This window comes from Eutrigla gurnardus (genome assembly GCF_963514095.1).
Source record: "Eutrigla gurnardus genome assembly, chromosome: 10".
Classification (NCBI taxonomy): domain Eukaryota; kingdom Metazoa; phylum Chordata; class Actinopteri; order Perciformes; family Triglidae; genus Eutrigla; species Eutrigla gurnardus.
In genome coordinates this window covers 582,447-637,049 of record NC_139924.1, presented here as the reverse complement: position 1 = coordinate 637,049, position 54,603 = coordinate 582,447, and the positions used below count along the sequence as shown (strand labels likewise).

Here is a 54,603-nt window from a genome sequence, read left to right as displayed (position 1 = left end):
GTGCTGGGGAGTTCCGGGGTCCCGTGAGGAGTGCGGGTGGTGACGGGTGAAAAGTCTGTGCCGATGCCACTCGTAATGGCGGAACTGAGCGTCCCCGTGGTCTACGTTGCGCCGGTCGGAGGCTTCCAAGATGGATGGTGGGTCACCGTGCCCGGCAGCGGCAGAAGAAGGCGATAAGGCGGGGAGGTAAGCATGCAGATGCACCTACAGGCAGGCAGGCAGACAGGCAGGCAGGATCAACTGCGGCAGAGGAAAACAACCCGGTCAGAACAGCTACACTAGCCGAATCACAAAAGAACAATTTACTAGGAGTCAGGATCAAACTGGGCAGCTACCGCGCAGGCAGAGAGTATGAACTGGCGAAGAGTGACTGTGAGTCCGGAGGGAGAAACAGGGGGATCAGACAGACACGGGGAAAACAGACAACAAGCAGCAGAAGAGTGGCTGCCATGATGTAGATCATGACAAGATGATGACGAATGGAATCCGAGATTAATTATTTAGCCAACCAAAAACATAATTGTACAAAATGACATTAACTCACACTTAGAAAAGAAACCTCAATATCACAGATTTAGGGTCTGCTTGATAGTAGTCAAAGTTTATTCACATTATTTGGTCAGACTGAGCGATATGAGGGTAAAATATACTGGCTAATATTGACTGAAACCAACATGCACAGATACTCACATTTGTGTGTACTTGAGGCAGCTACAATGAGCTAATGAGAATACCACTCAATTAAAGAATTCACATAATTCTTATGGTAGACAACAATATTTGTAAATGTACGTGTTCATTTTTTATGTGACATTTATCCCTGCAAATACATGTTCAGCATTATGTTATATATTACGACCGGCCACAGTTGTACAATGTTTCTTTTTCCACACATTCACTTAGCTTAATTGAATTACTGCAAATATGTTGGTTCTGTGCCTTAAAAATGCATTTTGTGGTCGCATTTCTACACACAGGCCCTCTGCAATCATTCCAGAACCATTTAACGGCAGAAGGGAACTTAAACTGGTTGTGCAAATGTTTGTTAAGTTTTGTGATGTGCAAGTTATTTTGGGGGTATTTTCATAAAACCATCACAGACATGGTATACATGAAGCAGGTTGCAGATTTGATAACACTTCACATGTTCTAAGAATGTGTTTATATTTTGCCCAGGTTGAGGCACAAGATGTCCCATTAAAAGGCGATGAAAACTACTGGTTCACTAATCTAACCAAGCAAAAAAGGAATTGATTGGAGTGTTCTGTTGGTGCAGTTTTTATTACAAATGGACCAAGCCATGATTTGATATTAAAGAAGTGCATCAGTTTCATTTGTGTATGGTCTTTTTAACTATTCATAAAGTGTTAAGCATCTGCAAGCCGATGCCATAACATGCAATTAATTAAGATTTTTATGCATTTAAACATTTCTTCTAAACAATTTTATGGCAAGGGGTTAACACTCTGGTGAATCTAGTGCCTTAGTAATTTGGTGAGAAATGAAGTGCACATTGTATCTTTAATGCGAACCAGCACGTTTAGATCATCGTTTTAGACACTTTCCTTGGATTGATACCATTACATAACTTGAATGTTTATTACTTCAACAAAAGTTAGCCCATGACATCTTATACAACATCAAGTTGGGAATAAGTAGGCATAACTCACCTCTGACACCAACCAAAAAATTTACGTGGTCAAAAATATTCCAATAAATGATTGAAATCCACTATATTGTCTGTAACAGAGGCAGGTTGAGGGCTTTGAAGTATAAACATTAGTAAGAAGAGGTGAAAAAACCTATAGCCTAATCATAAAAAGCTCTGTTTACAACCGACTCCAACCACTGTATGCATTTTCTGTAGTGCAAAAACGGGTTAAGGTAGCCTCAGAAAATACATAACATATTTTCAAATTCAGAATTTTCAATATATTTAACATATAACACATGATGAAGATACTAAAATGCCATTCAAACAAAATGCACGGGTGTATCTCATATGCTGCGAGTAGGCTGTATACTGTACACTGGTTATAGATAATTACAAGGATTCTTACACATCCAACTGAGAGGAAACCATACTTCATTGTGTGGCCTATTTGAGTCTCAGAAATAATGAAGCCTACACCAATGATCCTCCCTTGTGCAGAGAGAATTGTCCACCCTCAGATATTTTGCAGTATTTCAGTTCTCAATAAGATGTACAGTTCAGCAGCAGGAAATGCATCTTTACGAGCATCCCATCCTTTTTCCTGCATCAGAAGACAGCAGAGATTAAATACAGTGTCATCACATGGGTATTGGCTTTTAGGGGTGCACTCCTCCTTATAAAGGGCCAACTCATCCATGTCAACTGCCTTGAGATTGTCCTCAGCACTGTACATCTCTGGAAGCATGTACATCAAGGTAGGGCGACCTCCGATCACACCATGGCCTGCCTTCGCTCTGATCCTGTGTGAGTTCCAGGTTGTCACGACCTCATCAAGTTCATCCTGCATAAAAACAAAATATCAAGACATAAAAAATAAAAATCAGACATAACCCCATAAGGCTTTATTCATTATACCATTGGCTGTATGTAAACACACAAGCATATGTGGGATATGTGTTTTATTTGTTGAAAAATTAGATTTCATGTAAATTTAGGTTGAATCACATACTCATAGGCTATTTTCATTATTTATTTGATCTTGCATGGTTTATAGAACTTTACTGTGTAGCCCATAGACATATATGTCTATGGTGTATACAGTCTATTGGTGTAGTACTGAAAATGGCACCGCCTTCCTTGGTTACTGTTGCTATGTCAGACAAACAATCGGTTTGACAGGCGACATATTGAAATACAGTGCAACCTGATTGATGTTATTAGGCTAACAACATTCGTATCATGTCTGAAGTATTATTTGATATAGTAGAGGCACATTGAGTACACGTTATATAGGAGCTGAATACGTTTACTGACGTCCTAGTGGGGAACATACAGCACGATACACTCCTGTGTGTTACACATAATAGGTCCGGGTTGCGCTGCGCTCTACATAGTTCCTACAACAATGTCAGCCAACGCAATCGGTCTCCCGGACACCAACCTGCCTCTAGACAGTATTTTCCATACTTTCTGGAGTCAAGGGTCGAAAGAAATATCATCTAAAAGTAGGCAATAAGTTCTCCGGTAAATGTACGTCCATAGCATCACTTGCCTACTTTTAGATGATACGGTATTTCTGTCGCCTGTCAAACAGATTGTTTGTCTGACATAGCAACAGTAACCAGGGAGGCGGGACTAAATAATTGTGTTATGGAATCTCCTATTCATTATCCTTTCTCTTCCATGTGCTTTCATATGTTGACTTTTAGCTTATGTGTTTAAATTTGTGCAGGTGAAGGAAGAAAGGAAGGACGGACGGGATATTTGTATACTATGGCTAGAAGGCTGTAGAAAAATGTAGTTACCTTACAATTCTTATTTGTATCTCATACTAATATTCCTGGGGATAGGTTAATTGATGACTCTAAATTGCCCGTAGGTGTGAATGTGCGCGTGAATGGTTGTTTGTCTCCTCATGTCGGCCCTGCGATAGACTGGCAGCCTGTCCAGGGCAGGGGTCGCGTTAACCGAATATTTTCCGTCATTGACCGTTTTTTTAAAACGGTGACGGAAAAATCCGAGGGCCATCCGTCATTTTGACAGATTGCAATTCACACCCCTGACCACTTGGTGGCAAAGAGCATATTACAGTAATTGGCTCTTGTAGAAGAAGAAAAGTAGAAAAGAAGAAAAGAAGAAAAATGTCACAGCAGTTGAGTGTCAAGGGGCGTTCACACAGGACGCGATAGACGCAAATTGAGCGGCAACTCTACATTGAAAATCAATGTAAATGGCGCGATGACACACGATTCAGGCGGCGGCGGCGCGAATGGAGAGTCTGGCGCGTCTATCGCGTCCGGTGTGAACGCCGCATGAGACTGTGCGTTTAGGCCACAGGTGAACTGTTCATATTTCACTATTCATTGTTCATATGTAGCTACTGGGGCCAAACAGTCAGATGTTTTTATTACTGCGGAGAAAAGTTACATATTCTTCTGCTTGATGTGTGTATCCACGGTGTGGATTATTTGTTCAGCTTGTTTGGACTGAATATTCATTAAAAATGAATTAAAATTAAATGCAATTGAATATGTCATTATTATCATTTAAAAAATTAAAGTGACCGGTAAAAATAGATTATGACAGGATTTTTATGACCCTGTCAGTCAAAATGACAGACAACGAAAATGTCTAGCGCAACCTCTGGTCCAGGGTGTACCCTGCCTTCGCCTAATGATAGCTGAGATCGGCTCCAGCCCCCCCCCCCCCCCCCCCGCGACCCTGAATACAGGATAAGCGGTAGAAAATGGATGGATGGATGGACTAATATTTCTTTCTCTCGGAACATCAAATGTCCTGCTGAGCTGTTTTTTATTGTGTTTAACCCTTGCCGTCTTGATGAAAAGACTCTTTGATCTTTCCCTCTTCCTGAACTGTCTCCGTAACATTTGTCTCACATACATTGATCAATGTATGACCCCTGTAGTAACATCGTCTAGCTGTCCCGAGAACAGTCAAACCTTGTAGACATCCACAGATGTCTCTTCCTCTGCAGAGAGACGTGTTGATTCAATGCAAATCCACTCATGACGCCTTCCCTTTTGTTCTCCTGAATGTTCTGTATAAATCCACCTCGGCCAGGCCATTCGGGAGACTGGATCTTCATGGATACACTGTGAATTTCTTTTCTCCACTGTCAGTGATTAAACCTAATTTGAACCAGCCACAGAGCTGGACCTGGAGAGTTTTTCTTCAACAAGGCCAACGGTAATGAGTTTGCAGGCCTACTGTACCTGAACAAGGTTGAGGAAGCAAAATTGGATCAGACTTTTATCCAAGAAATCCCCAGAGAAATGTCCATCATCTTGAATGGTTTGGAAAAGGTTGATCCAAAACTGTGCACTTTGTTTTCTCAAGATTCCCCACCACGATTAAATCCGCTGATTTGCGGTGCTGCGTCCATAGATGAAACTCCGGTCTCTTGCAAAAGCATCTGTGTGGTTCCTGCGCAAAAAGTCTAGCATGTTCTCGACATGCCAATTTTCCATGCCTCTGTCAGCGTGCACTCGCTCCGGGCATCCTCCCAAGCGCGCAATGGATGCGATGAAATAGTCCGCTATTACTTTTGGGCCGTTGTTCGTTATATGGGCCATTCTACTGAACTCGTGCAAATTGCTGTCCCACAATAAAAAAACTATTTAACAAAACAATTAAGAATTCAGACCTTCAATATTAAATAAGATTATGTTATGATCTAGTTAAACACAAGTCTGTAACTAGATAGTAATTAAGCTATACATAAGCTTAAGCTATAAATATATACAAAATCATCATTTATGCTACCTTCCTAGGTACATTCTATTCGGAAGAAGTTGTCCCAATCTCTAAGCCCTAAATTTCAATCCATGAAAATAATACTTGTGTTCCAAAGTCTGAAAATCAGTATGTTACATTAATAATTGTCACAACCATACATATATTATCTGCAAGTAAATACACTTTTGGGGGCTCAAAGCAAAATATTATGTTTTGTTGTGTGTACAACTGTTCAAACATCTGTTGCTAGCCATTTACTTGTTAGCTTGTTTGAGTTATGCTAGGAATTAGCTAAAAATGTCACAACCGTTACAGTCACAACCGTAACAAATTGTAACGTTACGGCTGTGACATAATCATTACGGTAGTGACAACATGTAATGTTCCACATATTTAAGGCAATGTTTGATCATTATTATTACATTATACTCTTAAAACATAATAATAATAATATTATTATATTATATTTGATTTGTAAAGCACATTTCATTCTTAAGAATCTCAGAGTGCTAAATAATGTATGATATGATAAAACATGAAGATAATGCTGACTTATATTTGACATTATACAGCTAAGCTGGGAGAAAGCAAGCAGCAATGCCAAAAGAACATAAAAAGAGTGGAGCAGAGAGGGTGAGAGAATACAGAAAAAGATTGATGGAAGACCCAGAGAAGTACGAAGAATATTTAAAGAAGGAAAGAGAACAAAACGAAAGGAAGAAGGAAAGGTCAAATCTATCAGTGATTTATCTGACAGGGAGCAAAGGAAGGTCAGAAGATCATGGCGAAAATGACAGCAACATCACAGGGTATTGGCGAAAAGTCAAAGAGAGATGGAGAGATTGTGCACGGCTTCCACGCCACCTCCCACACCCTCTGCCACGCCTTCTCCCATGTCTTTTCCCACGCCTCCTCACCTTCCACGCACGTCTAGTGATACTGTTACTCCATGCACTTCTAGTGAGACTAATAAGAGATGTTCTGGAATGCGTGACCACAGAAAAATAAAGACCCTTGAAAGACCCTTTCTGGAGCTCTACTTTATGTTTTTGTTCTTTAATGCACTTTCAAGCACAAAACATGTTCTGCTGTGTGTATATTTGTTTTAGATTTTTTAATGTCATGTTGCAGTAGATGCGCTGCTATGTTGAAGTAATGTAAAATAAATGGCTCTTCAATAGTAAATTACCTAATTTTATTGATTATAAACATTTGTGTTTGTAAAATTCACATTGTAAGGCAGGTTATGAGTTAATATTAAGCAATAAGGTTGAGGGGATATAATACAACCTTGCAAACAAAATACTGTGGTCACGACCAAAACAGTGCAGTCACTACCGTAACAGTGCGGTCACTACCGTAACACTGAGTGTTTTGTCAAATTAAATAAGAATTGAGTCATTAAATAACATTTTATGATAACTATTGGTTAAATGTACATTTAATGTAATAACTAATTAACTCTGAGATCTCTATGATCAGTGTAATTCATTTTACAAAAAGATTGCATTTAAATTTTGATGAGTCTTAGAAAATAAACTTTGAAATTTGTTTAAAAAATTTTTTTCATTGATTTAGTTGTAAAACCCTTCATAATAAATTACTAAAAATATTCTTTAGAGGGTGAATGGACACACAATATTAACAGATTAATATAATGGTTTTTATTGCAGTGTGTTGCTGTGTTACGGTAATGACACATTTCAGCAGCGAAAAAACATATAAAAAACAGGCTGACATTAATATATGAAATTTGACTGCGCCTTTACTAGATATGTACCATAGAAATATGGTACAATATACAGTGCTGCATGAAAGTATGTGAACCTCTTGCGCAGTTTAGATGTTTGTTGTTTTACCATGATTTTTTTATTTTATCATCACCAGTTTTTATGTATGAAATGTCAGATATATGTTTATCAATTGCATGTACTTGTTTAGTGGGACTTGTTTAAGTAGCCCAAAAACTACATGAAACATGGAATTAGTGTATGTGCAAAAGTAAGTGAACCCCCAGCTGCATTGGTTAAGTCAAGCAGGTAACAGACTCAGGTGAAACACATTTGGGTGCTTAGTTAATCATTTAAGCAGACCAATGAAATGAGACATCCTTGGGAAAGGCTTGGCCTGCACTAATTATAAGAGAGAGGAAACCAACCAAACCACTGTGGTCCAATACAAATCAACAATGCCGAGAGCAAAGGAGATATCCGAGGACATGAAGAAGAGGGTAGTGACAGCCCATCAGGCTGGGGAGGGCTATAAGACCATCTCCAAAAGATTCCAGCTCCATCCATCCACTGTAAGACAAATAATTGACAAATGGAGGGCCTTCAACATGACAGCAACTCTGCCTAGAAGTGGACACCCATCAAAACTATCACCCAGAAGCACCAGAAAAATAATAAATCAGGTAAAGGCCAATCCACACATCACCTCTAGAGAGTTGCAGACCTCTCTAGCAGCTCTAGGGACAAATGTGCATGCGTCTACAATCAGACGAAAATTGAACAGCCATGGCATTCATGGGAAGGTTGCTAGAAGGAAGCCTCTACTCTCAAAAAAGAACAAAGCTGCCCGTTTCAACTTTGCCAGAGAGCACTTGGACAAACCAGAGGCTTTCTGGAAGTCCATTCTCTGGACAGATGAGTCCAAAATAGAATTATTTGGTCACAATCAAAACCACCATGTTTGGAGAAAAGCCAACACTGCATATGAAGAAAAGAAGAACCTCCTCCCAACAGTGAAGCATGGTGGTGGAAATGTGAAGGTCTGGGGCTGCTTTTCTGCTTCTGGACCTGGACAACTCCATATTATCCAAGGAACCATGAATTCTCTGGCATATCAACAAATTATTGACCAGAATCTCCTGCCATCAGTCAGGGAGTTGAAGCTGGGACGAAAATGGATCATGCAACAAGACAATGACCCAAAGCATTCCAGCAAAACTACAAAGGAATGGCTTCAGAGAACGAGGATTCGTACTCTGGATTGGCCCAGTCAAAGTCCGGACCTTAATCCAATAGAAATGTTGTGGCAAGACCTGAAGAAGTTGGTACATGCCAGATGTCCCTCCAACCTCTCTCAGCTGGCTGAGTTCTGCAAGGAGGAGTGGGCAAAAATCCCCATAAGTAGATGCGAGAGACTGGTTAGTGGTTACAGAAGACGTTTGGTTGAAGTAATGGCTGCAAAAGGAGGAGCCACAAGCTACTAATCCAAGGGTTCACATACTTTTGCACATGTTAAATTTTCAGTTTTTGTGAAATAAACCACTTATGTTGAATTAAACAATGAAAATATCTCTCTTTTTGTGTGTGTGTCCATTATTTGGAAGGTGTGCTTTACAAATTGGGATTTGGATGTATGTGTAATAAGGTTATTTTAATGTTTTTTACAAAAACAGTGACCATGTCTGGAGGGTTCACAAACTTTCAAGCGGCACTGTATGTATGGACAAGGTTTTTGGAAAAAAACAACTTTCGAAAATGTGTTTCCAACTCTGGACTTTGCACAAATTCGGTAGAATGGCCCATATACGCTTCCATCCACACTACATAGAGACTGAAACCATCAATACAACTATTTATGGCAATGCCATATGGCTTCAGCTTGTCATAGGAATCCATATGCCATAGCGCGTTAGGGCCTCTGGTGCAGTAGTGTCTGCGTCTCAGACGCCGCATCTGTCTGAGCTCCACACCGACAGGATCAAACAGCTTGATCAGTTGCCTTATTAGGGCCACGGGGCAATCGCACCGAGCACTGGCCCCTACAGCTATGAAATAGGTGAGGGGACCAGTGCTCGGGGCGTAGACACAACTCTTGTGTACTGGTGTGTCAATCCACGTTTCAGTAGGTCATATAGTTTTTGATCAATCACTGTTCAATGACCATGATCGTTTTGGGAGAAATCATGAGATTATAATGGGTGTGTATTAGGGGGGGGAAAAAAATCGATATTGCAATATATTGTTGTGCTCTCTGTCGCAATAAATAAATCGATACACTGACGGCAAATATCAATATTTTGGGTCTACGGGTTTTTTTAGACTCCCGTCGGTGCGTCTAAGAGTTTACGGTTCTCCGGAGCGGATCCGCGGGGGCCGCCCGCTGCCCGGTCTGATTGCCTATTTACGGGCAGGATTCCGAGCGGCGCGCTAGAGTTTAGAGGCTCACGGACTCACGGACTCTGGCATCGGGTACCCCGAGGCGGAGGAGGAGGGTCCGCTGACGTGACCCACCGGCCCCCCCCGCCGGCGCTGCCCTCGTTTCCCCCGCTAGAGCAGCACCGGTTCAAAAATAAGCGTCATGCGCGAATGACGCAAATGAAGCGAATAGTCCAAAATGATCAAGTGGCGCGATACACGCGTCTCACGCGATTGTATTCGCGTCTATCGCGTCCGGTGTGAACGCCGCATAAGCATGGCCGTGTGCTGGCCGGTGCTGTTGTGAGCTTCAAGCGCTTTTCACACAGCATTGAGGGCATGAGGACCCACTTTTCGGCCGGCTCGATTGCCTACTTACGGGCAGGATTCCGGGCGGCGCGTGTTTACCGTCCGCCGGAGGGTCCGCATGTGTGGATCCGCGGAGCCGTGTGCTGCCCGGTGTTGCTGTGAGCTCCAAGCGGTTTTCACCCAGCTCTGAGGGCATGAGGCCCGACTTCCCAGGTACTGGATGGGTGAACATAACTCTGCACATAATTGGTTGCATACTGAAATGTGCCCAATATTTCATTTAATTCTGATGTTATTCTTATCTTGTTTAGCTATAGTTAAACTAAAACGGGCCCAAGTTTACATAAAACAAGTTGCTACTGACTTTTCAGTATCAGAAAGCACTGTCCTGGTTTACATAAGACATGTTATTAATGTTCATGCACTTTAATGTGTCCAGCTGGACAGTGTTTATTCATTTGTACATTGTACGAAGTTTTGGAATTTATTTTTTATCCATATTTTTTCTTTTTCAGTCACATATCGTGATATATCGTTGATGGAATTTCTTGCAATATATCGAATATCGCAGATATCGTGTATCGTGATATTATCGTTATCGTGGGCCAAATATCGTCACAGTATCGAATCGTGAGCTACCCGTATCGTCCCACCCCTAGTGTGTATTGCGCGGAACCTTCTGGGTTAGAGTGGATGACATCATCGCTTAGAGTGTGACGCCTGGTTCACACCGGACGCGGAAGCACCGCGAATAGGCGCGGCCCTCCCGCGCCGTGAAGCAATCGTTTCGGCGTCTGCTCTATTTTTTGCGCGTGCCGCGAGCGAACGCGTCAATTCTGGCAGGAAATTACACAGAGAAACACGAGACAATCCGGTCACTTTTCAAAATATAAGCAATTTTCAAAATAAAATACCGCGATTGACAAACGCGATCATATTTATGTATCTAAACTCGCACTGGGAAACAGGAAGAGACAATACATTTAATAAATGTGAAGAGTAGATAAAAAAAATGTGTATTTCAACGGTATATCTGCACTACTACTGTCTACTACCATACACACTCTCTCTGTCTGTGTGTGTGTGTGTGTGTGTGTGTGTCCCTCTCTCTCTCTCTCGCTCTCTTTCTACGGATAAATACAAGAAGTGTACAAACTTCTTGGTTACAGAAACATGGCATATTCATTTTATGGGGTTTAATGGAAAAAAATAGCTCTGAATGAACAACAGCTGAGCAGAAGCGCTTGTCGACCGCCGCGGAGAAATACGCGTCTGGTGTGAACAGGGGGGCAGCGGATCGCGCAAGATTTTCGGCGGCGCACCGCACTGCGGCGCTTCCGCGTCCAGTGTGAACCAGGCGTGAGGGCTCCTCGAAATACGTCAGATTTTTTTCCTTTCCAAACTCCTCCCGGCCACAATTTTCACTCTACAGACGTGATACTTTCCAATTTTGTAGACAAACTTGTCCTGTCTCTCACAATGTGCTCAAAAACTCGGTGAGATTTACAGAATTTTAACTAGCAACCTCTAAGCGCGGCCACGTCGGTTTTTCTCCCCATCGACTTACAATACAAATTGAGAAACAGATTTTCAAAGAAACCTGAAACCAGGGCCATTTCTAACTCGCCCTAGCGTCCACATTTCTGACACTAGGAAAAAATAAAAGTTATCGGTGTCTTCAGCAGAGTGTTGTGGCGCTAACGCTGCGAAAAATTTGGCGATAGGAGTTTCGTTGTAAGCGTGGGAAGCTTTTGTTCAGACCCTCCGCGAAGCCGAAATGGAGAGATAGAGACAGGCTTGAAGGCAGTTACACACGCGCGTAGAGGGCTGTTGCTATGGTGACGGCACTCTGTGGCTTTGATCTTGAGAAGTGACAGCAGGTGTGCTCTGATTGGCGGACAGGAGCAGTGGACAGGAGCAGTCAGTGGGATTTGTAGTTTTTTTTGTCAAACATCTTCTGCTCAGGCATACTTTCACCTAGAAACTCCATTTAAACTTTAAAATGTCTGTCTATCTCTCTCTGTCTCACTCAGAAGTGACAGCAGGTGCGCTCTGATTGGCCGACAGGAGCAGTCAGTGGGAGTTGTAGTTTTTCAAACAATACATAGTACTTAGTAATTCTCAGTACTCGAGTCTCAGTAGTACTCGGTAGTACAGAGTACTTGAGTGACAGCTGAGCTCGGTGACATGTACTGGCAAACAGTTGAGTGCGAACAGTACATAGTACCTAGTAGTACATAGTACATAGTACCTAGTAGTTCTCAGTACTTGAGCCTCAGTAGTACTCGGTAGTACAGAGTACTTGAGTGACAGCTGAACTCGGTGACATGCTTCGCACTCAACTGTTTGACAGTACATAGTACCTAGTAGTTCTCAGTACTTGAGTCTCAGTAGTACTTGGTAGTACTCAGTACTTGAGTCTCAGTAGTACTGAGTACTTGAGTGACAGCTGAGCTCGGTGACATGTATAAAACTTATCAAACTCATCAAATACACAATCCAACAACTCCAAAACACTTTTGTGGACAAGTTGTGACCTGCACATTCACCACGCTATGTGATAATAATGTAACGTTACGAGACGGAGCCATTTTGGAGGTAAATTCATGCAAAACTGCTGATGCGCATTTCTGTCAGGGACAGTTTTTCAGCAAGCAGTCTCTGTATTTGCCTCTAAAACAACTCTGTCTCGTTTGAAATCTCAAAGAATCTCATCGTAATGTATATACACTCCGGCAGTAGCCCCCGTGGCCCTTTCAAAATTTCCAGCGGGGGAATTTTCTAGTTGTATCTTGTGATACAACATACCCTTTCTGGATCGCATGCAGGTGCAACCATCGGTACCCCTGCATCTGCCCCGTTCCAGCTATTTCATTTTGTATGAATGCGGCCACCTCCTCGAAGTTTGTATGGTTTATCATCCTGTGACAGGGAGCACACCATCACCTGGCTTTGAATAAAACAACACTTTGGACTGAGTGGGACTATGCATTTTAATAATTGCACACACACACTTTAGGAGGATGTAATCTTTATTGGAGATTTGCACAGTACATTTTAAGGCATTGTTTTGCACATTTTGTATGGATATGTGTGCCATATTTATTGAATGTTTGTCACCATGTTACTGTGCTTGGTCGGCTCTTGGTTTGCTGGGGGGGGGGTGCTGTGTGGGCCATGCAGCTCCATCTAGAGCAGAGGGACATAATGGTTGAATGGGCATATTAAATGTGTTAATTTACTTAAACAAGGATATTAGCTAAGGTAGTCATGTTACGAGATGCGCCGAGGCTTCGAAGCGTGTGTCGAGGAATGGAGGGGGCGTTTCCACGAAGCGCATATCGAGGCTTGCTTCATTTAGGGGAGGGGCCAAAAATTATGACTTCCAAAGCCTCGCTGCCCGGCTGTACCACGTGACTGCTTCGGGAAGTGGTTCAGAGTTTGCCGCGAGGTTTTACAGCTATATAGAACCCTCAGGCTCCATTCAAAATGTGGGTTTTGAAGCAGAGTTGCGGTCAGTTGAGAGTTTGGATAGTTTGGATACTAGAGGTTGAATGGCGTTTATATAATTTGGAGATAGTTTGGAACTGTTATTGAACTGTTATTGAAACGCAGCCAAAAGCTGCATTTCAATAACAGTTTGAGTCGCCCTCGCTCACTTGCCCTCAGCCCTTGCTATGACGTCACACGGAGGCCACTTGGAGGGCGGAGGGAAAGAGGGCGGAGGGGGAGTGAAAGAGGTAAATGGAACACACCTGCCCTCGTTCACTAACAGCCCAGACAATCATGGATCAACCACACGTTGTTGGAGTAGCGCTATACTGCCTATTCCAAATTACACAAAATATGCAGAGACTCATTTCATTGAGACGAAGACGTATTCTGCGCTTGATGGCAATACGTCGGCTTATATACTTACACTTGTAAACGGTGGGCTCTGCCATAACTCTGCAACAGACAGTCTAATTGCACAATTTAAGAAAATGAATTAAATTTAATTCATTTTCTACTTTCTTCTTTCTTCTTCTTCCTTGGTGGTGAATAGACAGCAGACACTGGTGTTTGAGGTTCATTATCGCCACCGCATGGACATATTTTTCGTGCACCACTGCAATGCATTGTGGGTGATATACAGCTCTGAAGTGGCCATCGTTGTTCACTCGATCACTCAGCCCTCAAGGGTCGATCTCACGGAGTTCACTTCAGCTGTTCACGGAAATGGAACAGCCCTTAAGATGGCGGCGGGGATTCCCCCGAGGGCAAGTGAGCGAGGGCGACTCAAACCGTTATTGAAACGCAGCTAAAGTCTTTGTCCTTAGGGTGTGCAGGCAAAAGGCTTCCCCAGGAAACGGACACTGCTTTTATAGTTCCGGGGACAACCAAGTGTAAATTGCTGTGGGGGTGGTTGATGTGTGTATTGTATCTATGTAAATGGAATAGGAAGTGGATATGTGTATTTTCTTTGTTAGTAGAGGTAAATGAGGGTGTGTATATAGGTTAGTGATTATGTGGTGGAAATATAGAAATAAAAAGGGTGGGTTAAACATGTGGGTAGGCAGTGAACCCCAGCGGATGGTCTCTTCTAGGGTCATTAGCTGCGACACCCTATAAATAGGTGCCATTTTGACAACCTGGGTTGGCCTGATGTATCGATACAGAATGCTTAATTGGTAAATAAAGAAACCCCTCTGTTGCTCACCCTAAACCTGACTGCGGTTCCTTCTTTGCTGTACACTCCAGCCGTAATTGTGGTCATTCCTGAACAAACCAAGTTGCCGACACAGTCTCTTTAGCGCCCTAATACGTTTCACCACACTGTGTTTATGAGCCAAAAGAGAGAATTTCCTTATTATTATAGCAGATTCTGAAGTACTGCTTAATCAACGCGTCTGTAGAGGCAGCCATGGCCATCGACTACAGTACTTTGATATTTTCTAAATGAATTTATTTTTATGCCTGACTTTTTTTTTTTCTTCTTGTGCCGGATTTTTTTATTTTTTTATTTTTTTTTGCCTGGCTTTTTTTTTCTTCTTCTTCTGGCGGCTTTTTTTTTTTGCCTGCTTTTTTCCCCTTGTGCTGGATTTTTTTTGGGGGGGGGGGGGGGGGGGGCTGGCCCTAATACTCCTTCGTATGTTTGACTGTTTAGGTCTCGAATTAAGCAGCCTGAAGGAGTCTGGACCAGGTTCTGGTCTATGGCGGTCTTTTCTTATGTCGGTCTTTTCTTATGTCGGCCCCTGCAGACACTGTCAGACTGTTTCACCAGGAGCTTATTGTCTCCATTATGTCTTTAAAAAAAAATACAAATACAGTAATCTATTTTAACAGAGTTAGAAATAAGCTGTTATGAATTTCTACAAAATAGACATGCTTGTCTTATAAACATGTATACCGAAGTTTTGGAGCCACCTGGTGGGTTAATAGCGCAATTGCACAGTCAGATTCATCTTTATGTGCTGTGCAGTACGTGCCTCAGTAGAGGAAAATACTCTTGAGCTGGAGGTGGGTACATGTGCTTGATGCTGCAATCAATGTTTCTGTGTTTAATGTTCTAAGGGTTTTTGAAACCATGAGTAGCATGTATTTTTACATTACTAGCATGTAAACTGAAATTTACAGATGTTTTTGTGCCAAAATGGTAGCTTTATCAATGAGTAGTTTACATGTGACGATAATGCTACTTAGCTAGCCATGCACTTGCTAGCTTGCTCCCGGTGCAATATTTCGTTATTACTTTTTAGTAATTCATTTTTTTCTTTTCATTACACAGATCTGAATGTTTGCAGTTGCATAACATTGTGAATAACGACTGTGTGTTGCTGAATTTTGTACCTGGTAGGCTTTGTTAAATGTGATTTTTATATTATCTTGATGTACGGTTTCTGTACCAGGTAGGCTTTGTTAACAAACCCTGTTGCATTATATAGTACAACAAAATGTTCTGTTCATTAGGGCCACGGTGCAATCGCACCGAGCACTGGCCCCTACAGCTATGTAATAGCTGAGGGGACCAGTGCGAAGCACTCAACTGTTTGACAATACATTGTACCTAGTAGTTCTCAGTACTTGAGACTCAGTAGTACTCGGTAGTACTTGGTAGTACTCGGTAGTACTCGCTAGTACTCGAGTGACAGCTGAGTTCAGGGCATATTTTCACCTAGAAACTCCATTTAAACTTTAAAATGGAGACACGAGTGGTGTGCTCTGATTGGTGGACAGGAATGTACTAAAAACTACATTTAGTATTGGGAAATGTAGTTTTTTTAGTCAAACGTCTTCTGCTCGGTCATACTTTCACCTAGAAACTCCATTTAAACTTTAAAATGGAGACACAAGTGGTGTGCTCTGATTGGTGGACAAGAATGTACTAAGAACTACATTTAGTAGTGGGAAATGTAGTTTTTTTAGTCAAACGTCTTCTTCTTGTCCATACTTTCACCCAGAAACTCCATTTAAACTTTAAAATGGAGACACGAGTGGTGTGCTCTGATTGGTGGACAGGAATGTACTAAGAACTACATTTAGTAGTGGGAAAGGTAGTTTTTTTAGTCAAACGTCTTCTGCTCGTCCATACTTTCACCTAGAAACTCCATTTAGTTTTTGATCAATCACTGTTCAATGACCATGATCGTTTTGGGAGAAATCATGAGATTATAATGGGTGTGTATTGCGCGGAACCTTCTGGGCTAGAGTGGATGACATCATCGCTTAGAGTGTGAGGGCTTCTCAGATTTTTTTCCTTTCCAAACTCCTCCCGGCCACAATCTTCACTCTACAGACGTGATATTTTCCAATTTTGTAGACAAACTTGTCCTGTCTCTCACAATGTGCTCAAAAACTCTGTGAGATTTACAGAATTTGAACTAGCAACCTCTAAGCGCGGCCACGTCGGTTTTTCTCCCCATTGACTCACAATACAAAATGAGAAACAGATTTTCAAAGAAACCTGAAATGAGCAGCATTTCTAACTCGCCCTAGCGTCCACATTTCTGACACTAGGAAAAAATAAAAGTGATCAGTGTCTTCAGCAGAGTCTTGATGCGCTAATGGTGCGAAGATTTTGGCGATAGGAGTTTCGGTGTGAGCGTGGCAGGCTTTTGTTCGGAGCCTCCGCAAAGGGGGAATGGAGCGATAGAAAGAAGCAGAGAGAGGCTCCAAAGCAGTCTTACACACGCACCAAGGGCCGTTGCTATGGTGACAGCACTGTGGGGCTCTGATCTTCATAACTGACAGCAGGTGTGCTCTGATTGGTGGACAGGAAGGAGCAGTCCGTGGGAAATGTAGTCCATCGTCAACTCAGCCATACTTTCACCTAGAAACTACATTTAAACTTTAAAATGGAGTCTATCTGTCTCCGTCTCACTCAGAAGTGATAGCAGGTGCGCTCTGATTGGCAGAGTTGTAGTTTTTCAAACAATACATAGTACCTAGTACTTGTCAGTACTTGAGTCTTGGTAGTATTCGGTAGTACTCGGTAGTATTTGGTAGTACTTGAGTGACAGCTGAGCTCGGTGACATAGTACCTAGTAGTATTCCAAAATGGAGCGATAGAGAGAGGCTTGAAGGCATTCATACACACGCGCTCAGGGCCGTTGCTACGGTGACGGCACTCTGTGGGTTTGATCTTCAGAAGTGACAGCAGGTGTTCTCTGATTGGTGGACAGGAATGTACTAAAAACTACATTTAGTAGTGGGAAATGTAGTTTTTTTAGTCAAACGCCTTCAGCTCGGGCATACTTTCACCTAGAAACTCCATTTAAACTTTAAAATGGAGACACAAGTGGTGTGCTCTGATTGGTGGACAGGAATGTACTAAAAACTACATTTAGTAGTGGGAAATGTCGTTTTTTTAGTCAAACGTCTTCAGCTCAGCCATACTTTCACCTAGAAACTCCATTTAAACTTTAAAATGGAGACACGAGTGGTGTGCTCTGATTGGTGGACAGGAATGTACTAAAAACTACATTTAGTAATGGGAAATGTAGTTTTTTTAGTCAAACGTCTTCTGCTCGGGCATACTTTCACCTAGAAACTCCATTTAAACTTTAAAATGGAGACACGAGTGGTGTGCTCTGATTGGTGGACAGGAATGTACTAAAAACTACATTTAGTAGTGGGAAATGTAGTTTTTTTAGTCAAACGTCTTCTGCTGGGGCATACTTTCACCTAGAAACTCCGTTTAAACTTTAAACTTTTACAGACACACCCCCGGGCGGCGGCCCACTGCCTCCCTCTCAAAACTTCCCGGCGGGGGAATTTTCTAGTTACTAGTTATTGTTTAATTAATCAGCTTGGTTTGTGTTGTCAGACATCCGTATTCATGTTTCAGGTATGTTGTTGAGAGCTGTGTGGCTGAGAAGAAGAATGGTGACATCTAAAGTTTTTGAATTACAGTACGTCAAAATACTCAAAACGGACTGCTCTGACAGTTAAGTCAGCAAGCAGTCTCTGTATTTGCCTCTAAAACAACTCCGTCTCGTTTGAAATCTCGAAGAATCTCATCGTAATGTATATACACTCCAGCAGTAGCCCCCGTGGCCCTTTCAAAATTTCCCGGCGGGGGAATTTTCTAGTTGTCTATGCAGTACCCCTGCTAGCCATGTTGGTGCCCTAAGCATAATTCCTTTATGACGTCTTGTTCTACATGAAGGTTAGCTGTCAGTGACGCGTTATCTCCTGTGCCTTTAAAAGACTCAAGTCACAACAGTGATTTGAGCACTTCCTCTGTAGCATCCTCACACGTTGCATTGTAACTGCTCCTCTTGTACAAGATTAAAGTCAGACGTCGACTTTACTTATGTCTCCAATCTCCTCCTTGGGTGAATTTATTCGTTTACAGGAAAATTCTTTTAACAGTGATGATGAATGGCCTGGCGGCTCGTGCAGGCACCGGGGTCTCGCCACCATTATGTCTCTGACGCTCTGACCCTGTTTTGTTATATACATGCTGTCAGTGGCGCCGCCAGCCGGAATCCTGTACGCACTGTGCATACTTTTTTTGAAGGTGGGCTAGATATTTAAATTTCAGCGGGTGACACCAAACAACGTCTGCACAAGCAAGTCAGAGCTTTTCTTTCGCTCACACAGTGACCTGGAGAGACGCAGCCGCATTTGAGAGGACGATCGCGCGTGTGTGCGCAATTAGGCGTAGCGTGTGTTGGCCCCTCTCCACTACACAATACAGCTCGGCTCTAGTCTCGTCACCTCTCTGCTGCTGAGCACTGTGGGCCGAGCCGATGCATGTCTCTCTCCCCGGGCCAGGAGAGTTATCATGCGATATCACTGTGCGTGTGTCCAAGCGTGTGTGTGCGTGTGTGGAGTGATCACAAGCGTGCGCTTGTGTTTAGGGCGGGGATGGAGGGCACAAAAAAAATATTTGCACCGGGGCCTATCACCATGATATACGTTGTATTTTGCCGTTTCTGTGCATACATTGAAATTGAATCCTGGCGGCGCCACTGCATGCTGTCATGACCCGGCTCAGTAGGACACAACAAAAGATGGGAGAACACACCATGCTCAAAGGTTAAACAATGTTTTATTTACCCAAATTAAGAGAACCGAATTCATACTTATAAAATGGGACGTGTAAATCAGTAAGGTCAGTGGTGTCTGATGTGCATGAGTGTGAAATGTGTGGGGAGGTGTTGTCAGATGTGAACAAAGGAATAACTCAAAACAATATCACCAAGGGCTGGAGTGTGGCATGCCTGCTGGGGACCAGAGCAGAGAGAGAGTTAGGGCCTGTCCACACGAAAACGTTTTCAGTGCGTAAACATTTACATTTAGGTCATTTAGCAGACGCTTTTGTCCAAAGCGACTTACAATAAGTACATTTGTCAAAAGAAGGAAACAAGGAAACCACAACGAATCATTGCCGATAAAGTAAGAGCTAAAAGTAGAACAAGTGTTAGGTCCTCATCTGAGTAAACTAGTAGTTTACTAGTAGTAAACGCAGAAGTCTTGTGCGTTTCGCCCTGCCGTCAATACGGATCCGGCGTTTCCGCAGCGTGAAAACGCACTTTTTTGAAACCAGCTCTCAGGGTGGAAAAGAAAAAAACGGCCCCCCCTCCGTTTCGTGTGGACGGCGAAAACGAAAACGCTGACGTCATCGCCCCGCTCCTCGACCCTCGAGCCTGACTTCTTCCCCGCAACATCTCGTAACAACAACAACAACGGCGGCCTCCGAGCTCGTAGCAGATATTCTGCTCGTCTGTACGACAGTGTTTTAAGGCCACTGTATGAAAAAAAAACGGAGCCGAGAGAGGGGGGCGATAATCCAGGAAAAAAGCTACTTTATTACGATGCTAACAAACAACCGCTAGCTAACTGTTATGGGTGGTAGTATAGAACCACCTACTGGTTGTTCAGTGGTACTGCACTTTACGGAAAGCCACACAGTCTCCCAGCCTGCTTTGCGCTGTGTTATGATGTTCGTATTGCCTCTTACCGTTCGCACTAAAGTAGCAGTGAAGCTACGGACTCTGTCTCTTCTTTATTACACCATTACACCAAAACATGGTGTCAGAAGTGGGATCTTGTCTCGCTAATCCGGTGTACGAAGATATAAAGTCAACGACGGAGGTGTACAAGTCGCTAACAGTTACCGAGAATGTCTGAAGCAGCGCCGGTGCAACGCCAGGAAATAGCCATGGCCGCGAACATTCCTCCGCCGACCCCGATGAAGCTCAGCGGCAACATGAGCGCAAATTGGGAAATCTTCAGAGCTGAATATGAGGATTATGCTTTAGCGACGGGCTTGGTCACGAGGTCCAAGGAGGTTCAGGCGGCGACTTTGAGGAGTGTTATGGGAGCAGAGTGTCGACATGTCTACAAGCACAACTTAACTCTGAGCGCGGATGAGCGGGCGGACGTGACCGTCATCTTGGACTCATTGGAACAGTACTTTAAACCGCCAAAGAATGTGATATATGAGCGCTACATTTTCGGATGCTGCAAACAGGAGGAAGGTGAGACAATTGACTGTTTTGTGACGAGACTCAGGGAGAAAGCCGCTACTTGTGATTATGGAGCCTTACGTGACGAATTGATAAGAGATAAAATAGTTATTGGCATCGCTAATGAGGGCACGCGCAGAAGGTTGCTGAGGGAGAAGGATTTGACGCTAGCCACCGCTATTGAGGCATGTCGTGCAGCCGAGTTGAGTGAATGGCAGTTGAGATCCATGGAGCAGGAGAGATCTCACTTGGACAATGTCAACGCTATGGTGAAACACACATTCAGCAGACCATCAAACACAACAGAAAAAATGAGGCGGCATCCCCGATCACAAGCAGAGGGTCATGTCGTATGCAAGTACTGTGGTACATGGGTGGGGTAAAGAACACTGCCCGGCATATGGCAAAACCTGTAATGCTTGTGGTGCTGCCAACCACTTTGCAAGGGTTTGCAACAAAACAAAGAACAGAAGTGGAAAACTTCACGCAGTAGAGGGACTGGACGCTGACATAGAAGACACTGCTATGGAAACAAATGATGTGTATGCTTTAGAGAACATTGGGGCTGTGGAGACAAAAGGCAAGAAATGGTTTGTTAATCTTCGCCTGAATGGTAAATTACAGAAGTGTCAGCTCGACTCAGGGGCTACTTGCAACGTCATGAGTCTCGGGGACAAGAAGAGACTAGCCCCGAGGAGAAAACTGAAACCAAGCAGCACCATGCTGAAAATGTACTCAGACCAGGGACTGCCATCACTAGGGGTTTTCACTACAGACTGTGTTGTACGGGACCGCTCATACAAACTGGAGTTTGAAGTTGTGAACACACGACAGCTGCCACTGCTGTCAGGCTCAATGTCAGAGGAAATGGGACTCATGCGCTTCACCATCCCCACAGAGCTCATGGTGGATCGTCTCAATGCAGTGGACAACAGTCTTACCTTGCCTCTCTCCAGAAATGCGGTTATCACATCATACCAGGATGTCTTCACTGCTCCGGTAGAGGCACTTCCAGGAGAGGTCCATTTTGAGCTGGACCCAGAAGTTCAGCCGGTGCAGTGTGCGCCACGCAACGTCCCTGTGGCCATGAAGGAAGCTGTGAAGGCTCAGCTGGACAGATATGAAGCAGAGGGCCATATCACATCAATCAGTGAGCCCACGGACTGGATCAGCAATATGGTTATTGTCAAAAGACCAGAAAAGCTGCGCATATGCTTGCAGCCGCACCATCTCAACCGAGCACTTAAGCGATCGCATTACATCATGCCCACTCTGGAGGATGTGCTTTACAAGCTGCCCAAAGCCAAAGTTTTCACACTGGTCGACGCAAGGGACGCTTTCCTGCAGTGTAAGTTGGATGAAGCCAGCAGTCTCATGACCACTTTTTGGACACCCTGGGGCCGGAAAAGATGGTTGAAACTGCCATTTGGTGTGTCAGTGGCCCCAGAGGTGTACCAAAGGAAGCAGCATGAGTTGTTGGCAGGGCTTCAGGGAGTGGAGCCTATAGCAGACGACATCCTCGTTGTTGGCTGTGGCGACAGTACAGATGAAGCAGTCAAAGACCATGATGCAAAGCTGATAGCCCTTCTGGACCGCTGTCGTCATGTCAAGTTGCGCCTCGGTGTCAAGAAACTGCAGTTTAAAGTATCTGAGGTGCGTTTCCATGGACACATATTGTCAGCTGCAGGTCTGAAAGCTGACCCAGAGAAAATCAGAGCTGTTTTGGACATGCCAGCTCCATCTGATGTAAAGGGGGTGCAGAGGCTTATTGGATTTGTGACTTATCTGGCAAAGTTTCTTCCACAGCTGTCTGAAGTTTGCGAGCCACTGAGGAGGCTCACGGACAAGGAGGCAGTGTGGCACTGGCTGCCGAAGCACGAGGCGGCTGTGCGGGAGATAAAGCGCCTTGTGACAATGACGCCGGTGCTGCGATACTATGATGTGTCAAAACCTGTCACTGTGCAGAGTGACTCCAGCCAGCATGGCTTGGGCTGCTGTCTGATGCAGGAGGGGCAGCCGATTGCATTCGCTTCGAGGGCTCTCACCCCTACAGAGCAGAACTATGCACAGATTGAGAAAGAATGCCTCAGCATAGTGTTTGCCTGCCAGCGCTTCCATCATTACCTGTATGGACGAAATACAATCACAGCGGAAACCGATCACAAGCCTCTCATAGCGATCTTCAGTAAGCCTCTTCTGAATGCTCCCAAGCGTTTGCAGAGCATGCTGCTGGCCCTGCAGAACTATAACCTGCAAGTGATCTACAAACCAGGACCAGAAATGTACATGAGTGATACATTGAGCAGGGCTGTTGCTTTAAACACACACCTCGGAGCAAGACAGGCAGAGCACACAGTCTGCAGTATGGCGGACGAGCAACTGGTTGTTGAGCACATAAACATGGCTGACTATCTTAATGTCACAGACAAAAGACTGATACAGATAAGGCAACACACAGACAAGGACTGTCAGCTGCAAGCGGTGAAGGCCACTATCCTGGCAGGCTGGCCGGCCATCAAAGAGGAAACTGAGCAGGCAGTTAGAGAATACTGGCCTGTCAAAGAGGAGTTAAGTGTGCAAAATGGACTGTTATTTAGAGGACAGAGAGTGGTGATCCCCAAGTCGCTGCGTGCTGAAATGCTAGCCAGAGTACACTGCAGTCACATTGGTGGTGAGGCCTGCTATAGACAAGCGAGGGAGACCTTGTACTGGCCTGGAATGCAGAGTGAAATAAAGGACTTTGTCAGTAAATGCACAACATGCAATGAGTATGCCACCAAGCAGCAAAAAGAGACAATGTTGAGCCATGAACTGCCCATGGCAGATCGTGAGCCTAGATCTGTTTCAACACAATGGGAAAGATTTCCTGTTGTTAGTTGATCACTTCTCAGATTTCTGGGAGATTGATGTTCTGCCGGACCTCAGCGCAGAGACAACGATAAAACGCTGCAAGGCTCAATTTGCCCGCTATGGGCAGCCCGACAGGGTCATATCAGATAATGGGCCCCAGTTTGCTTGTGCTCAGTTTCGCCAGTTTTCAGTGGAGTGGGAGTTTGAGCATATCACTTCTTCACCAAGGCATCCCAAGGCCAATGGAAAGGCAGAGGCAGCTGTCAAAATTGCAAAGAATTTATGCAAGAAAGCACTCAGAGATGGTAAAGAGGCATGGAAGGCAATATTGCAATGGAGAAACACCCCTACAGAGGGAATGGACAGCAGTCCTGCCCAGCGTCTGATGGCTCGGAGGTTGAAATCAGCTTTGCCGGTGGCGTCTACACTCCTTGAGCCTCGAGTCATTACAGATGTGGTTAACAAATTACGTCACAGGACGCAGGTCTCCAAACTCATCTATGACAGAACGGCTAAGGATTTGCCCGAGCTCGCCAGGGGAGATGCAGTTCGGATGAAACCACTACCAGGGGACAGGACAGGCATCTGGCGGCGAGGGCTGTGTCTGCAGAAGGTGGCTCCACGGTCATATCTGGTGGAGGTCGAGGGTTCACTCTATCGTCGAAAGAGGGAGCAGGCAGGTCCTCTCCTCAGCCTGCTACTAGTGGGCTTCATGGTGGTCTGCGTGCCTCTGGCCCACCTGAGACTTCAGGCACTGCTGCTGTTTCCTCCCCTTCCCCTGCTTGTTCCCGCTATGGCCGGCTGTTACGGCCGCCAGACAGACTGAACCTTTAAGTGAATGTGGACTGAGTTCTACAGTGTTGGTGTGCACGCTCCCTTTGGTGTGAAGAAAAAAAAAAAAAAAGATAGGGAGGACTGTTTGTGTTACATTGGTCATGTTTACTGTGTGACTATGTTATGTTACAGATGTAGATAATGTAAGGCTGAATGAAGAATCTTTTCAGAAATGTGATTTACTGAAAGAGCAGATTGAGATTAAGTTCACATTGTTGACAGAACTATGTAGTTGGTTAAGGTCATAGTTTATAAGAGTTGGGTTACTTAAAGAAAGGGGAGATGTTATGGGTGGTAGTATAGAACCACCTACTGGTTGTTCAGTGGTACTGCACTTTACGGAAAGCCACACAGTCTCCCAGCCTGCTTTGCGCTGTGTTATGATGTTCGTATTGCCTCTTACCGTTCGCACTAAAGTAGCAGTGAAGCTAAGGACTCTGTCTCTTCTTTATTACACCATTACACCAAAACATGTAGCACAACCACGAATGTAGGCATTTATTTGTCTAATTAATCCATCCCAACGTGTGACAACGCCTCGTCAAGGTCCTACGGGTGACGGGTGTTGGTGCTTATTGTTGGTTTTATTTATACGGGCCAAATTGTCATCTTATGGGTGTTTATTGATCGGGTGGTCGGGCGGAGATTAGCCGTAACTCTCACGTGTTGCCATAGCAACAGCAAACATCCGGTCACGCTCCGTCTCTTCTACATTTTTGTAGCAGAAACAGCGCCGCATAAGGGCCTGGAATATGTACTACAGCGCGCTGAGTCGTTTTCAGTGGATTCGTCTGGACGCAGATTTTCTCGAAACGACGCCAAGGCAAAACGGAGAAAAAAAGTTTGTTTTGCTTCGTGTGTACGGGGCCTTAGAGTGAGGAGTGAGCCTGCATGCATGCTCTCCTGCAGAGAGCAGCACAGCTTCCTGGTGACCCCATGGGGCATCACAATGCCTAAAATGTGCCTACAATTTCTAGAGTGAAATAATATCGGCATTATAAATATTATGACTATGATGATTTTTCATAATGATATTTTTGGTGCCCCCTTAGCACTTGGTTCCCTACGCACAGTGCGTGATGCGCGTTGTGGGGGCGGCGGCGCTGTGTGTATGGACAACATGTGTATATGATGTTTTTGAGGTTGTTATTGTAAATGTGAAAAAGAAAAGCTCTCATTGTTTATGTGCTCACTCAGTAAGAGTCCGATGACAGTCATACATATCATTACCACTATACGATCACGTTTGTTTATACTGAAGGGTTTGGAAAAAGACTGTTATAATACTGAATTGTATTTTATATGAGTCTTTTGTAAGAGTAGAGAAAAATAGTCCCGAGCTGGAGATGTTTGCAGCTGCATTACATTATGGATAACGACGGTGTGTTGCAGATTTTTGTACCAGTAAAAGGGAACCAGACTGAGAGCAAATCCTGTGTGGCCATGCTGTCCTACTTTTCCACCAACGCGAACCTAGTTCAAGAGCCGGGCCGGTGCCCGTGCTGGTTCGCAGTTGGTTCAACTTGCGAACCGTCCGAGAACCTGTTTGCGTTTCCACCGGCTAGAGAGCCCAGAGAGCCACGGCATTACGTCACTGTATACGTCTGAGGTTTCCCCGCAGCGCTAATTTCAAGCATAGCAGACATGTCTCTTCAGAAAAAGTGTTTATTTTGGCAAATAATACAATAACAATAAAATACACAAAATACTAAAATCCCAACATTTTTTAAAGTGTAGAACGGTGTGTGATCAATAGATCGGAGTGTTTGATGTTTAGTCTGCAGGTTGGATCTCCGTTCAATATCGCCAATGTCGACAGCTCTACAAACACAAACCAGAGAACAGCGGTTTAATCACAAACGTCTCCACGACGCTGTGAACACAGATGTTAAGTCACGTTGGTAGTTGGTAACGTTTAGTGAGCCAACGGCAGTCAGAAAGTGGCATGCTAACGTTGTTGTTAGCAATATCACGCTAGCTGGCTAGCTAGCCGGTCGGCTTACATTACCCGAGGAAGCATAGCCACTAGTTGCTGCTGTTACGAACGTAATCACTAGCTTGGTAAACTAAACAGAAATGTGTCGTTGGTTTGCAACGAGGTGAAACATTTTAAATGTGAAACTTACCGGGAACAGTAACGTTAGTAAAACTCCGCAGTGGCGTATTTTCCCCCGTTGCCTCGAGCGTTAACCCCGCCCCCAGCCCCTAACTTAAGCCGGGGCCGGTTCCAGCCCAGCAAAGAGTTGGGGCCGCTCGGGAACCAGTTTTCCAGGCTGAGAGCCGGCTCTTTGTCTGTGGAAACAGGAAGAACTGGTTCGCGATTTCGCGATTTCGGCTCCGAACCGGCCCTCAAAATGCCTCGGTGGAAAAGGGGTAGTGACTGCGAGACGCCAGAGCCTCATCCCACTCCTCCGTTATCATTCTCCTCGACCTATCTGCTGCATTCGACACGGTCAATCTTGGAATAAAGATATCACAACTTAGATACTCACTCTTGAATTCCTCTGTCTAGTCCTCTCCATCCAGAGAGGGTGATCGGTTTTATTTTTCCATTTCTGCTCCCTGTACATAAATAGATTATGATAATAGATTGTCAGGTTCGTGTCGCGAAGATTTTGGCTGAGGCTATATTAGAGGATTTACGGTATGCCCTGAAATGCATTCGACTGACGGCAAGTGTGGGGAGACAGTGCGCCGCAGCCTCCCGCAAGCTCTCGAAAATCTTTTAAACTGAATCTTGTCGATCTAAAATGAAGACAGATTCATCAACTGCATAGCTTATTATAGGTATCCACAAAGAACTACAATATGCGTACCTAGATGCGTCATGAGGTGGCGGTACGCTGTAAAGGTGCGTGTCCACAGGCTGCGGTGTTTCCCCGCGTCCCATTCATTGTCTATGTGAAAAGCTGTGCAATGCATTCTGGTAGCGTCGCGGCGAATGTCGAGAGACGGCGCGCGAGTTGGCCGCTCCTCATTTGCCTAAAGTTGAAGTCGAATCTACTTTATGCTAATCAGAGGCGCTGGGCTCGACTCGCCGCCTCGGGAACGCTCGCGAACGCTCGCAAAAATGTGTTGTTTAAAGGAGAGCGCCTGTCAATCATCCTCTAGTGGCAGCCCGCCAAGCGTGCAATACTGGGAAGCGGCGCGTGCGCGTCCACTCGCGTTTAAAATCGCCCCTGTGGACACGTACCTTGAGAAGTAACGGTACGCAGATGGGTAAAAATCAGAAGTCCCGGTACTGCGTACTGGGGAGTACCGGCCCAATTCAAGCACTGACTGGAGATGACCATCAGCACAAAGTGGGATGGAGCAGCTATTGACTATAGTGGAAACACTCCCTTCTACTGATCACCCGACAGGAAGATGAACCTGATCTAGTCTGGGTAACACAGCACCAGCAGGAGGACCTGTGAATCCCCGATTCAGTGTTTATTAAGGCTTTGTGTTTATCATGAGATGTAACTTTTAGACTTCTAGGACAAACATATTCAAGACTCAGATTTAATTAGGTCCAACTTTATTTCTGGAGGTTAAGAAGTCTGTCACAAGGTGGTAAAGGATCCCCTTTTAAGCATACATCTTCGTCTTTATATTCTGATTTATCTTCCCTTTGATACTTGGTCATGTTTGTTAAATGCATCCATAAAAGCTTGTTGTTTAGACTCATATTCTGTGTTCAAACCTGGCAAAGCTCTTCACATTACTTCACCGGAGGATAATTTGTTGTAATTGTAGGTTAGCCCCTCCTCCTCCTCTCCAACACGTCTAGGAGGCGGGGCTTACCTCCATGAAAGCACCATGGTTTCATCCATCATGGCTGTAATCACCACTATAGATGCAATTTACATGTAGTGAAGGCCCAGATACGCCGGGAACCTTAACGCCGTCTTGTCTGAGTTCATCACATCATCCAGAGGTGGATCTGGCAAGACAAACATCGACACACCACAGCTGGATGAACCCAAAATAATATTTAGCTGTGATTTAATTGCAATAAACATGTTAAGAGGTTATTTGTTTCACATTTGGTGTGGACACAGCATTAGAGGCTAATCCAGGTCTAGTTTGAGCTCCCAGAGAACAAATTGGATCCTGGTTTTCATCAGACTGGATTTGCTCCCTCTGTGAGAATCTGTATTTAAACCATTGGATCTACTCTGCCTGGTGAAGGACACAAGTTCCACGAGACACCATCCATGTTTGTCTTCTGGGTCTCAGTCTGTGCTTCCAAACCCGGGTCCCAGCAGGGGTTCTCCTACCCTCTTTAAAAGGGTCTAGGTTCAGATATCGGTCATAGTATTGATTAGATATCTAAACCATTCCGCTCCACTGTAACGAGGTGTACAGAACTTGTCCATCCATTTGTGGAGAGCAGAGCAGGACGGTCTTCTTCACATTGGACCCCAGACGAGCCACAGCGAGGAAGTCCAGCAGACAGACCGACTGGTCCAGAGACAGACAGATGGCAATGAAGTGAGCGTGGAAACGAAGAGGATCACCTGGAGAAGACGAGACATGGAAACGGTTTCATTAGAACTAAACTAAACTAACTAGACTAAAGTGGACTGTAGATGAAGTCGGGCCATAAATCCTCATGTGAAAAGACAAACAGCAACAAGAGATATTATTGGCTGGACTGTCGGACTGATGAGGAGCAGCAGCTAGCTGAATACAACATTAAAACAATAATTTATTCATTTCTTTCACATTATTGTTCTGTTTTTTATGCATTGATGAAAAATGTAAAACATCTTGTCATAGTTCTCGTTTCCAAATGTTATTTTAAATTTAGCTACAGTTGTTTTCATCAGTTTTCATTGACAAGATAAAGACTCAGATCACCGAAATGCTCAGAAAATAGTGTTGTCATAATACAATTCCAGTAAATATCTCGATACTGAAACTGTACCACTGCAAAAATAATAAAACATAAATAAAAAATAAAACAAAGAAAAGGAATGATAGATGACATGGAACAATTAATTTCGAAATGGACATGTTATGCAGCAAATTTGCTGCATAACAACGTAATTTTTTTCATAGTTAACTTCACATGTGCAACCATATGTCACATTAAACAGCGTTTAATAAAACTTTATTTAAAACAGCGCCCCTCCCCCCCAGTGACATTTCAGGTGGAGAGTGGTACTGCAGAATGGGAGAGAGCGGTTGTCGATGTTGATGAGGGAAAGCTGTAAAACCAGGAAGACACCACAGTAACCGTAGAAAAATCTGTGTTGTGTTGAAGTCTCACCGTCTGACTGCTTTTCCTTTCTGTCCACTCCACATTAGTGAGAAAGACGGTAAAATAAGACTTTAACATGCTCTTTGGTGGAATATGTGTTTGACAAATTACAAGAGATGCCTGGACAGATTCAGAAAAGATGCTGAGCCTAATTTTATCAGTACATTTGGTAAGTAAGTACAGCCACGGTGTTATTTTTCTTGTTTTTTTTTAATGGAGTACTGCTGCTGTGTTTACTGGACGATCTTGTGAACCTTCAACTCTAGTAAAGTGCAACTCCACACTGACCTGGATAAATCAGGAAGTCGCCTCCAAATTTCCCCGCTGAGGTCAAGTAGAAGCCCCGCCCTCTAAGGTTTCTGAACACCTGGTACCTGGTGGCCTCACAGTGCAGCATGTCTGCACCGCTGTTCGGCCGGTCAGCCCGTAGGAAGGCCCGGGCTTCGGGACAGTAAGACAGGCCCGCCCGCGCTGTGCTCAGCTGGACCACCATTGCCGACAAAGGGAAGGTAAAGCTCCGCTCCAGGGTGTCCAGGCGGCCCCGCAGGGCCTCGCCTGTGGCCCCACACTCTCTGGAGTCTGAGAGGACCAGGAGCAGAACCAGAAGTTTAAGATCAGACCGCAGGTACAGACAGGGCAATGACGACATGCTAAGTCTTTCCGACCTGTGTGTGACGAAGTAATGGCTCGGCGCAGTGCTGACTTCCTGTCCTCCAGAGCGAGGACACTCTGCTCCTCGTAGCTCCTCTGCTGGTCCTCCTGGTGCTGCTGCCTCTGCAGATGAAGCTCCGACCCTCCTCCATCCTACCAACAACTCCAGCAAATCAAACACACCTGTCGACAATATGGGGCTTCTTCAACCATTCAACAAGTTGGAAACATCTGAACAAACAGTCACAGTCTGTTTATCAGCTGATCAAAGAACCTGGTTACAAGCTGATCAACTAACCTGGTTACAAGCTGATAAACTAACCTGGTTACAAGCTGATCAAATAATCTGGTTATCAGCTGATCATCTAACCTGGTTATCAGCAGGAAAACTAACCTGGTTATCAGCTGATCATCTAACCTGGTTACAAGCTGATCACCTAACCTGATTATCAGCAGCTGCTGCGTGTCGTTCAGTCAGGAGCCTCTCCTCCTCCGGCAGCAGCAGCAGGGGTCGTCCCAGTCTGCCGTTTTGTCGGGGGGTCCGGGGCAGTGAACCCAGCAGCGCCCCCACCAGACCCTGAGACCTCACTGACCGCAGGTCCTCCACCCTCCACAGCAGGGGGGCGGAGTCACACAGACTGACCCCCACAATGTGAGCGGAGGACAGAGATGAGTCCTCTTCCTGCCTGCAGGGAGACGCATCCATCAGCACAATCTGTGGAGAACAGATGATCAATTAAACAAAGCAATAACACCAATAATTCATGTAGGGATGGTACAGATATCTGATTTGATTTTTCAGTAATGAGCCAATTACCATGAGTCCATTTGAATGATGTACCGTATAACTGGTTCATTGTTTCAGTTAAATAACAATTGACATGGTGGCAGGATAGGTCAACAACCGGTGATCCATCCAACACCCATCCACACGAGGGCTAGGTGATTTCTTTTATTATTATTATCAAAATTTAACACCCAATAGTCACATATACAGTATACAACAGTGAGTATACCCCTGTGCAATATCACTTAAATGATTCAATATTGGTCACCTTACAGTAATTGCATTGCTTCTGAGATGAACTGTAGGGTATTTGCTCTAATGTAAAATTAAAAACTCAATGTTTAGATTTACAGTACTTTCTTAAAAATATAGTCCCAACAGTAGGAACTCTTTCATTACTGAGATTCAAATCTTTTATTTTTGCTGGAGGGGTTGTGTTGCTCGACCTGTCTCTTTAAAATGCAGGTGTTCAATTGGATTCAAGTCACACAATATAGTTTTCACTTTTTCCTTCTTTAGAAACTGTGTGATTTTGGCAGTGTGCTCTGGATCGGTATCATACTGGAATATTACACAAGCTGGAGACTGGGAGTATGTGGCATATATGCATTCATGGTGGCATCTGTCATCTCCCCAACACCTTTTGCACTCATGCAGCCCCACATCATCACACTATCACCTCAATGCTTCACTGTCAGGACTAGGGGTGTCAACGTCTACACGTGTAAACGGGTACAAGGATAATAAATCATAACCATTTACATGTAATTTTTCCTCCTCCTCATTTATTTCTCACCAATATATACGCCTATAGAATTTTTAGGGGTGATAATGTTGCCCTGAAATCTTCAGATAGTAACATTAAAGCTGTATTCTACGATTTGAAAAAAGCTAGGATGGAGCTTTAATGCACGCGGCCACAACAATCCTCACCATGCGCCCCCGCTACGTTCTTCGTGTACGCGCTTGATGTTGTTCTGATGACCATCCGCCTCGTTGAACCACCATGATGTCGCATTCTACTTTGAAAACTCGGAAAGTTGACACTGTATTTTGATAAGCTGCTGCACTCTTCAGACTTGTGAAGTGAGAGGGACCGGAACCGGACTGGTACTTTTCTAATAAAAATGCCACTGTGTGTCTCCGTCCAAAATCCGCTGCCTGCTCGCACAGATCCGCTCATGCTCACATGCGTTGATGCAGGTTGAGTGTTGACTAGAAATATATGCAGACGGCCCTCCTTCAAAACAACATCAAGCCATGCGTGTGTAGTATTATGTACAACAGGCAATCGGGCAATCAACCGGCCCTCATTAAAAACTAATCGAATAGCCCTGGCATACATGATGGGGCACAATGTTACATTGAAAAAAACCTGCAGCCACAGCCAATGTCACGTGACTTCAAGTTGACTCGGGGATGGGATGGCGGCGAAAAGCAGAAAAACGGAGTCAAGAGAGGTGCCAATATTCAGAGAAAAAAGTCGCAAATGTATAAAGTAGCAATCTTGCTACTTTATAAAGTCTCAGATTTGCTAGTTTTAAAGTAGCAAATTTGCTACTTTATTATAGCTGTCATAGAGGAAGTAAACACATTGCTTGACCGGATGTTTGCCGTCAAGTTGCTATGACAACTAGTAAAAGCTACAGTACATCTTAGCCCAACCGCCCCATCAATAAACACCCATAAGATGACAATCTGTCCGCATATGAATAAAACACAACACAACGTCGTCACACGTTGTGATGGATTAATTAGAAAAATAAATGTTGACATTCATGGGAAGTTAGCTTGCATAGATGCCGGCTATGGTTGATAGCCCCCCTCTCTCAGCTCCATTTTTTTTCATATCATCGTATTACGACGTGAAGACGTATGCAGGGGGGGCATATGCAATTGTGCTGAGGCACGGTACGGATCAAATGGCCCTGGTGGTGAGTGCCCCCCTGAGCATGAGTATGGGCTTTTAGGGAGGGGGAGGGCAAAATTTCACCGCTCTAAAGGAATGGGGTGCGCTGGATTTATAACACATGACAAAACGAGAGCATCATTGCGAAACGGAATGCTGCAAAATAATAATTGGATTTAAATTATCTTGTTTTCATAATCGTTGGAAGCCAGAATCATAATTGACTTGAGATTAAAATTTGATTAATCGAGCAGTACTACTTTGGCACAATAGGGTAATTCCGTGTAATTTCAACCATAGCCTCCCACCTGACCATCTCAGAATGTCCTGAAAAAATTCAAGTATAAAGATACACTTGTTAATAGGAAAAATCCAAAATATTGGGTCTCTACTGTCAACAGTTTTCTCATGAAACATCATTGAATGAAGGGTAGTTTAGACGTTTTTTGGCATCATACTCTGAAAAGCCATTTTTAAACAGCAATATCTGGAAAACTATCTCACCTGTGGCCTTCAAAATTTCTACAGTGTATATCTGTTACTAATAGCCTCCAGACATGGAATATCAGGGGTGTAGCTCAATGATAACCTAGTATGGTAGGTACCTAAAGGTAGGTACTTAAAATGTGGCTTGTTGAAATAAAGTAGTACATTTGAAGAATGGCTGAGCTCCCATTTTTGCAGATAAAAGACTTCTATCACTTCTACCTCTATCTTTGGTGTTAGCTTAAACATTCTACAAAATATGGTTTCTCTCAGATGATTAGTTTCACAGATATTAAGGCTCAAAAATTGAAGTTAACACATCTTTGCCCAACTTCAGAGCCATATTCCAAAAAACTGACAACAAGTATCAGGTCCAAACTTACTTGTTTTGAAAGATCATATTCTTGTTAAAATCATATAAAAAAATCGGGAGGGTGTTTTGCCTCAATTTGTCGCAGTGATTTTTTAAAATCCTGATATTGGTGGGGTTTTGTGGCCGGTTTTGGTACTGCATGTCCTAACAGCCTACTAGTAAACGTCACAGGCAGCGGCGGCACCAGAAAATTATTATTGGGGGGGTCTGATTGTTTATAGGAGGTGCTAGTGAATTCTGACACCAACAAATAATACTATAATAGATATAGATGTACTGTTCCCGTGGCCGTGCTGATACACTACATATTGTCGAATGCATGTTACTAAACGTTTATCATAAAACAAACACAAGCATATAACTACTTTTAATGAAATGAAGTGCCAAACAACAAGCACAAAAAACAATACAAATCCACCACAGAGAACATCTGTGGATTTACAAGAGTGTAACTGAGAATTGTAGCACAGTGTATAGTTGTATACAGTATACTCTTACAACTGTCTCTTAACTCACTAAATATGTTTTCTCTCTCCTTCTGTTCTCCTCTCCTTCACTCTCCACTCCTGTCTTCCTCCTCTTCCTCTCCTCTAAACTCCTCCTCACTCACTCTCCACTCAAGTCTTCTTCTCCTCTAAACTCCTCCTCACTCACTCTCCACTCCTGTCTTCCTCTCCTCTTCCTCCCTTCTTCTCCTCCTCACTCACTCCAACCTCCTGTCTTCCTCTCCTCTTCCTCCCTTCTTCTCCTCCTCAATCACTCCCCACTCCTGTCTTCCTCTCCTCTTCCTCCCTTCTCCTCCTCACTAACTCCCTACCTCCTGTCTTCCTCTCCTCTTCCTCACTTCTTGTCCTCTAAACTCTGCTTCACTCGCTCTCCAATGCTGTCTTTCTCTCTTCTCCTCTCCCCTCCTCCTCCTTTCTCTGTTCTCCTCACCTACTACCGACCCTTCGTCATCCTCTCTTTCATCCTCATCCTCCAAGTCCGTCATCACTCTGTCCTGCGTCCGTAAATCACCACCACCATCGTCCACTCTTATTCGCTTTTTGGCTATCACAAATCGGTCCATTTCCCTCTGTTGACACAATCGCTAACTAGCCGCTATGCATCAACCAGCGCTAACGCTAACGTCAAATTCAGCCTGCCGTCTGCGTGACAACCAGCCAATCAAATCGCACGACGCAAGAAAAAAAAAACCCAATCACCATAGGAACGTTATAAACAATATTTCTTCAGATGATTGATTGTTAATGTCTCAGTGTCTTAATTTTTTCTATATTTGTTATAGTTTTTAATCCATAAATATTTTGAGGGGAGGGGGAGCAAAAGGGGGGGCGCAGCCTTTGACAGGAGGGCCCCTGCTTGCCCACCCCCCCCACCCCGTCATTGATCACAGGAGGGCAATTCAATTGTGTTTTTTACCATTTACCAAAGACTTACATGTGACTAAATGCTACTGCTAAATATAGCCTTATGAAAACATTCAAATGTAGCACAGTTGTAGTTACAGAGGCAATAAGTCCTTGAATGTGAGTTAAACATGCTGAGAGCAGCTTTTAATGTCTTAAACCATGAACAAACAGCATAATATTGAAGACTGTACATTTTGTCATACTTTAAGTATACAAATTACACAACCAAATCAAATAATAATCTTAATTAGATAAGATTTTACATTACAGTAGAAAAGTCTCCAAAGTTTGATATTGAATAACAGTTTGTCTCTATGCTCACTATGAGGGATGACACATTTTTCATCTTTTAGATCTAATTCCTTAGTCACATTAATTAATTTGGCAGTCACTTTACAAATTGTCTAATGTACATCTCTGCTCTGTTGTGCTCATCTTTTTTGATGGCATACATGAGCCCAGTTTCTGTAGAGGGAACGTCAATCCTTGCAATTCTATGCTGCAGTGGGACATTGCACATACCTTCTCTTCTTGGCTAGTAGAAACTCTTGGCAGGGCCATGTGGGTGCATGAACTGAACCAGTACATCTTCATCTTCATCTTCATCTTGAACATCTCTGATACTTCCTATCCACCATTTCTGATCATACACACAACTCACATTTTGTCTCATAGTGAGCATAGAGAGAAACTGTTATTCAATATCAAACATTGGAGACTTTTGTACTGTAATGTAACATCTTTATGCTCAAATTAAGATTATTATTTGATTTGGTTGTGTAAATGATATACTTAAAAGTATTACAAAATGTACAGTCTTCAATATTATGCTATGTTTGTTCATGGTTTAAGACATTAAAAACTGCTTTCACCATGTTTAACTCACATTCAAGGACTTATTGCCTCTAAGCCACGTTGGGGGTCGGACCCGGACCCAGACCCGGAGCCAGAGGAAGACGCAGCGGAGGACGGTCAGCGCGTCAAAGACGGGGCACACATTTATTTCTAAGCCATGAACTCGGAGGAGGTGCTTTTTCATTTCCGTCGTGCACCCTCCTATGCACAAAATAATCTTGTCGCAAGTGCATTTTACCGAGATTTCGTTGTTTTTAGAGAAGTGAAGCCACACTTTGGACCGCCAACGCATGCTATCCATGCTCGATTCGCTCAGTTATGCAAACACTTCTGGTGGATGCTTCTTCGTTGGTGTTCAGTGGCTTCTTCTTCTCCGTTCGGCGGACTGGCAATAAACAAACTAGTGCGGGCATTTAGGAACCGAAAAAAATAATCAAAATTCAAACATCTTCGTAACGGTTCCGGAACCGGACGTTAGGAACCGGTTCCTATTTGGAACCGGATCTCGGTGCCCAACCCTAGTTATCATTGAGCTACACCCCTGGTATTCCATGTCTGGAGGCTTTTAGTAACAGACATACACTGTCAAAATTTTGAAGGCCACAGGTGAGATAGTTTTCAAGATATTGCTGTTTAAAAATGGCTTTTCAGAGTATGATGCCAAAAACCGTCTAAACTACCCTTCATTCAATGATGTTTCATGAGAAAACTATTGACAGCAGAGACCTAATATTTTGGACTGTCCTATTAACAACTGTGTCTTTGTACTTGAATTTTTTCAGGACATTCTGAGATGGTCAGGTGGCAAGATTTTCAGAAATTTGATGAAATGACACGGAATGACCCAATACTAACGACACGCATAAACACAACTGAAGATTAAGTCCCAGATTGAAGCTGAGAAAAGTAAACCAGCAATGAGACAGTACCAGTAGCAGCCTGCTCTACCAACTCTATTAGACCAGTTACCAGACAGAACCAGTAGCAGCCTGCTCTACCAACTCTATTAGACCAGCAACGATAATATGATGTCATGTCACAAGAAACAGAAAATATACATTAAATAAGGCTGTAGATGAATCCATTAGCATGGACCAGATCCCTGTAGAAACCTGGCAACTTATTCACCATCTGAATCCAAGGTTTAACCTTCATGGATTTATTTTATGTACACAGAAATTTCTGAGCTATACAACACAATAAACAAACAACCAGAGAATCTAAACATATTTGTCATATATATATTAGTGGTAAATGGTCCTCATTTATAGTGGTGGCGGGCCATTATCGGCGTTAACGTGCTACGCAAGACTCTCAGGCGATAAAAAAATATCACCGTTAATCTATTCTCAAAGTTAGGTTGGGAGCTGGGTCTATACTAAACATGACGTGTGTACGTGTGGGTGCACGATATGACCGGAAATGCCTTCGCCTGTGTGATATTTGTCCCAGATGTAGCCCCGTAGTTTTTTTTTGGCACAAAGGAAAGTATATTGCATCTTGTTGCACATTTGCGCTTTGTTCCTGGGAACCCGTTAATGTGAGGAGAAATCATTATCGGATAATAATCTTGCATCCCTTGGAGAGCGCAGCGAGGTATGATTGTGTTTGTATTGAGATTTTATGTGATTCGTGTGATTTGTATAAATGATATGTATGTAGTGCGTAAATGAGTACTACTAAATGAGTGTGAATCAAGTGAAAACGTATTTGTTGTATTTGTTTCAACGCAGTTTTCACGGTGCATAGTGACGACGAAAGGATTTAATAAAAAGACACCAAATGCATCAGTCGAGACTTTCTTTCTATCCTTTGGATCCAAGGGCTGCTACAATCATCATCAACCATACAAGATTTTTGGTGACAGGGTAAAGCTTCATTGAACAACATGAGATCAACATCCTACAATCAAGCATTTACTATTACAATCACATCAACAACCAACCTTTTCTATGAAACGTGTGCCAATCAGCTCTTTGATCAGGTGACAGCCAGGCATTTTCCATCATGCCCTGGGCCTTGGAGTCACCTGGCTCTAAAAATTGCGGTCGCCTTGATCTCGTACGGTGAGACTATAATATTTCATCATAAGATGGCACCTTGAACTTTGACCCTCTGGCTCATAACTGCTGTGTAGAGAACCGCCAGAAAGCTATAGTAGGACATCTGCAGTCAAATAGTAAATGATCCTAAACGCATTTTCCTTGACCTCGGGGGAAAACGTCATGAGGTCAAGGGAAGGTGGGAGGAGAACTCAAAAGGATTTAGGAAAAGTCGGCCGCGGTGCTCAGAGAATCCAACCGGACTTTCACTAAGTTACGTCATTATAATGCTGCTGATGATTGACAGCTAATGATCGGCACCAGTGATTGACGGGTGTCTGCGCTGGAGAACCTACTATAATGGGCTACAAAAAGTGCATCGTGCGCTTCTCCCCATGTTGTTGCTTTTATAAACAGGTTCAGGAGCTCCCCCTTCCTGTTGCCGTTAAAATTAACTCTGCTTTGTAAACCAACAGACCAACACTGTGTAATAATTTGAATTTAACCATTCAGTTAATATTAAATGTGGACAGTCAGCTCACTAATATTCATCTTTCAAGGTTGGAACTGACAAAAAAAAAAAAGGAATCTAGGCTTCCAGCCACAAGATTTTATGATAAGTTATTTATTACTTGTTATGGAGAAGGGGTTGGATCTATTTAAATATGCAAATAGGCATATCGTTTGTTTTCATGAACGACCGAGGTGTGCGGCACAGAATTGTGGGTCAGCTTGATCTCCTTTCCTTTTGTAAAGGAAGGTCTGTTGTTTGTTGCTAAAGGAGATCTGAAAGGAAGCATTGGAGCTCCTTTCCTTTGCAGTTAGAGAATCCGAGGCCTGTATGAGCAGGATTTGGGCTTAGCAAGGTAACTTAACCCTCATGCCCTCCTCAGGCATTTTTGGCCATTTTTCCCTCATTTGTTTTTTGATTTGGTGATCATTTTGGCTGTGTTACAGCTGTGGCATGATTTTTTGCAAGAACTTTTCTTTTTTAGTTATATTTTGAAATCCAATGATTTTTTATTTCACGTCTTTTAAACTCTATTGACTGGGAGAAATTTAATTTGTCGATGTGACGAAGAGCTATATGGGTCCCATAGTGAAAGACTACTACTACTAAGATGTCTTTCTGTGCAAACACAGCTCGCGTTTCGGGATTTCATCGTGTAGAATATACTGTAAACATCTGGATTCGGACGTTTCTGTGGAGAAGAAGAAGAGAAACAGCTTTTTTAAAGAGGGACCAAATACGAGAAGCAGGGGAGCAGCTGCCACCACCGGGCCCAGGAGCAGCTACCACCACCAGGCCCCAGCAGCAGCCACCACCAGGCCCAGGAGCAGCTACCACCATCAGGCCCAGGAGGTTGAATGTAGGGATGTCCCGATCCGATATTTGGATCGGATCGGCCGCCGATATTAGCAAAAAATGCATATCGATATGCACGGGAAAATCCCGATCCGGAGTCCCGATCCAGTTTTTTTTCTTCAAAACTCCGGTCCGTGTTTTTCAGCGCACCGATGTAGGTAATCCATTACAGTTTTTTTCCGGTTTTCCCCAGAGTCCGGTCCGCGTTTTCCAGCACACCTAGCACACACCTCGCGACCTGTCCAGCATCCACTAAACAACAACAAGACGGACTTGTGTGCATGTCCAGTGTTTCCCCTACCATTGTACAGGCCATAAAATCAATACGCCCAAAATAAGCCACCTATCAATTCATTCATAAATCATTAATCATTTACATTAGGAGCGCCTCCGCGCAGCACAGTAGACTTGCTCCGCAAGACGCGCAGCCACAACAACCCTCGCCGCGTGCTCCCGCTACGTTCTTCTTCGTGTACTTTACACGCTTGATGTTGTTCTGATGCCGTTCCGCCTCGTTAAACCACCACGATGTCGCTTTCTACTTTGAAAACACGGAAAGTTGACACTGTATTTTGATAAGCTGTTGCACTCTTCAGCGCATGTGCGCTCGTGCGCACATGCGCTGATGCAGGTCGAGTGTTGTTGATAAATATATGCACTCCTTCAAAACAGCATCAAGCCATATTGTGTGTGTAGTATTAGGACGTGATGACGTGTGTACGGGCTAAAGCCCGTTTGGGCTGGAGCAGTGTGAATGCAAAGCAAGGGCTTGCTTTGCAAGGAGGATTGTTTTTGATAAGCTGTGGAACTCTGAGTTATATTTCTACCTGAATTTCTATTAACTATTAAGCTGTTAAGAAAACCTATAACTTATATTTTACTTGATAAAATAAGACAATACATGCACTCATGTCGTTCCCTATTAAGAATAAACAGGTCAGCTTCTCATTACCAATCATTGTGGATTATTCAAACTAACCTATTTAAGTTCGCTAGTTGTTCTTAAGAGTAAAACCCTTTTTAACATGAGTCTGACAACAAAATAAGTAAATATCTTTAATCTTTAATACATGCTTGGATCGGCCGGTATCGGTATCGGCCGGTATCGGTATCGGCCGATACTAAAAGCTAAAATATCTGTATCGGATCGGAAGTGCAAAAAGCTGGATCGGGACATCCCTAGTTGAATGCAAATATAATGATTGCAGAATTGCAGACTGCTTGCTGTGCTCTGTTGAGGGTTTTTTCGGTGGGTACCACCAGGCCTGAAAAAAATTCTAGGGGAAACACTGACCGGTCCAGCAGCAACAAAGCCAAGTCACCATCCATCTTGCATTTTCTAGCCTCCTTCAGCTCTCGCCAACGAGTGTGAGCCGGTCCGATATTCACTCTCGTTCGAGCTCTCTCTTTGTCATGCTCCCGTTTTCTTCTCTTCACCTCATCAGACATTATACTCCTCCTTTTCTTTGCAGGCTCTGCCATGACGCCAATTTAAAAACTACCTAGCTGCAAGGTATCTTCCACGCACCTGCCGGGTGTTCTCCCACTGATCTCCACGCAGAGCCTCCACCTACCAGCTTTTGTAACGCTCGTCGTAAAGCAGGTCAAATTTGTAGTCTCATTAGAACTACAAAACCACTACCCGACGAGGCAAAGTAGTGCCTCGTTACATAGTGCGGTTACAGACGATAGAGGGCCGCAGAGCGAATGTGGAAGTGCCGTTCACACGGTTTTGAGGTGATGAACCACTGAAACTATTTTGGAAACATTATTTTAAGGCGCCAAAAACTCTTAAGTGTTGCTTTAACTGCGCTGATAGCTCAGTGGTAGAGTTACCGTCCAATGTACCGTGGTTCTCCGCAGCGTTCCTGGGTTCGAATCCGCCCTGCGGCTCTCTTTTAAATCATGTCGTCGCTTTCTCTCGTCCTTTTAAATCTCACGATGTGCTTCCGCAATAAAAGGCCAAAAATATAACTTTAAAATAATGAATGTTTTGCTTAAATGTATTCTTATAACGTGGTGTATGACAATATCAGCCTAATTCTTTCAGCTGCGATTCCGGCAGTGTAAAACGGACTTGGGAGCAAATAAAATAAATATTAAAACATAATACAAAGTGGTCAGTAGGCTGTACGCTGACACAGATAAGTCATTCCCTCTGATGAGAATGGAGCAGGTTAGCTCCACAGCGTATGTTACCATGGTGATCTACCCCCGTAAGAAGTGAACCAGCGTTGTGGGACAGAAAACCCTCGCTAAGCCCAAATCCTGCTTCGTAGTACAGGCCCCTGGTATGTTGAACTCGCTGAGTAGTATAGGCCGCCAAACGGCTCTTATCATAGCGGCCACTTGTTTACTTCCGGGTCACTTCTTCAGTTAGGAACCTTCCTACGCAAAATAGAATGTTCGACTGCAGCCAGGATCTTTCTGGTCAAGTCAAACAGTGTTTTTTTTTCCAAAATTATACGATTGCCTGTAATACCTTGGCGGATATCACATTTTAATGCACAGTCAAGTCGAATTACGTCAGATTTGTTGTATAGCATATTTAATAACAACAGGGACTAAAATCCCGGCTTAATCCTCTATCTAATAGCCCTAGGGAGTTAATAAATTAAATAAAATCAAAAGATTAGTCATTGAGGTGAATAGGAGCCACAGTTAAAGAGTAAAAACCCCAAACAAAAGAGGGAAAATTAAAATGACTCAGCAAAGATTAAACATGACACAAGAAACTGTATCTACAGGGGAGTAGATGGTTGACTTACTGTGTCATAGTTTCATAGTTTAATTGTCACCTGCCGCCTGAATTGAGCGTGTTTATGACACGGATCAAGACAGTTACACCATTAACTGGTGTCTCAAAATCACCAGAATGAAGGAAAAGAAAAGTGTGACGCTCAACATGTAAAACACTGTAAGAACCCGTAGGAAACCCGTATAAACCTTAGCGTAGAGCCGGCTAAATCTGTACTACTGTGAAAAAGACTGCGAGGAGCAGTTGAAAGCTCAGGAAACACTCTGGGTAGTTAATATTACTTACCGCTTAGTTGCTCAGTTAACTTGTCGCTCGTCAACCCGGTCAGTTAACATTAACTACTAGGTTAACGTTGCGGTGCTCCGGGTGCACGTGTTTCATGTCACGCGAAGCTCCATGTCATTCTGTAAATAGTCCCGGCTATAGTTTTTATGAATAGTATTTAAACTACAACAAGCACTTGACATAAACAACAACAAACACGACGTAAAATAAACGGCGACAAAGTTCAGAGAAACATGCTACCCTCCCATCGCTCAGTTCTTCTTCTTCTTCTTCTTCTTTGTGGTTTTTTTTGGCGGTTGGCAACCAGCGTTAAGGTGCATTACCGCCACCTACTATGTTGGAGTGTGAACCAGAGTTATCTACCCATTAATCTGCTAAATTCTTCCCATCAATCCTGTTTGTCTCAAAAATGTAAATAGTTTTCCTACCCCACCTTCAAATACATTTTAAAATCTTCTATTCCAATTTCCCTTATTTCCCTTTTTAATGTTTCCCATTCTTGTGAATATTTTTGACAATGCATAATGACATGTTTAACTGACTCTTCTAATCCTATACAACTATCACACAAACCTGTAGGATGTTTCTTTATTTAATGCAATGTTTTATTAAGTCTTGTATGTCCTACCCTCAATCTTGTTAAAATCTTTTCTTCTTCGGTGCTCCTTTTGGCTGTTTTCTTCTCGCTGCATTGAATAAAGATGTCGTCCTGCAACATCTGTTTCCCATTTGTGTTTCCATTCTTTTATAATGTTTTTCTTAAATATATCTCTTGCTTCTGCTTTGCTAAATGAAATGTTCATTATGTTATCCTGCTTTAGTGACTGTTTTGCCAATTTGTCTGCTTTTTCATTGCCTTTAATCCCTCTGTGAGCTGGTATCCACATAAATACCAACTCACAATGACATCAATGCAGAGCTTCAAGCTCTGCATTGATGTCATTGCAGACATTCAACTCTCACAGTAGACAGGATATTGTGCATGAAATATATGAAACGTTGTATAGATTTGAAAGAAGGTATTTAACAGTAGCATGTATGTGGATACCAGCTCACAGAGGGATTAAAGGCAATGAAAAAGCAGACGAATTGGCAATACAGTCACTAGAACAGAAAAACATAGGAAAGGTGTTTTCTGTTCTATCCATTGTAAGGCTGTCAAAATTCCCATCATCTCCACTACACTGATAAATGATGTGACGTTCTTCTTTTAACAGAAACTTGTAATGATGGAATAATAACGCAAAGCCTGTGCACCCTGTGTTTGGATCTTTTGATCCATCTGTGTATACTGGTACATATGTTTGATATTGTGTTTGTATTCTATTTTCAGCCAAATGAACGATATTTCCAGGTAATTTACGGATATTTTCCAACAAAAATAAATCAATTGTTACTGGGGGGAATAACCAAGGTGGCATTGTCACTCAGTTCTGTGTCCTAACAGAGAGGACGTTAGATATCTCTACCGGACCGGTGCGTCAAAGCAGGCTGCTCTGATTCAGGCCGTGGCCACGCGCCCCGCTCATGTTAGCCGCCCAAGAGAAAGAACGAGCGGACAGACAGATGAGCACGTTGTTGTAGGGTAGCCAACAGCTCCCTCTAGTGGGCTTGTGTGTGTATGGACTCGGGCAGTCGTCACGCGTCAGTCCTGTTATGCGCTAACTCGTGCAATACATATTACTATGGGACACAGCCCGACTCCGTGAATTCTTCTATGCACCTTCACTTGCAACATGGTGTCAGAAGTGGTTTTGGAACCCAGAGTGCGTGCTACGTTGCCTGTCAATGGAACAGCGTGCGTTTATTTGTTTTGCTAGACATAGTTAGAAGTTTCAGTTAGCCTGTTAGCGTTAGCACCGCGCGGGGAAGATGGCTTCAAACATTCCGCCACCTGAGCCCATGAAGATGACTGGGGATCTTCATTGCCACTGGGCTAGCTTTCGTTCAGAGTTTGAGGATTATCTGCTTGCGACCGGGATCGACAAGGCAGAGAAGCCGGTGCAGGCAGCAATGCTCAGGAGGCTAATGGGGAAGGATTGCCACCATGTTTATAAGCACATACTGGGACTCACAGAGGAAGAGCAGAAAGACGCGGGTGCGATACTCGACAAACTGGGGCAATACTTCACACCCAGCAAGAATGTGATCTTTGAGAGGTATGTTTTTGGAAACCTTAAACAAGAGGATGGAGAGTCAGTGGATGCTTTTGTCACAAGACTGAGAGAGAAAGCTGCCACATGTGAATATGGAGCTTAAAGAGATGAGCTCATAAGGGACAGGCTTGTTCTGGGAATAACTGATGAGGGCGCCAGACGACGCATGCTAAGAGAAAAGGACCTTAAGTTGGAGGGGGCTATTGACATTGGCCGTGCAGTGGAGGTGTTGGACAATAAGTTAAAATCCATGTCACATAGCAGCTCTGTGCCTGGGGAGAGCATCAATGTAGCATATGGACAGCGACCAGGGCGGAGGCCTACCGGCAGGCCATCCGAGTCCGCCAGCACATCTGCACAGCCACAGAGAGGCACAGGTGGATGCAAGTACTGTGGCACACCACACAGACGGGGGCGAGACCTGTGCCCCGCATTTGGAAAGACATGTCGCTTGTGCGGCACTGCTAATCACTTTGCCAAAGTATGCATGAAAGGAGGCCAGCAAGGACGTCAGTTGAACGCTGTGGATGACCCGCCGCTGGGGGACCCGGAAGACCGCGATGAGAGAGATGTGTACACGGCGGAGAGCTTGGGGGCTGTGAACACTCAAAGGAAAAAGTGGTTTGTAAACCTGCCACTCCACAGAGGGGTCCAGAGGTGCCAGCTTGACTCTGGAGCCACCTGCAATGTGATGAGCATGAAAGACAAGATGTGGTCGGCTGTGGGGACACAGAGGAGGAGGCTGTACAAGACCACGACGCAAACCTCATTGCTCTCATGGACAGATGCAGGGAAGTGAAGCTGAGGCTGAGCATAAAGAAGCTGCAGTTTCGTGTGAGGGAGGTCCGTTTCCACGGCCACGTACTGTCGGCGGAGGGCCTCAAAGCTGACCCCGAGAAGGTCAGGACGGTCCTCGACATGCCAAACCCCACGGATGCAAAAGGCGTTCAGCGGTGTGTCGGCTTCGTTAACTACTTATCAAGGTTCATGCCCTGCTTGTCAGAGGTGTGTGAACCGCTGAGAAGGCTGCTGGACAAAGAGGTGCCGTGGCACTGGTTGCCCAAACATGATGCTGCTATGAAGGAGATCAAGTACTACGTACTACGTTATTATGATGTCAGCAAGCCAGTCACCGTACAGAGTGACTCCAGTCAGACCAGGTTGGGCTGCTGCCTGCTTCAGGGGGGGCAGCCGGTTGCGTTCGCCTCCCGAGCGCTAAACCAGACGGAGCAAAACTATGCACAGATCGAGAAGGAGTGCCTGAGCATCGTATTCGCTTGTCAACGCTTCCACTACTACCTATATGGGAGGGGCAATGTGACTGCAGAGACCGACCACCGCCCGCTAGTGTCAATCTTCTCTAAGCCCCTTCTCAGTGCACCAAAGCGCCTGCAGAGCATGCTCCTTACACTGCAGAACTACTGCCTCACAGTGGTGTACAAGCCAGGCCCTGAAATGTACATAAGTGACACGCTCAGCAGGGCCCCCACCCCGCCACAGAGAATGGACATTCAGTACAGACGTGAAATGGTCTGCAGCATGCAGCAGGAGCAGTGTGACGCAGCAGCCATTCAGCAAGCAGACTACCTCAACGTCACTTGCCAACGCCTCGCACAGATACGGAAACACACAGAGGAGGATGTGTGTCTTCAAACACTCAAGTCGGTCGTGCTGGGCGGATGGCCCGAACACAAAGAGGAGAGCCTCATGGCCATCAGAGATTACTGGGCCATCAGAGATGAAATAAGCGCACAGGACGGTGTGCTTTTTAGGAGCCAGCGAGTCATCATTCCGAAATCTATGCGCCCCGAGATGCTGAGACGGATCCACTACAACCACGTGGGGGGTGAGGCTTGTTTCAGACAGTCCCGGGATACTCTCTACTGGCCAAACATGCAGGGAGAAATCAACGACTATGTACAACAGTGTTCAGTGTGTAATGAGTATGCACACGAGCAACAGAAGGAGACTATGATGTCACACCCGCTCCCCACACGTCCCTGGCAGCTGGTGAGCATGGACCTTTCAGCTACGCAAGGCAGGATTTCCTGCTCATGGTGGATCATTATTCTGACTTCTGGGAGATTGATCTACTTCCAGACCTGTCAGCTGGTACGGCCATCAGAAGGTGCAAGGCGCAGTTTGCAAGGTACGGCATCCCTGACCGGGTCATTTCAGACTGTGGAGGTCAGTTTGACTGTGGAGAGTTTCGGGCGTTTGCGAGGGAGTGGGGCTTCGAACATGTCATGTCCTCCCCGAGACACCCAAAGGCTAATGGCAAGGCAGAGTCTGCAGTGAAGATTGCGAAGAGCCTATGCAGAAAAGCAGACCGTGCCGACGAGGACCCCTGGAAGGCTTTTCTGCACTGGAGGAACACGCCCACTGAGGGCATGCACTGCAGCCCAGCACAGCAACTGATGTCACGGAGGCTGAGAACTCTTCTCCCTGTGGCCGACCAGCTGCTAGAGCCTCAGGTCACCACTGGGGTTACAGACAAGCGAAGCGGAGTGAAGCGTCAGGCAGCGAAGCTGACTTACGACAGATCTGCGAGGGATCTGCCGGAGCTGAACGTCGGCAAGCCCATCAGGATGAAACCACTCCCGGGCGACAGGACGAGCCGATGGAGGAGAGGGGTATGCTTGCAGCAGGTGGGACCGCGGTCCTATCTCGTCAACGTGGAGGGAACCGTGTATCGTCGCAACAGGATCAATCTCCGACCAGCAGAGGTTTCCCCTCCACAGCCAGCAGCTCACGAAGAACGGCCACCTGAGCAGCCTGTGGACGCGGGTGCAGCTGACGGGGGTCATGCAGGCGGGGGCAATGCAGAGGAAGTTGTCAGCAGCCCTGCGACGTCTCCAAGGTTATCAGCCCCGAGGTGACCGCCATCTCCCTCACGGGCTGTGTCCACACCATGCCGTGCGTTACAGGGCCGGGCTTTCTCCCGGAGCGGGAGGCATATTAAGCCTCCGGACAGACTTGACCTTTAGGTCATACACTGAGCTGAGACTGACACGCGCTCGCACACACACACACACACACACGCAGGCACACGCGCACACACACACACACACACACACATGCGGGACAGTGGATTATTGTTTCAACAAAAATGTTTTGTGCATGCTTTGATACTGCTATTTTGTGGTTATAGTTCTGCAAAGGTCCTGGTTCCTATTGACTTACTGTCTCGTCTTGATACACTATTTCTATTGCATTATTTTGATATGTGGATATGAGCACTAATGTTCTAAAGACTGATACTATCCATGTTATTGTTTGGTATTGTGTTATACTAAAGGAAGGGAGATGTTGTAGGGTAGCCGACAGCTCCCTCTAGTGGGCTTGTGTGTGTATGGACTCGGGCAGTCGTCACGCGTCAGTCCTGTTATGCGCTAACTCGTGCAATACATATTACTATGAGACACAGCCCGACTCCGTGTATTCTTCTATGCACCTTCACTTGCAACACACGTGTCGTGAAACCAACCAATAGGAGTAGAGAGAAGTTTAATTGGCAGCAGAGTCGACCAATGAAAGGGTTGAACTAATATATTTTCCTTGAGCCCTGACTGCAGCCCGCTGGTGAGCCTTCTCGTCACTATTTTGTTTCTAGAACTACGGAACTGACATGATTTAAGTCCGACTTCAACAACAGCAAGGAAACTCGCTACATACTCCGGTTCAGTAGGTGGCGGTATGCACCTTACAGTTGGTATTGCAATCCGCCAAAACGCAAAGAAGAAGAACAAGCAAGGCAACTCAGTTTATTATCATTATTGGATAACACATAACTGGCGTCGTTATAACGCACAAACAGGTGAGCCTATTTGATATAATTAAGTGTTTTCTGAGCGTCATGGCAGAGCAGACTGCAAAAGCTAAGATGTATTTTGGCAGGCTTAAGTGTAACATACAGGAAACAAATGTTGGAAACCGCGGTGAAGTTAGTTTTAAGTTGGATATTCGACGGACATTCACTCCGGTTCCAGCCGCGACTTTACTGAGGTTTGCCCAGTGTTGGCAGCAGAAGAATGGCCCCAGGGCCTCGCGCTAAGTCGTTGGAAACTGATTTAGGGACCATCCTTAAATTACTTCCCATAAATATATGAATACAAAATGATTGCATTTTTTTCAATAGCTTCCACATCATGTGACCCAGTGACTCCAAACCAGTATCCAATTGTATTCCTAAACTGATAAAATAAGACACACCACATTTTATGCTATTTTAGTGCTTTGTCTATTTTATATGAATATTAAAAAATAAAATATTAATATTATCTTATTTTTTTTTTCAATTCAAAATCTTACTTAAAAAACATCTCCTAGCTGAGCAGCTCTCTGCATTTGCTAATATCTAACGGATGCTGCCACTCCCATCAAGATATATAATTAATAAGGGTTTTATTTATGTTTATTTATGTTTGGTCTGACCATCATAGATACATGTCATGTTTATCTATATGTTTATCTCTACATTCTGTGAATAATTTAGGTCATGTGTGTGTTGTGTTGAGTACTTGACTGTTTTTGTTATCATTTTTTGTTATTATTTTTGTTATCACTGTTTTGTTATTGTGTTCATTGTTTAATGTAATTATGCACTGCAATGTATATAGATGCACAGGTGTTGTGCGGACTCCAGGAAGAATAGCTGTGGCTATGGCCCCAGCTAATGGAGATCCCAATAAATCAAATCAAATCAAATGTAATACAATAAGCCTACACAAAATACAAAAAAATTTAATTTTACATACATAGCATGCAGACATACCTGATGAGCTTGTGATTGGTGTCAATGTGCACCAAGTACTTCAGGAAAGGAACAGAGTATGTTCTCCTCATCACACATCCCAATCTGGTCATCCTGGCGAGCACACCAACGCTGTCCACACGATGCATAGATGCATACACTCGGCCCCATTGCACTCTGTGTCCCTGTGCGAGTAGAGCACCTCGGACTATAGTGTACCCAGCATCTGGCATTGTGCTTTTAATTGCTGTGATCAAAACATCTAATTCATCGTCACTGCAGCCGCTATACGAAGCAGAAAGAAATATATAATTTTCTGCCATCCGCCTAAATAGTGTTGCTCTAGAGACACCAAGGAGTCTGGCAATGCATTTTGATGGCAGCCCAAGTTCAACAAGATTTGTGAGAGTCTCTAATGACACAGTCAATCGGGGATGCCCACGTCCAGAACATCCTTGCAACTCCAGAGTTACAAATGTCTGTTCATTGTCTCTCTCCTGCTGGATAACAGTATTCAGACTTGCAAGTGCAGACAATATATCCTCTCCTACATCCACTATGTCACCTAGAGCCCTTAATAAAACAAACTCCTGACGGCACGCAAACTGTAACCCTTCGATGTCAAGAGGCTGCCTCTCCAAGATGTGTAGCAGTCGATGGTGCAATCTCTCAGGGATCTCTCACGCTTTAGTGATTCCTAGGGGATAAATGAATAAAATATAACAATGGATCAGACAAAGATGTGTGCAAGCTGTTGCAAACATAACAACTTCAAAGTATTTAAAAAAGTTATTTTATTCTCTCTCTAGCCAACATTATTGACAAGCTTGTACCTAGCTTAATCCATTAGATAGCTCTGATCGTCAGTACTTTAAAACCAATGTAGTAAGCAATTTACCTATTAGTTATTATGGTTTGCTTGTAACCTACCTCCACTAACAACAGGTAAGCTTTAGCAAGCAAATTACCGATAAGGTTATGTTTTCTGATGTTAGTAGGATAATATTATGCTAGCTAAGTTAGCTTAGTTGTCTAGAAGCATGATATGGCTAACTAGTTGGCAAACGGTAGTATTAAAACGATGTATGTATTATGCCTTATTCATGTACGCCTAGACATTTTTCACTTACACTTGAATCGGGATTGCCATGACCAGACGCCATGTTGAGGCTGACCACCAGTAAAGTCCGGATATCAATTTCTTTTAGTTGTTTTTTCTTTTACCGAAAAGTAACGCAAAATGCGCAGAGAAAAAGCTGTGCTCTGGTCATGGTCAGGTACCCCTCGTGGGAATGCAGTCATATGATTGGCTGAAAACTAGGGAGGCATCTGATTGGCTACAGAGAGTTCCTTGTTGAAAAAAATGCATTTGTGAATCCAGCCACGTCAGGAGAGTCTCAAAAATCCACAAATAAATGCAGACCAGTTCACGAATAAATGCAAACAAGTTCACAAATGAAAAGCGTCTTGTAAATTAAACTTTAACAGTTTGTATATTCAATTCAATTCAATTCAATTCAATTTTATTTATAGTGTCAAATCACAACAGAAGTCATCTCAGGACACTTAACACATTGAGCAGGACTAGAATACGCTCAAAATTTCAAGAGTCAACACAATTTCAAATTCCCAACATCACCCAGGGGCAAGCGTTACAGCGACAGTGGCGAGAAAAAACTGCCTTAATAGGCTTTTAGGCAGAAATCTCGTGCAGCCCAGGCCCTTGGGTTCCAACTGCATTTGGTGTTGGTAGTATGGTAGTAGTAGCATTAACAGTAGTGGTGGTATTAACAGAAGCAATAGTATCAACAGTAGTAGTCCATGGCAGCAGGCACAGCCACGCCGAGATGGATCCATCCAACCACGTCGCCGTAGACCAGAAAGCAGGAGTAGTTGAGCAGTCACACAGTGGGCAGGTGGAACTACAATGTGGTGTTTCCAGCATCAGGCCAGTTAGCAGTCTGCATCGGTCAGGAGTCAGGACCTCAGTGGACTCTGCTGGACCAGAAAGCATAGCCAGACTCCCGGAAGTGATCCCGGGAGTAGTCAAGTTAGTGACAGTAGAGATGCCGATTTTAGTCAATTACTTTAATTAAAAATACAGGCGGTAAGAGGCAAACAAGACCACAGCATCAGTGCAGTCCGGATCAGGTTCCACCACGGTCCAGGGAGACCTGCTAGGCAAGAGAGCACAGGGACTCCGGGGGAACATACACAGAGAGGGCGCGAGAGAGAGAGAGAGAGAGGCTCAGTGTGCCACTATAATCCCCCAGCAGTCTAGGCCTATAGCAGCTTAACCAAGAGCTGGCTCAGGGCAAACCTGAGCCAGCCCTAGCTATAAGCGGTGTCAAAGAGAAAGGTTTTAAGCCTACTCTTAAATGTGGGAACAGTGTCTGCCTCACGAACCAGAACCGGAAGACGGTTCCACAGAAGAGGAGCTTGATGGCTGAAAGCTCTGGCCCCTGTTCTAATTTTGGAGACTTTATGAACTACAAGTAACCCTTTATTCTGAGAGCGTAGTGCTCAAGGAGGACAGTAGGGTTTAATGAGCTCTTTAAGATATGATGGTGCCAGTCCATTAAGAGCCTTGTAAGTGAGGAGAAGGATTTTAAATTCTATTCTGGATTTTACTGGCAGCCAGTGCAGAGAAGCTAATACAGGAGAAATGTGACCCCTTCTTCTTCTATATAAATGTAACAACATGCAAATACATTTTTGATGAAAATTGCAAATATTTTTTTAATTCATATATTTATAAATTCATATTACATTTATTTAAAACGAAATGTATTTGTGAGCAGAGAGTCATTTATATATAAATCACAAAATATATTTGTGAATCCTTCTCTGTGCATTCATTATTAATGAGACTGAACTGACCCCACAGTTTATGCCTCATGTTATTTTAGACTAAAATATATTTTTATTATTATTCAATTCCCATTTTTAAACAACATGAAAAAGACTATTCAAACATGACATTAAAATATAAATATAAAAAAAATGACAGACATTTCTTGGGGGTGCTGGGCGGGTGCTATGGCTATTATAGGGGGAGCTACAGCACCACCTAGCTTCTCCCTGGCGCCGCCACTGGCAATAGGTGGCTGGAGTCCAGAAGACTTTCCACTCCTCGTCCTGTTCCACCCATCCCCAGTTGGATGGGCTTGCCATTTGTGGATGTCGCTTCAATGCCTGTACCCACACGTATCCAGCTTCATAAAAAGCAAGTTTGGCATGCTCTTTGAGTGCTGCTTGAGTTGGTGGGACCGAGTCATATTGTCTTTGCTTTCTGGCAAAGAGATCAAGCCTGGCCTCGTTCACAGTTGCTGAACCTGTCATACATTAGCACAACAAATCTCTCCAAAGCTTGCAGGTCACTTATCTTCCACTGCAGAGGGACATTCGCTGAGTCTGCCTCTTCATGACTACACAGGGCTACTGCATCCAGGGGGCGGCCATCTTGAATATAGAAATTTCAAGTGGCTGGGAGTGTTATCTTGTCAAGAAACCCTTAGAGACAGCTCATACCAATTTGTATGCTTGTGTCACTAACTAAACAATTATATTGCTTAACTGCTCCATTTAGGTGGTGGCCATCTTGAAAAATGGCCGCCATCTCAAAATTTCAAGTAGCTGTGGGTGGCTTATTGTCAAGTGACCCACAGAAACTGCTCATGCCAATTTTCATGCTTGTATCACCAAGTAAACCATTATATCACTTAACTGCTCCACTAAGGTGTCGGCTGTATTGAAAAATGGCCGCCATCTTGAAATTTCAAATGTCTCGGACAATAGGTTGGTTTCTCGTGACGTCACAGTGCTGCATCGCGAACACGCTAAATTCAGATGGATGGCAGGAAGTGAAGTCTGCCCATAGAACTGCTGTGTGAAAAAGTCAACATGCCCATGTTTTGTGTAGTTTACGGCTGCTTCAATCATTCTACCCGTGAAAAGGAATTTTTTTTTAGAGTACTCAAGGTTGTCGTCCATAAAGGTAAGAATTGTAAAAAGCTCACAGAACAACGCCGTAAAAAGTGGATTTTAAACCTACGTCTGCAGGTTTGAGGGTCGCTTTGCCATCAATCGGGAATGCTCGCATTCTCCGGTGCTGGGGCAGTCGCAGGCACCAGTTGCCTTTGTCCCCCTGAGTTCAGACTTCGGGATGCCCGGTGCGGTGTGTGGGCCCGTCTCGGGCTCACCTGCCTCTCTGTTCGGCGCGCTTCCCCCTCCTTCCCCGACCCTCGGGCCGGGATGGACGCCCGTCGGGCCCGCATGAGTCGGGGCTGCCGGTGGACTACTCGTCTCCGTGCTGACCAAGTTACGCATACGCAAGTCCGACGGTGCCGCTCTAGCGGGGGAAACAAGGGCAACATCGACGGTAGGGGTTCGGCGGGTCGCGTCGGCGGACCCTCTTCCTCCGCCTCGGGGTACCCTATGCCTCAGTCCGGGAGCCTCCCCCCACCGGGAGCCACGTCCCTCGCTCCAGAAAACTCACTCATCTTCATGAGGTACGGGTCACGCCCAACATATGTACTTACTAATTGTTTGTATCGTATTCTAGAAACTGGTTCTAAATCCCTACAATACGGACTCTCTGGAACGGTTTCCTCCATAGACGTAGTCGGCATTTTTACTTCTGGACAGCCATTTGGCGTCATCACAATCACGTGACTGAAACCAAGCTATTTTCTTGTCAAGTGACCCATGGAGACTGTTCATGCCAATTTTCACGCTTGTATCATCAACTGAAAAATTCTGACAAAAATAAGCACTTAGCTGCTCCACTAATGCATATCGTTTGTTTTCATGAACGGCCGAGGTGTGCGGCAATTTAAATGTTGCTCTTGCAAAGAATTGTGGGTCGGCGTAATCTCCTTTCCTTTCGTATAGGAAGGTCCGTTGTATCCGATGCTAAAGGACCTCTGAAAGGAAACATTAGGCTTGTTTCGAATCATGCATGCGCATGCATTTTCCTCGCAAAACCAGGCATTCTGGGGAAAAAACGTCACAAATGCT

At 44.2% G+C, this 54,603-nt stretch overlaps 1 protein-coding gene across 1 annotated transcript; it reads right to left on the bottom strand.

Moving 5' to 3' along the window:
* Positions 1-27,783: 27,783 nt before the first annotated feature.
* Positions 27,784-42,953, bottom strand: tsen34 (TSEN34 tRNA splicing endonuclease subunit). Its single transcript, XM_084018857.1, has 6 exons — positions 42,916-42,953; positions 42,676-42,794; positions 30,845-31,117; positions 30,417-30,555; positions 30,040-30,330; positions 27,784-29,005 (listed from the first exon to the last, which is right to left on the bottom strand). Exons 3-6 carry the CDS (start codon positions 31,106-31,108, stop codon positions 28,818-28,820), a joined length of 882 nt encoding a protein of 293 aa, XP_083874983.1. The 5' UTR covers positions 31,109-31,117; positions 42,676-42,794; positions 42,916-42,953; the 3' UTR covers positions 27,784-28,817.
* Between the last annotated feature and the right edge of the window lie 11,650 nt (positions 42,954-54,603).

What these genes read in the sequence shown, in the direction of transcription:
- tsen34 (XM_084018857.1), bottom strand. Translation starts at nt 31,108, where the DNA reads ATGGATGCGTCTCCCTGCAGGCAGGAAGAGGACTCATCTCTGTCCTCC. An exon ending in CAGCAGCTGCTGATAATCAG is followed by an intron (nt 30,556 to 30,844) that starts GTTAGGTGATCA and finishes AGTTGTTGGTAG; the next exon opens with GATGGAGGAGGGTCGGAGCT. An exon ending in CGACTTCCTGATTTATCCAG is followed by an intron (nt 29,006 to 30,039) that starts GTCAGTGTGGAG and finishes CGTCTTCTCCAG; the next exon opens with GTGATCCTCTTCGTTTCCAC.